The following is a 72,089-nucleotide window of genomic DNA, read 5'->3' as shown; positions in this document are numbered from 1 at the left end:
GGAAGAAAGGAAAAAAAGGCGTTTCCGTCCCCCCGCCCCACCAAGGGATAGGCGGACAGCGAAGGGGCGGCCAAATTACCTCGCGCTCACGGGCGCTCACGAGAGCCATGAGGGGAGGTGGGGGTGGGGACAGGGAAGGAGGAGGAGGAGGTGGGTTTGGGGGCGGGGGAGCAAATTGGGCGCCGCGGCGGACCACCACCGGAGTGCGACCCCCTTCGATGAGGAAGACAGCAACCCCCCTTCTTCCACCTCTCCTCCCCGCAGCCCCCGCTCCCGCCGCGAGAGACGAGGCACGTCCCGAATGAACGCGGAGCGCACAGATTCGAATTTTTCGATTCATTAGCGAGACGATCGACGAGTGCCGCCCCGCAAGACGTACGGAGGTCAAGTCGAGGGAGTTAGGGAGCCACCCCATGAAATCTCCTACGTCTCTCTGTCTCTTTCCCTCCGCTCATTTTCATGTACACGTGCATCCGCGTACGTATGTTATACATCAGTTTTCCCCCCTCTTCATTCCCTCTAATGAACCGGACGCCATTCGTTACTGGGTGCGAGCGGAGGGGAGGAATGAGAGTGATGTGATGGGAGTAAAATAGAGAGAGAGGCTCCTTTTTTAACCCGCCACCCCCTTCTCTCACTCTCTCTTCCTCCTCTGCCTGTCAGTCCGCCTATCGGAAGCTCCTCGCGGCGAGCGCAGTCTGGCCCGAGAGAGTCAAGGCAAATGCTAACGCTCGCTAAAACCGGTCCATGGATCCCGACCCCCCACCTGTCTCCTCCCCCGCACCCTCCCACGCCGATACCCCCCACCCGCCCTCCCCATCTTCCGGCCCCCCGGCGCCCTTCTCCCCCCCAGCCTCTCACCATTCCGACGTTTGAGACCCGACTGTAAACCTCTCCTCTATACAACCCCCTTCACTCCTCCCGCCCCCCATCCCGCAAACCTCATCATACATTTCACCTCTCTCCGTATTTTTATTCTTCCTGTAGCACCGATCCATCCAGCCCACCCACCCACCCATCCACCTCACTTTCTCTCTCCTCCTCTGCATCTTTCCTTCCTTCCCATCTCCCTCCCACTCTAATCCGACGCCTTCCCACCTCAAAACTCCACTCGCTCCCACCTTACACCTTCTCCTCATCATCCCCTTTCTTCCTTCCTTCCTCCAACCATTCTTTCCATCTCCATTATATCGTCTCGTCCGCCCCCTTCCCCATCCCCTCCCCCCAGACTCCGCAGCAACTCCCTTCTGGAACCTACACCACATGCCATTCGCACCGAAATCAAATCGCACATCTTCTACCATTCTCTCGGCATCACTCCACATATTTACACCTCTCTCTCTCTATCTCACCCCTTCCACCACCCTCATCCGTTCGCCTCACACGAAACGCCTCTTCGACCCTCCCACTTCCCTCTCCCCTTACACTTTTCATTCCTCCCCCGGCGCCCTCGCTTCTCTCCCCCTCCACCCGCTTCTCCCCCTCCGGCCACTCCTCTCAATCTCTCCGTCTCTGTCCCACGCTCTCACCTCACCTCTTGTCTTCCTCCGGTCTGCCGTCTTCAGTACTCGAACCGAGTCGGGCCGAGGAATGTGCGAGTGGTCGAGGGAGCGTCATTATGAAGGTAAAGAGGTCTATAAAGTTGAGCCGGGGGGCGCGAACGCAAATTTTCGCTCGCTCGCGAGCCTTGCCGAGGTACCTTCGTTTCGTAATGGGAACCGCAGAGACTTCAAATGAAATACGGATCTTCCGACCAGTTGGAAAAATATATTTCAAGTTCGCAAATAGCATGAGAGCATCCAGAATTTTTTATTTTTCATAATGCTTTAACATAACCTATTCGTGTAGCTCTCTCACTAAGCGATTTCGCATTCCTACTTGTTATAAGATATTTTCTTCCATCAAAAATATATCTCTACTCCTAATGATATATGTTTCCCATGGAAGTGGATAAAGGATCATAGGAACAGAAATGAAACCGATCGCGAGAACATTCTGAGCGTTCCTTGCCGACTAGCAGGGAATTTCGATGCACATTTTGGTCGCAATTCTGCAAGCTAAGTAGTCTCCCTTTCCCTTTTATTCCAAATAATTCGTTCTCTAAATATATCGTAGTATTTCTCAATAATGCTTCATCTGCTGGTAACCTTAACGCAGATTTCCCCTCAAGATTAAATAAATTCACATGACATACATTTAATAGTTTTTATAATATATCTGATATTGCCCTCTTATAGTAATGATATTGCATAAATAACTCTGGGAGTCCCATTCATGATTGTTTTTTAATTAATTAAATATTAGAGGAAAACTAATATTTGAAAATAAATAATTGTATTATTCAAACGTCTTCGCAAAGTGGCGTCTGATACACTCTCTTACAGAGCTATTTTGAGAGAGGGCAGTCTAGAGGTTGCATGGTTTAACGTCTCGGATTCCTTCGAATGAAGTTTTCTTTCAATCGACTTGGATCCTTCCCCGCGCTCCTCCTGGTTTTTCTCACCTCCTCGGCTCTTCCAGTGTGAAAAACCTTTCTCCCTACTTCTTTCAGCTCCTGCGCATAGTCCTTGCACTTTCCTCATCACACCACCTCTCATTCTACCCGTCCCTGACGTCCTCCGCCACTTATTTTCCTTATCACCCTCCTCGTATTTTCCTCCTCTCGGACGCGCTCCCCCCGTTTCCCTTTTATAACTTCATTTGCCTTTATCCGCCAACACCCAGCCAACTCCACCTCATCCCACAGTCCAACTTGGAAAGAATGCCGATCGGGATGGCCCGGTGCAAAGCACCCGAGTAGTCTCGGCCAAGTTTGCGGGTAAAATCTTGTCCATCATTAGCCCGAAGACCGTTTTTCATAGTTGAAAGCAGAGCTCTTATTGCCAACTAAGTCCTATTCGCGTACGGGTTTCACTCAATTATTATAAGTTGATACTAAAATTGAGATAGATTAATTGATCTTTTTTCAGTCGATATATTTATTATCATCCATGCATATTTATTTGATATCTTATTTTTGTTGTAAATATATTTAGTCGAATAGTTATGACAGTTATTTTTCAGAATTGAAACACTGAATAAACTTGACCTCATGGCATTAAATTCGATAGAAGCGACAATAAACCCCTTCCGGTTCTTGGTCCTTCAATATCCTCTAAACAATCACGCCATACGCCCTAGCTCGAAGACCGAAAGAGGCCGAAAGGTCGGAGCGCGTGATACGCGAACCGAACGCCACGGAGCAAGGAAGCAGAAACGGAACGGCGCTTGCCAACAGTGCTTGGAGCAAGAATCGGAGCATGTTACAATCGAAGCTCTTTTTATATAAATGCCAAGGCAAGCGCATGTTAATTTTTGCCGGCTCGTCTTTTGCGTGAATCGCACCTTTGGTCCCAAATATAAAACACAATGCACATATCATGGGCATTAATTTCATTCCTGAACAATTAATCCATTCCAAGCCACTCAGTCGAACTGAATAAATCCGTCTCCCGTCCGATATAGAGCCAACAGCATAAATAAGAATAGAGGAAAAAAATATTTTATACTACTTAATTAGAACAAATTAAACAATGGATAGTCCATCAGCAGAATGATGACGTCGAGATCAATTAAAGGAGGATAGACTCAACAAGTAGGTTCAAAAATGTATTTTTGGACATTCAAATATACAAATATACCTGTAAAACTATCGTAGCAGAAGCCGCCCCAGAGCAGACGCGTTCGTGGGTCTCTAAGCAGGTTCATTATACTACTTTTAATACTAATTATTCAAATGCTGAATGGATTCTTGATAATACTTTCCTCCCAAAGGCTGACCGTTTCATATGGTAGCAGCGTTACACCCAGGCGTGGCGCCGGTTAGTTGGCAGCTTCCAGGCTAAAGCCTAACAGGTTCCGGCATAATGATGAGTGGGCGTTGAAATAATAGCATGGTGTGATTAATAGTGTTTCCTAACGCACGAAGAAATATACATCGTCCTGATAATTGAAAAAGATGTTCACATGGAGAAGTAGTAGAGATAACGACAGCACAAATATGTTATCAAGTGGGCCATTCCAATTTAATTTGGAAGTCGAGAATGGGTTAACTCGATGACTGATATGAAGTCTTCAGAAGAATCTTTAGATTCTAATCTGACAATAAAAACAAAGAAGTCAATAAACCTTAAGGGTGTCTCTAAACAAATAATAACCGATGTTGCTTCGGACATCTGATGATCTCAGAAAAATGCTCAGGTATTGAAACATTAGTGTAACAGCTTGAAAAATGTCATCCTATGACTGCACATCACATTCGGAAGCTTCAATTGAATCATTACAGGAGAGGGAAAATCCTATTTGTGCAATTTAAACATGAACTAGATAGATCTTGCGACCGACAAATCGAGCGTGAGAAAATGTTGTGGGAATCTGGCGTGGTTGATAAATGAGAATCATCCAAGTGTACAGAGAACTAACGCTTAGCAGGAAGACGTATTGCTTAAATCACATCAGATGAATTAAGCCTGCTATGTATTTGTAGAGTATTTTGGTCTCCCTTCAAACCTGAAGGACTATATATAGTACACAAGAGAGTTTTCCAAAGTATAAACACATAAGTGTTACTTTTATAAAAATAAATCATTCGGGCTTTTACCCTCTATACACACCGAAAAATATGGCGCTCCTACGAGCTCATTTTATCCCAAAAAGGTAAAAGATTGGAACGCCATAGCTTATAATTCTATTAATAACTCCTCGGAAAAAATTATAGCTAAATGTCAATATATACAACGCTCAAAAAAAACATCCGAGAAGTTGTGGGGTAAAGCATTCTGAGTCACACGCTCTATAATGCATGGGCGTGAAAAGCATTGGAAACAGAAGGAGACCTACCAGAAGGATTGGTAAGATAAAACTACAAAGACCAGTACTAAGTACATGTCCTTGTACCACTTTTAAGACACGCGTCGCAGATACTAACACCAGAGGGGTGCGGTCCAACGTTGCTCTTAATTCCCGCACGCAACGAAGTGGATAAGAACTACGTATACATCATGATGTTGCTGGCAGCCCACCAAAATCACAGTTTCCAGGGCTGTGTTTTGCTTTGAACTGTTCATTCGAACGCGGCAATTCGTGCGTTGAAATCGCTCCCATGCTACAAATCGCTAACACGCGGAATTTTGCGCATTTCCTGCGAGAAGGTTTACGCGAAAACCGCATCAGCTGCATCCGCTTTTGCGTTAAATTTATCTTGTATTTTGATGACGGTTTAACCTCAGGGAAATCACCGTTTCTCCAACAGTATTTTTTCCTGCCAAGATTCTCTTCTCGAAATACCGAGCAAATTTCCCCAATCAATGTAAAACGAGAAAAAAATCAAAGCTGTGAAAATATTCAACTCGTGAATATTTATTATCCTCAGGTTGGTGCTCCCGTAGACGGGGAAAAATAAAAAAAACAGTTCTCCTAATGCTTTGCTTTCTATCAAAACGCAACAAAGATTAAACGCATTCCTGTAAAAAGATGTTTCTCAAAGCTATAAGTCAATTCAAAAATCTTTCAAAAGCATTCGTAAACGTGAAATTTAATGGTAGTCTAACGGTTAAAGTAGATTCTCAATGGACACAGAGACTAACCAGTGCAAAACAATAAGCCATTTTGTCCGACATGCCTATCTTTTCTTCCCTCCACGTCGTTCACCCAACATTCTCCCCTCTCTCGATCTTTAACATTCCTTGCCATTCGGGATACATTGGATCCATTTTTCCCTGACGTCTTTGAATTTCTCTTAATAACCCTGTCTCCATGCCAAGCCATTCTTCCTTTGTTTTTCTTCCCGTACATTCCATATTTTCCATCCTTCCCCACACCCAAATCTCACAAGTCTCAAATCCTAACTTATTATCTTACACCAAAGACTAAATTTTGGAGTCGTACAAAACCACACACTACATGAAAGCATCTTCACATCTTTAGTTAAGGTGTCGAGCTTTACTTAAGGTGTCGGTCAGCACACTCTTTTTCGTAAAAGCTTCTTAACCTAATGAGTTCATCTTTCTGATGTCCATCTCAGTTTGCTCATCGTCATCTAAAACAGTACCTAAATGGGTTAACTGTTCTATCTCCTCCAGTTTATGAGCCACACTGCATTAATCTTTATGTTAGCCCTCCTACTTCTTGAGAACCACATTAGCTTCGTTTCATCATCGTCGATTCTCATCCCATAACCATCACACTTGTCCCTAAATGTACCGATGAAATTCCTTGACTGATTACGTCTTCTAATTCAGCAAATCAAATGAGTTCCCCAAATACATTCATTCGTGCCTGTGCCCTTCCTTACCATTTCTTCCTCGCATACGCTGGAAGTCACGGGTGAGAATGGACATCCCTGTCTTACCTCATTGCTCATCGCTGGCGATCCTGATTCTCTACCCATTTTTGAATTCTGAGAGTTACCTACTGATTTCGACTAAGTCACGTAACCTTCCAGTCTAGTATTCATCTGGAATACGTTATTAATTGGCTCAAATTAACTCTGACAGTGTTCAGGTATTTTCGTTTCTTATTTCCTGTTTGGCTACTTTTCTGCACAGCAGCCCCAGTTCACCTCATCTGTAAGCTCTCCATATCCTCGCACTGCTCTTTTCACCAGGTTTCATTCTAACCTTATGCTATTCTATTTATTTTCCCTTCTCTTTTTAATCATTTCAACAGTAATATACGAATCGCTCGCATCATTTTTCTATTAATATTTCCATTATTTCGTCTACGGCAATGGTTCTCATAGCTTATGTAAGATTTTTAAATCGTTCCATATAAATGCAGACAAGTGAGTAATGATGTTAGTGATTAGTTGCCATAAGGTGAATGCAATGAATCAACCAGGACTTTTAACTTTAAGAAGCGGGTCAGTGGTGTTATATTTTTGATGTCGAGTGCATATTTCAAAAGCAACATAAATAAAATTAATCTTTGTTTTGAGATATATGAAATATCACGCCTCTATTGTAAGGTGCCGTTCATGATTAAGATAAAAATTTGGGGAGCAGTGGGCACACAAGAGAGGAGGCGAAATATTTAGTCCAAATATAAGATTTTATTTGAGTGAAAATGCAGTTACCGACCACAAGCAATAATTTGAATGAAACGGATTCTCAAATGCATGTCGCTATTTTGTTTCTCGGCTTCAACGTCTAAGGAAAGTATTTATTAGCAAGCTTTTTGAATGGTGATAAAGGGTAGGCATTTTTATGATTGGGAGCCAGATACACCTTCTCACTGAAATAACATGCAAGTTCGTTTAAAAAAAAGGGGAGAATCATTTATTACACCTTTTAAAACGTCATTGAAAATCACCCAATGTTCACTTAAAGTGAGACTTAGTAGTGACCAGGAAATAAATCTCAGGCTGGTTTTGCATGAGTAGAGAGGAATCCCATTGATCCTTAAGTTGTCAGAAATAGGTCGGTGAAAAAAAAGTGCCCTAAAACGTCTCGCTTAATATATGGCGGGTCCCTTGCTAATAAGAATGGTATTATTTTAAGAAAGGCGTTTCAGATGCATCAGCTCTTTCCAATTTCTTTCTGAAGACCACTGCCGTAAAGATAAAACGTTTTATTGTTTCATGCACATAGAGCTTAGCAGAGACAAGCTGCGCGTATTCTTGCCGGCAAAAATTCAGTTGGCTATCAATAAAAATTGGGCAAAAAACGAGTCGTGGTCAGCGGATTCCACGCGCGATTTCGCTGAAAATCAATTACTTACCCAATCATCTTAAATATTTCACAGCTATTATCGTGCAATACACACAATTTATACCGACCATCGTCACATCATCATTATTAATATTTCAATTGGAATACTTTTTGACAGCAGCTTATCATTCGTCCCTCTCTAATATCAACTTTATCATTCCCTGCCTTAGCTCCTCCGATTTATCTCTCCTACTCGCTCTTCTTAACTTGACAGACATTTCCGAGCAATACATACATTTTACACTAAATATCGACGTAGATATCTGGCCATCATGCATTGCCATTTCCTAATTAAAATACGCTTAATATTGGAATACTTACGGTCTCAATATTCAAGATTCACCTCTCGTCCTATCGTCACATTTTCCCCGTCCATTTCCAAGCCATGTTCATAATATACAAATTCCACCAGACATTAATGAGTTGAAAGTCATAGCCATGATTGTTTCATTAACTGTATTAGTTATTTCTCAGAATATTGGCTGTCAATATGGATGATATTTCTTTTTGGTCCGTCTTTCCCCTTCATTTGACAATAATTCCGTTCTTCTGTCCGGATTAGTTGGTAAAAGAACGGCGAATTGATACAATTTTGCTCCGGCTATGTGGTATTTTATGTGAAGAACATCGTCTCCAAGATAAGTATTAATTAATCACATGGGCTGAAATGAGTAATTATGTGGAATAGCAGAAATAGAATTGATCACACGGATAAATATGAGCTAGATGGATAGGACATACCTCGAGACATAAAGGATTAGTTAGAAACATAATAGATGGTAAAACTGAAGGAAAGACCATGGGACAAGTACATAGACAAATTTAGGAGGAAGTAAAAGAGAAAAGCTATCAGGAGTGAGGAAAATTAACGCAGAATAGATATGAATGAAGGGCTGCAGTAAACCAATCTTAGGATTAAATTACTGATGATGACAACCCAAAACAGCGCTACAGTTCATTTCACCCGTTTGCTAAAAAGACGACATATTTATGGATATTGACATGTTTTTATACCTGCAAAGCGGGTACAATGAGACACCGACACTTCATCTCGTAATCTCAAGGGAAAACCAAATCCGTCACCGGGGAAAAAAAACAGTCAAATTCCGAAACTTCCTTCATCCTCCTGGCCTGTCTCCTTCCTCCTAAGCAATCACCGCTTAAGATTACCTGTTGCATAATCCTTAATTATAGTACAGATAACCGAGAGAGTCGTAGCATGGCATAATGATGACATAAGCAAGCGCATTCCACGCCACATAGAAATAGCCCACGCCCTATTAAAAAGCTAATTATGCTCATCCGTGGCCACATTCCATGCAGCCAATCATCAGGACGACTGACAGCGGGCAATCGGCCGCAAACCATTACATGCGCGCCAGATTTAAGCTATCGGCCACACGGATCATGCTCAGTTCTGACTACTGTCTACGGCCGCAGTCTTAGCTTGAAAACTCCTTTGACGGGGTTGAGGGCTGGTACCATTTGCCGCCGTCACCTTCGGCCTTCGTCACACCCTAGTTATGGTTCTGCCCAACAACAAAGGAAGACATATACTTGCCTCGCAGGAGGAAGCACGACATGATTTGTGTCCCCTCCGGCCACATGACAATCCCTAGGGCCTTGGGCACAGGTTCGAACGAACGTCCCAAGGAGAGAACGAAATTTGATTTATTCGAATCTCGGTCTGAATAAATATCGACCAACATTTCACATACCATTACGAACTGGTCACGAGAAAAAATTAAATGAATGCACCCGCTGAATTAGATCATAGATTGGAGTTCGATGTCATTATCGACCAAGCCTCCGTTCGACAGAGCTACAGGTTAAATTATGTCTTAACAGATTGATCACGCAGAACTTCCACATGTTTAATCGATCAATTAATATGTTTACCTTTGCATAGTCTTCTTGAAATGTATTTGTCAAGGTCGATATTTCGTTCATGGGAATTAATAGTTATAGATGACAATACGTTAACCGATTGGTAACTTTGGGAAACAGGTCCCAAATCAAAAATTTATTTTTAACCATTTGTTATGCTTGGAGGAAAATGTTGTACAACTGCATTCGAAATTAATTCATGCGAGTTATAAAGGAAGGAGTTTTTCATGGACGAAAAAGTTCTCCAACGATTCGATGCTAGGATTCAAATTCTGGGATTAGACTCGGAGAGATGGCAACCATGCTCTAAAACAAAAATTTGCATACTCAATTCTGGTGGCAATCGAGTCGAAGGGTTGCCAAGACTACCACCTCCTTTGGAGCCGCAGGTTGTGGAGAACTTCATTTCTTTGCGTGTGCTATTTTCTGCTATTTATGCCGCACTATTATATGGACAGAAAAAAATAACAAGATACGCCAAAATGATGAGGATGGTCAAGAGAGAGGGAGTGGAATGAGGTTGGGGTGCCTCCCTACCATTATCTCCTGAGGGCCCCCCCGCGGTCCCCGAGCCCGTTTCCGCGAATAGGTCGAAATTTCCCAGGGTGGAGGCCGTTTCGCCAACAAAAAACAACAAAACTGTTTGGATGAGGGCCCCTCGGAAGGGAAAAAAATGAAAATAAGTCGTGCCCATTAAGGTCAAGGGTGGAAGAGGATGAGGTGGCAGAGAGGGGGAGGAAGGTAGGGGGAAGAAGGGGGTAATGGCGAGCCGGAAAGGGTGGTGGGAGGGGGAGGGTGGTCCGTGTGCGAATTCCTCTCCCCCACGTGGGCCCAACCCTCGCGGGACGCCGGGTGATGCCTCCTTGTCCTCTCACGCCCGCCCGCCAACCAGCCATCCCTGCACCGCTCATCCACCATCCACCTTCCTCCTGCCCCTTCTCCCCCTTCGACTTTCCCTCCTTTTCGACCGCCACCGACGCCAAGAATGTCGGCGGCTCACCCCCTCCCCCCACCTCTCCCTCTCTCTACCTGAGAGAGAGAGCGAGATCCCGTCTTTTAAAAGGAGTGCCCTGGGTTGGAGGCTAAGATGAAGTTGCAACTGCTTCGGAGGAGAAGGGCGCGACCGGGGACCTCACGATGGAATGGGAAGTTTTGTGCTTGACAGAAAGAGGAGGATGGGAAAGAGGGAGAGAGGAAGGGAAGTGAGGGAGATGTATAGAGAGAGAGCACTCGAACGGAACTGCCAACGTATGGGACTACGTGTTTTCCCACCCACCTATTCTCGTCGGGAAACTATATAAAATGTTCGCATTCCTGATCCTCGTCCGCCCCCCCAAATACTCCATCCACCGTTCCCCCCTCCGCCTCCTCTGGGCCGTCCACCGCCGACGCCATTTGCTCCATGTTGTCCTGTCTCCCACTCACGTACACCGAACGAAAAACGTTGTTTGACTAGACAAAACAATCGGTAGCATACTAAATAAGACCAAAGCCTATGACGAAAGTTGCTAGAACATCCGCCCTAATTAAATTTTTAAATACTGTTAACTTTCAGTTATATTTACCATTTTTTGTGCTGCCCTATGTCGGCCAGCATAGTGATTTTTTACAGATTTTTCAATAGATGCACGCATAGCGATGCATACTTCAAATAAAAGATTCTAGCGAAATTCAATTTTAAGTAATTTACCATTATTTTTGTAAACATTCACTCACAAAACATTTTAGGTATTTGCTTAACTACTGATCTTAGACATACGCATGATTAAAAATTGTGCAACGTACAAATCGTCGGGTAATACATACAGAATATTTTTTTAAACCACTTAAAAAATGCACCATTACCAGAGTGTGAGTTCTCTGAGTTGCTTTTTCCACGAGTGTTGCTCGTACCGAGCTGAGCTTTCGTGGACCAAAATATGACACGATTCAGACTGACAAATGGTAGAATTAGTTATCTGCGAGTCCATCGGCAGCAGAGGTCATTTGCGCCATTAAGGGGAATCTGATGGAGAGGATGAAGGGTGCCGGCGTCGGAGTTAGCTGGGCTAACCATCCTCTTTGCCCAAAAAAGGAAGACGTTTACACCATATTTGATGAAAAAAGAGAACGAATGAATAATCCCGAAATGCAAATTCAGACCGGGAAGAGGAAAATATAGTATATTAAGATGAAAATAAAAAGTAGAATAGTGATTATATTTTTTTAACCCATGAATTAACCTACTCATAACTATCTTTCTAAATAACCTCTGAATTGCTGACATTACCAGAGAGCAGGCTGGAAGATAACTTCTACGCAGGCTCATTTATATGTATTGTATAAATTCTGAGGCAGACTAGGCTGACCACTGATTCTATGTGGTGAAATTACCGTTAAGTTTTTTCGAACAAGAGTCGAAAAATTCGAATTGACCCAATCTTCCGTTCCATAAGTGATGACAGCAAATGGCTGGGCAGTTTTCGTCGCTCATACTAAATTTAAATAAAATGTCGTACGTAGTGACGATGTAGATGTTCCAATTATTATATAGACATCCTCTCGAGCAGCAGAGAGTTAAGATAGCATTTAGGGACAAATCTGGGTGCCTATAGAGGTTCGACATTCGAACTGGGGCTCCCGGTCCAAGATTCCAGTGCCATCACACTTGCCACATTGAGTAAGATCTTCAATAAATGCATTCATTCCTTCACCCGAGAGTTTTTTTTTCAGACGATCCGATTATGGCGCGGATTTTCAACCTCATCTGTAAAGGTCTCCTCCAAATCGGATACGAGGAATCCTCCGTAGCAAACGGCGAGCAACGCAATCGTTTATATGGCCCGGAGAACTTTCTCCCCGTGAGGTTTCTAGTTCTGCGGTTTGTGTCCCCACGACACACACGGTCGTACAGGTCACCAAACTGCGAAGCAGTTCTACGTCTTCCCCTTCTCTTCGCCGTCTCCTTTTTACTTGATTTCTTTTATTTTTCCTCTTTATTTATCTCTTCGCTTTCTTTTGTTTTAGTTATACCACAAAACATGTTCTCGCGTCTTTTTCTGCCATTTCTTTCAGTGGTATTATTTTCTCTCGAGCAAAACTGCACAAGTTCATTTCTTTTCATCCTGTGTAATGGAGAAAATTTTCATTATTTTTTTCTGGTTTGATAACGGTAATCGGCTCTGAATTTTACATATAATCATACCTATCACTCTACCTTACGTTTATGTATTTTTATTACTGTAGTACACTTTCGACCCATCAAGTGGTTTCATACGTACTGCGTGACCATGTTTTAAACCACATTGGGAATAGAAGCTCTCAATTTTGCTCGAATAAAGACGCTTGTATCTCCGTCTACAGCCTCTTACATCCACGCAATTAGGTTTTCCCCCAAAAGGTTCGTCTCTCGAGTCAACTTCGCCGAAACTTTGCAGCACACGGAATGGCTGTCCTACCGGGAATAAGTTAAGTGTTTGCGGCGTGCAGTTGGTGAGGTACCGACCGGGAATGAGGGGAGCCTTGGGGGTCTGCAGCTGGAGCTAGTTGGTCGTAGCAGGGGCGGATGACTCAAGGGCCACGGGCCGTGACTCAAAGGAGACGTCATGGAGGGCGTGGTTGTCTGAAACGATAACAAGAACACCGCCAAGATAAATACATTGGGGCCATCAAAGTCGATCTAAATTCATGACATTCACATATATTGTTTCCTGGACTAATTACGCCTAGTCCTTTGAAAATAGAACGAATTGAATGCGGAGCATCGTGGAAAGAAATATATCGTATGAAAACACTTATAATTATCATTAAAATGTTTCCACAGATGAAGATCATTAATAAATGTCACATTTATAGAGGAGGCAAGCTTATGGTTCCTAAAATTCGAAGAACTTCCGATTGAGGATGAAATCACACTGGTTAACTTCGAACACAAATAATTGTATGCACATATTCCAAATATATCGAAATTACAAAATAATAAGAAGAAAAAATGTAATTCTAATCATTTGAAATGCAAAATCCATAAATGGTAAGTATATACTTAGGAAATCGCGCATTAATGTATTTTATAGGTCATAAGAGGAAATTTGGAATTCAGCCCAAATCTATGTTAGCAAATGGTGAGACTGATCATAAATGTTTGATTTCTGAACAGACTGAGTAGCATTTCTCTTCCGTTGTCGCAAGACTTGCATTGCAAAATAGGCCGAATACCGATCCAGTACTATGCGTTGACCGAAGAACTGCATGACTCATTCATAATGGGGTAGATATATTTTTGGCGAATGGAAGTGAAAGGAGGCGAAATCCTGCCTTAGCAGTTAGGCATATTTCCATTTGCTCAACACCCTTAAAGCTGGCAGTAGCACTAATGACAGACATTAAGACACCCCTCTTTATAAAAATGTTAAGAAATCGTTCCACTGCTAAGGAAATAAAAAAATATAAGTCTGTTTCTTAGATATTTAGCAGTCAGAATTATTACTTCAGCTTTTTCAACGGTTTTTCCTTATATTTGCCATGAATGCGTATTCATCCACGAAATAAAAATAAATACCTTATATGATCGTTCGACTGACTACTTCTCCAACATTACCCAGTTAGTTCGACTTGCCAATTGTCGCGAGATTCCAATAATTTCATCGGGAGTATAATTGAGTTATTTTAACTAAAAGTTTAAAATCATCTGCATTACTATCTGATTAAAAATCAATGCGCATAAGTAGGCTTATTGATATTGAAGTAGGATGACCAACAGATATTCAATTATTACGGGTTTGAAGAAGATGCCTAAGTAAAATCCATTTCTATGGGAGAAATACATGGGGCGGAAAATGATTTTTTAATTCATCCTGAGGAATCATGAAATATTTTCAAAATTTTTGGGTTTCACGTTATATTATGGTCTCGATGTTCTTTTTAATGGCAAGAGCATTTGTTTGTGCATATAGATTAAAGAATTTATGTGAAAGTTACCCATGTTGATATTTTTGCGTAGGAATACACAATTCATAATTGTCAATTCTTACATAATAAATAATTTACTGAGTTTATTTTAACCATAGAAATTTTGCTACAAATTCATGTCATATTTGATCACGAAATTAGCAAGGCATTACCCGTTACGTGAAATAATCACGCATACAATTAGTCATTATTTTAACTAGAGAGAAATGTAACACATCGAAGGGTAATAATTAGTTTTAATTCTGTATATTTTAAAGCAATGTCGTACAAACTACTATTAGCATTATTCTGCTATATATTCTGATATTATATAGAAATGACCGAGATCTATAATTAGAAATGTTACACTTTGATTCATTGCTGGACCGCAGATATTTAGGTAAAAACTTTTTTATTTTTTGATAAAATAACTGAAATTGAATTACAAAATCTTTTCATTCCGTCGGTCCAAAACGCTATCTTATCAGTCAGTTTGAAAACGTATATTTCAAAATGACTCAATGAGAAATTAATAAGAAATTAACGAATTTTGAAAAATTATGACTTTTTTCGCCTTTCCAGGGCACAAAGGCCTAATTTCATTTATGGAGAATGAAACTAGATTTTGCTAAAGTTCATATTTTTTTGGCAATAAAAAAAATTTCACTCGGTGGTGGTTGTGTGCCCATACCAAGGGCACTATCAGTGACAGACAACAATTCGGATATGTTAGTCACTGTTACAGCGGACACTATCAGTTTTTCCATTTTAGTGCAATGCGTCAATGTGGCAATGGTTGAGTTACACTGTGGAAAATTTATTAAATATCCTGCATAATACTCAAATATATATTTGCTTAAATCGCGATTCAATTTTTTATTAGTGTTACCATGTAGCAAAAATATTTTTGTGAGTAGGATACGGGAAATTACCACAAGAATAAGTCGTAGGGCATATTGGTAAAGTATTTTCATCTTCGTTGAACACCCATTTCGAATCGGTGTCCAGTAATTTTTGTGTGTGCGCGTATTCACATTTTGCATGAATTAAATTTGGTAGATGATAGTAATTCTGCTTCTATTTTTCACTATAGTGACATTATAAGTAATTTTTAAATACTATTTCACGGTGTATACTACCTGATTGAGGTACCAAAAGAGCCTACTATTACCTTCTAAAAATTTTAGAACCTACAAATTCGCGGGCTACTTATTCCACTACTGAATTTTTTTTTTGTTTTTATTGAGACGTGGAAAAAGTGAATTTAACGCCAAAGTTTGCATACTTTCTTTTTCACCGACCGTTTATCACCATGCTGCCTATTGCTCTTTATAAACATTGAGAAGAATGCGAATGTATATGATTTGGTTTCAAAACCAGGGGTGACTACGTATAAAGGTATGCAAGCAAACAAATTCTGAATAGGATTCGACGATTATTATTGAAAAATAAAATTCCTTCGGCTAATAAATATATAAACAGCTTAAAATCCGTCCCATTCAATTCGGTGTGTGCAATTAGTGTTCCACTGCTACACAGTAACCACATAATTACAGTGCACAAGTCAACTCGGTTCAAGGTGCCGGAGGTGAGGAAGGAACACTGCCGACTGCGACTCGCACCGTGGAAATAATTGGAAAATTTCAAAGGCTTTATGGAGCATTTTAACTACGATATAGCCAAAAGCGTAGACAAACAACCGCGAAGGTGCCCTCTCTCACTCAAAGAGTGGCCTGGCGAGAGTTTTAAGCACCGAACTACCGGATGACCGCAAGTCATCTGAACAGCGACGTAATGGCCTCTAAAAATCTCAAAAGAATTTGAACCGTTACCCGTTCACGTATAATTTTGCGAAGCCGCTCTATCATTTGGATAATGCAGCACATCAACAGTACGCACATCTGGTGTCTACCTGCCCATGAACCTCCCAGTTAAATGAAGTTTATCTCTTCAACAGAAGAACTTGTATTATAAGGACAAAAGTGTACCGGGCGCTTGTGGGGGAAAAATCCTTTTCGGCAGCTACGCACCGTTCGCATGGCTAAGTAAAATGACCGTACACACCTCAAGGACGGAGAGTTCGCCAAATTTTATTTCGGTTCCTACGTTGCACCTCCCCCAAGTTTCAACCTTTTGGTCTCGTCCTCTTGCAACCCCAAGCGTCCAAGTGTGCTTCGCAACTACCTCCGAAGACCTAGCGCGTCCATCCCCGGGCGACATATGATAACGGCTATGTGACGAGTGTCAAATACTAACACCTTGTTCCTCTTCCTTGGCTTGTCGAAGTTGGATGCCACTGTTGGATTTTCGACACGACTCTCCGATCCGAAAACAGTGGTTTGAAGTTATTTGACCGAGCAAACTGCGGTGTTCGATGGAAAGTTTTGTTCCTTAGACGTACCACTAAGCGAAAGCTTGTTGTGCACACGTGTTGGGTGGAACCTCACCGGAAGCGTTAGCAGGAATTTTCGATTGTTATTGGCGTCTGTATTCGTAGCCCTATTGTATAACGCACTCGTAAAGTACCCGTATATTACGCAAAACACAAGGTTTTAATTGAGTGTTTTTCATATTGAGACATTAGTCACACATTAAGTCGTAACCCTTTACCTATAAGCTTGTATGACTAAACAGACCTAAAAAAGGAGGTTAAAGGTCTTGAGCCATCTTCCCCAAAAACATCTCGTTTCTACGATAAATCATAAAATTTTGGATAATTACAACAGCATAAATCACGTATTAATTGGTGAAAATTATCAACCGTATTTTAAATTACGTCGAGAAGTTTTAAAGAACGATGTGGTAGGGAATGGTACAGCAAATCCGCCCTAGTATTATTATTAACATGGTGAGACCACGGTATTCTCGATTTCGCCAAAGCGCAAGAAAGTTCTTTGCGAAATTGAACAGTCACCGTATTCAAACTTACCTGTATAATTGGGAGTCAGTTTCATTGCCTATAAGAGCCATATGCTCGTATATGCAAGTTAATGCACATACTTACACTTGGGTGCTAAGTAGTTTCAAATCTTTTATCTGAGGAAGATCACTTACAATAATTTAATTGGCATTTGAATTGTATTCATAAAAGAATTATTTAATTAAAACAAATAAACCTAGACTGTAAGTTAAGTGCCTTAAAAATTAAATAGGGAAATACATCGGGGAAAATTACGGCTATTTCCTAACCTTGAATGTCTAAATATTTATTCGGCATTGCATTTGATTTTGTTTCTCATTCGACCTCAGTTTTTCTTTCTTTCGTTTTGCCCTCCTCCTCTTCTTCTTCACCACATTACTGATCAATAAATTCCTCATTTTCAGGGCTAAAGTTAGCTCTATGAAGCCACTAATTGCTACCTTCTCCGTTGTCAACGTATTCGAGGATTCTAATTGATATTCAACATTCTAGTAGCAACACATTCTCACTCATAGCACACTATTTTCAACCTTATTTGGTACCATCCATGCCGGGAAATAAATGCACAATTCCTAACCTTGCCTTGATGAAATGTTTCCAAGTTCCGAGTCACACATTTCGTGATATGAGTAGGAATTTCTTTTTCCCGAAACCCTTCTTGACGACTATCGACTACTATTGCGTAAAAATCTTAATTACTTTTAACATTAATAGTAATTCTATTACAAGAAGAGCCCATTTATTTTAGTTCAAACGGACGGCTACTTAGATAAAAAATTAGGTGGTTAATAAGCAGTATTGGTCTTCAATGAAACGGACTCATGCACCGAGGAAATAACATTGATGCTACGGAAAAATTAGGTGGCGTCCGTTGGTTAATAACCACCAATTAAATGGCCATAGTCAGTTCTTACAATTACCCCGACGATAAGATATCGAAGACGTGGAAAGTCAGTATGAGGTCATTTCTGTCATCATTAATTGAGGATAATTAGTGAAAGAATAGGAAGATGTGGATAAACCTAGCGTCGACCTCAGCCCACTCTCAACGCGTCATTGGCGCCCATATCTTATTCGACGGATGGTGTTGTCATAAGGTGTCTATAAGCAGACGCCCAGTTAGAAAGCAGATCCATTGACACAAAAAAAATGAAAAAACCAACGCAGAACCCATCAACCATTTTTCCTATAATTTTGCAACCTGTATAGACCATTTATACCCGTTTTGCAAAATCAAGTTCTTCTCCAAAATCCATTCTTTCGTATCTATGAGTGAGGAATATTTTCCGAACACAGAATCCGGCAAAGTGTCCAGTAGAATATTGACTACAAAATAGCATTACTGTCACATATTATAAACGCAAAAATTTCTGCAGCTAGAATATATTTTGAAGGCTCACACATTACTCGTTTAAGGTGCCTGTGTTTACTCATCACTGTAAATACTATAAGGGGAAATTAAAAAAAAAGTCCTCTACGTTCTATTGTTATATGATAGTTTTCGGGTGAGAAGGGAAATCTCATGATGTGGGATGGGGAACATATTCAGGACTATTACCATGCCACCAACCGAACTAGAACGGTTTGCTTAAGATATCAAAATGGTGTGGTACCGGAATATAACAGTCATTGTGCTGTCCCGGGGGTGCCGTACCCGCCAGACAATCCGAAAGTCACGGACTAGAATCCGTCTGGAATATGGAGATGTACTATCGTGCAATTGTTTATGGAGTTGAGTTTACAGTTCAATATGACCTCAGCCAAAGGACGTGAAATTCTTAACATAATCAAGTACTGCAAACACGATTACAAATTCAGAATTCAGCCCAAGAGAACATGAAAGGGGGTCGCAGAAAAAATGAACGCCAATGAAACATATAGAGTGATGTAATTTCAAAGTTAAGTCATTCCAACGTTGACTAGGGATCTGAATCTTGCCTAACCCTTAACTAGTGTGTTAATCCAATTCTGCTCAAGATAAGAAATAGTAGTAGATACCCACTTCCTTCCACTGACCTGCATAAATCTTCTTACGTGCCATTAACAACTAAGTTGTAAGATTATTTACCTGTACCTAAAAAGTATCAAACTTCATCTTCTGGTCTTGAATGGGGTGCGAATATTCAATTTTCACCGCGAGGATCCCAAGGAAACTAAAAGAGTGCGTGCTTGTATCCTCAACATACCCGAACGCATGACACGGATATTTGGCAGCAGAAAGACGTCAGACTCCCATCACCGGGAATTATGAATTTTTTTTAAGAACTATTGGTAAAAGAAAAGGCAGATGGCAACTTACAATAACAAATTTTGGAGTCTAACCTAGATGTGATCGCAAATTGTGTGAAGGAATAACGAACATTCAAAGGTCCTAATGCACTTGAAGTTTGAAGTACCTGGGAGAAAACGAATGCTTTCGTAAACGTTGGAGCTGCTGCTAACTTCCATTACGCCCGATATGTAATAAGGTTCAAGAAATTGTTCGCAGCAAGAAAGTTTGATAGAGACTGACGGGCGGTTCCTATCAAGAAGAACCACTGTTTCAATCACCCACCTAGTTCATTACTTATCTGCGATCCACCACTGAAAATCAATTGAAATACATTATCAAATTATTGCTTGTGGCCAGGAAATACTCAGATCACCGTCAGTCGATGAGCATGTTATGATACGACTAATAGCACATAGATATATTAAAATATGAAACGAGGACTGCAAAAAAGTTTGAAAGACGAATTGGTGAAACCTGATAAAAGTCCGGATTTCTCTTCAATGCTCGGGTCTTTCTCAATTTTTTTTTGTAATAGAATTAGCACACTTAATTTATTCCATTAACATTTTTACAGTGACTGGATCGTTATTAATGCTATCCAACTCAATTGAATCTTTCTTTGAGAGGCTACATACACGTTTTTGTTGCATATTTTAAATGTATCGTACACGTAACCAAACCAATGCGGAACAATATCTCGCCTTTACATAATCGAATATCTACCGCATTATGAAAAAAAACTATTGCCTTGCGTCAAAATATATCACAAGTATTATCATCAGAATGCATCCACAAGAAAAAATGAACTACAAGATGGAGTGTAACTACAAGATAAAACGAATGAAATACAGAAAGGACTAAGAGTTCTTTAAAATGCTGCGTCTATCGCACTTTTCTAAAGGCAGTTCAACAGACCAACCCAGCCATTCCCACGGACGCGCATCAGAGGCGATTAGAACAGCCTATTTGAGTGGCATAGTGACGCAAATGTAGCTACCATAAAATAATTGTCGCTTTTGGGAAAAATATGAACGCTTTTTATCAACGAGGCAAGCTGGCGGAATGGGTCGAAACCAAGGTCCTCACATAAAAACATTGTATTCAAGAGGGTCAGTCGTTGAAGGTTGGACCATTAAAGGTCGGTGAATTTTTTTATCTGGCAGTGAGGGTTAATTTAAGAGATAAAAAATTATTTTAGGCATGCGTCCAAGTTTTGCATTAACATGAACTTAATTTTGAAAAGGGCATAAGGGTTTTCGTCTCCTGGAATCAAAATACAGTTCTCATCCACCGCCAAAATATTACATTTATGAAAAATCTCGATCTGTATAGGGAAAATCCACCAGAACCACCAAACCGTGTCTTTTGTTCATTTCTCACGATCATTGACGCACATAAGCATGAATAAACTTGTACTCAAAGGAGATTTATAAATAGGTAATTTTAAATCTCCTCAATTGAATGCGTGCACATTTATAGTTATTTAAAAATATCAGTGTTTCCAAAGGCCTAAGAATACACATTGAAGATAACGGTGACCCAAGTCTATGCACACAAATAAAAACGCATTTAAGAAAGCAGCGACACAAAAGGCCTATGAATACACATTCAAATACGTTCGAAAATACTTTTGAATTTACACATTTAAGATGACCTGCGATACAAAAGAGAAAATATTTGGGAAATATGCTAACAAATTTCGCAGCAAGATTTTTAAGTGGATCAGGGTCTGTTCGTGGTCCACTAAGCAGGGTTCCGATTGATTTCCCCCTAGGGCGAAACGTGCCATAACATTGGACAGCTCGTTTTGTTCCTTTTTACGATTTTCCCTCAGACGTTCCCGCTGACTGAGTCCATACAGCGGAAGCTTAAAATCCAGAAAACACATTTTCCTTTGACATTGGTGGAGATAGAGCATGTACTATTTTTGTTTTTTTCCTTCATCTTTTCTTGCTCTCGATTTCTCAATGAAGGAAAATGAAACCTCTGAGAAATAGTTAATTGATTGCGTGATCTCCTGGAAGGAAAGAGTTCAAGTCCATCATACTATCATTGTAACAAAATGGCAATCCTTCCGGGATGGTTGCGACGGATATACCCGCCCCGTCACCATTCGTGGACTTGGTCATAAATGACACCATTGCCGCAGTTAAGTGAAAACCCTCCCATAAATGGAGTCTGGATTACGTTTCTTCCACAAATCATTGTTTCCCGGCTCGCCCCTATGGAACTTGAGATCATGAGAAGATTTTGATGAAACACTCGGCTCTAGGCCGTGGGGTATTTCATCCTAGTCTAGCTTCCAGAGGATAAATAAGAGAAAAGAATAATCATTCGCCCATAGTATGAAAAATGCAGAGAATACCTAAAGGTGAACTACATGTATTTTGTGTAGCAAAATTGTAGCACGGGAAACATGCTCACTTACCCAAACATTTGCCTCACGTGAAATCCGAAAATGACATTTAAATGAAGTAAAAAATGAATTTATTTCGTTACTGTCAGACTCGTAAGTATGGAGCTGTGAAGTGATAAGGGCGCTTTTTACATCAGGATTAATCATATTGATCGACAAAGACTGGATCACATGAACTATCTGCCCAGGATTTTCGGCTACGAGTGTACCAAAGATATATACTATTGTAAATTGGTTTTCAGAATTTTGAGATATCTTCAGCTATCTAAGGATGTCAACTGAAATGTTAAAATTTCTTGAATTAAACACCCACAGGCTCACGAAGGACAAATAAAGCAACAAAATGTCATGGATTAAGTAACCATTAGGCACAGGGTCCCTAAATAGCTCAATTTGGAATGAAGAAGTTGGAGCACTTCCACTCATTTTTCAGGTCTAATAAGGAAATAGGTGCTTCGCCCTCATCTCATACATAGCATATAAGGGCGTGCAGAAGGAATATTAACGGTAACGGTATTTTTTCGACAATTGAATGCAGATTATACGCTCTAGTCTGGGATTTGCAGGCTTCGACGGGTCTTGGGTCGGGAATTTCTTCACATGTAATGTGACATTATCACCGTATAATGAGAACATTCAACAAAATGGAAATTTATGCTAAATGAGACAAATGTCATATAATCAGGAACCATATCATCTTACTCTCAATGCACTTTAAGATAAACCTTTGTATTCAATATGGTGCATAGCCTGATGATGCGCAAATAAATTAGATCACTCGAACCATCTGTCCCGGATTTTCTGGTACGAATGTACGATACTTTGCAGCTATCGTAAATCCATTTTCAGTTTTTTGAGACAACTTCAGCAATCCCAGACTCTCTACTGAAGCATTGTAACTTATTGCATTAAACATTAACACAAGATTATCACGTAGTTCAAAAGAGTGATTTGATTTTCATCTAATTACAAAATTTGAATCGAGAATAAATTGTAACTAAATATAAGTAGACAAATTACGAGGACGATTCGAAAAGTATCTCGTATTTTGTCCATTACTGGACTTACCGCTATTAAATTTTTCCTGGCCAAGGAGCTACCAAGGAGAAAATTCTAAGGAAAACACATAGTAGCTACCAGACGCCGTCATTAACTTGGAGGACATTCCTGCCGGAATCATGCAATAATTGCCACTGAGGTGGCCTCTAATTTAGAACCCACATCCCAAGGATACACGTAGATATATAAATCTCGAAAGAAAAGACCCGTGAGACATAAAACGAAAAAATAGTAATTCAGTGAAATAGAGACATAAAGACAAACGAAATGTTTTCCTACTCTTGGGCATCTAAACAGGAGCAAATGGCCACGATTTGTACGAATAGAACTCCTTGTAGCGTCGATAAACCACCCACTCCAATCGCACGTGAAAAAAACGCGCTACTTTGCGCTCCATCAGCTTTTAGCAGTGAAAAAATATGGTCAATATGACAAAAATGTTTACGAAAAAAAGGTAACAAAAACTTTTTTTGAAATCAAATAGAAACAATTATTTCTGTCAAGTCCATTCTGTGGTCACCACTGGGGAGACCCATGTTTCCCCAGAAACTTGGGGAGGAGGAGACGAGAATCCCACTTCCGAATTTCTTTGATGATGACGCACTGCGACTGCTGTGAGAACTTCTTTGTACTGCCCGATACCATCCCCTCGCAGGGCGGCGGCTACACACAGCTTTGCCACCAAGGATGGAGGAAATACACGAAGGATACTCTGATGACTCGAGCACGGCAAAAACCCAGTCTTAAATTATGCCCTGCCGCCAAATGGCAGTTTACTGGGCTGAGGGAAGATTAACTTCACTTCAAAAACAGATTCTGTGCAAAATTTCCTGGATTAAATTTGGTCCCACTAACTTTCATCAATAAATAGGAAACCACTACCTATATTTACAGAGAATTATCAAGAGGCCGCTTTGCTGCTTTGAGAATAAAACTTATTTAATAACAATTTCACGGTCTAACATTTCTTTTGGTTATCAATATTTCGATTTATTATTGACAGAACAGTAAGGATCATAGTTTCATTTGTGACGTGTCCACGGTGGAATAAAGGTTATAATATTTAATATTATAAAACCGTAATAAAATGAAGCGTCCTTGCTTTTATAATTTCTAATATATTATGGAAAGCTAATTAAATATAACAAGAGAGCGATGATAAATGATCGGTGCGGAGACACACGCTACCCTGTGTCAATAGTCTACAGAGAATTTCGAATAAGAAAAAGGGCATGCCAATAATGACAATTTGACCCACTTATGTATATACTAAGGAAAATAGATAAACTTTTCAGAGAGTATAGTCGCCACCGCGGAAACTGTGAGATAAAATAAAAACAGGACAAAGAATGAGGATAGCTAAATTTGCGAACCACAGCTAACTCTTTTGCATGTCTCGTTATTCAAGCTCTACACCACTTGATTAAAAAATTTCAGCGTTAACATAAATGACGATTATTTGGGTAATTTCTTTTGTCGGGATAATATCATTCCAATGCAAAAATAAACGAATATTTCAATGGAAGGATATATGTATTACTTTTTGTCATCCTACAGGCGACATGGATCGACAACCAGTCAGTATGGAGTCAATAGGGAGTATCACTCAGCAATTTTATAAATTGCATTATCTAACCCTTCGCCTATCTCCGTCTCCAGAATACCTCTAATGGCAAGCCACCACTATCACTACATTTACCATCGTTAGTCTCGAAAGCCTTAATTAGTGCTTTTCCATGGAATCAAAAAACAAATATTCCGAATAAAAAATATGAAAAGCATACGCATCTATCGTATGCATATATGAATGTACTGTATACATTATAAGATCTGAAAAATAGTTACCATAGTTTACTATAATGCAAATTAATGTTGCGTGGCTTACTGGAGAATAAAAATACGACCATTATTATTTAATAAAGACAAGCATTTTGGACCTAAGAGACAGCATTATACATGAGTACGTGGGAGCCACCTAGTCTACGGATTCGATAGCCATTGAATGAATGGTTTTTCACTATCATTTTAGGTATGACCGTAAGTATATCCTACAGCACTGGAGGAAGTGATGGTGGGAGATTAGAAAGGAAGCTACAGAATACAGGGAGGATATGGATGAAAAAGATGCAAAATATAAGATGAGGGAAAGGTAAGAAAAATTCATCCAATCAATGATGACGAAGACAGTGGTAAGAAAGACGGTACGAAGGATGAGAGGGAGCGACGGGGGAGGGGGGTGGCTGGCAAAAAGAGCAAGCATAGACGCTAATCTCAGGCGAAGCTGTAGAGAGAGTCATCAAGTAGCTGTAAACATCTGGTTAGTCCTGATGGCGCATTCAAACTTTTTATAATGGTTTAAAAACATACGGATCAACAATGAAGCACGCTTCAACCCGTTGTTACCATTAGACGAGCACACTGTCGGCGAAGTCACGAAGAAACATGAATCTCCATAAGGAACAGCCGAGATGCAAAGTTCGATAGGCGTAAGGTCTTGATTTCGAATAATGCTCGAGTTCTTTTTTTCCGCCTTTCCCTCGCTTTAGTGTCCCCAACTCCCAACTAACCAAGAACAAAGATTCTGTTTTGAAGCATGCCAGTCCTCTAAACCCCTCCCCAGTTTCCGCAAGGTGGCCTCCAGGTTGGTGGTCTGGGCGCGAGCTTGTTAAGGAACACCACATTTTCTTACTCATCCGTTTCCTCCATAAAAAATACTACCTCTGACGCAGCACCTCTGTTATCAATGCTTGGGCGGCATTCATTCGGCCGAAGCATCTTTTATTTCCTTTCCATGATTCTCCGTGTTGCGCGGACCTTGACAAATTTCGCTCGCTTTACTCTAATGTTTGTAGACACGTAATCCGTAGACGGAGAGATAGCATATCCATTTTGCCCCACCTCGTCTATATTGGCCATTTGTTTCGCAATTATTCTCAGCTCTTCGTCTGCCGAACGACTTCCTCCCCACACCGGTACGTCCTGGAATTTCCTCAGGAAGGACTACATTTTAATCCGACGTGTCATACCACACAAGGATGACATGCCTCTTTGAAAGCTCGGAGATAAAGGCGGCGGAAGTACCTTTGTCAGCATTATAAAGGAACGAAAGTGTGCAAACTTTTCGAATGAAACTGAAGTGTTCTACACATCAGCTATGTGCTAAGCCCATTACGATGACATTGCATGAGTCGCGTACTCCAGATTTTTATAGTGGAAACAAAAAAAAGTCACCGTCGACTAATGATAAAACCAAAATTCAGTGCACGAAATCTAACTACTTCCAACCTTAAGCTCTGTGACAAATTGGCTTTAAGTAATTATTTACTACAAAATTATCCCCATTCAATTACTAATGCTTCATCATCCATAACTTAGGAATACTCAGTAGTAGTGCCAAAAGGTGAGAATATTTTATTCCAAACAAACGATGGAAATATAATAAAATACAAATTCTTCCCTACAGAAGAAATTAGGTAACTCCTGGCCTATAGCTTGCGGTGAAGATAAATACTAAATATAGATGCACGTATTTCACGAATAAAGAGTGGTATGGATTATCAAACATGTTGGGATGTAATTTCTAGAAGTTCACAATTAATGGCTTTCGAGAGAGAGAGAGAGAGAGAGAGAGAGATTAAATGTCTGGTAGATAGACTTTAATATCCGAATAGCATACTCAGTTGCACTTAAATTATTTTTCAAGATTAAGGTAGACGCAAGAGGAGGTGGGAATGGAAATCTTTGTGCGTACTTGATAGCGTGGCGTTCATTCTGCCTTCGCTGCATTCAGATCAAATGGTGCATTTTAGGTAAAGTTGAGGCAGTGAGTTAAATACGTACACTCAGTATTGAAAAACAATTATTTTTTTTATAAACAACAAATATCGCTCGAATTTTCCACAAACACTGATTAAGGACATCGACTGATTCACTACCTCAAAAACTCTTGGAACAAATAATACCTTTCATAAGGTGCAATGATTCATGCTCTATCAGGGATCCGTTTCTCAAAACTACCATCCAACTTACATGAACTTTTAGATCGCTCATACTGAATCTTCTGATGCTAACAAATCTCATTCAACGCTAAACCGCTTATTTGCATCACACAGGCTGTGATTTATAAAATGTCATCTTATATTACAAAATATTACCAGCAGGCTTGTCGAGTGGCTGATACCTTAAAGAAATGGGTCGCGCACCTTCCCCGACATGTACATATCCTGAGCAAGTGTATGTAGCAGGGATGATTCCACACTGAACTCGCACAATTAATATTACACATAACTTAAGACTGGACTAGCGAAAAAGAAAAATATTCCAAAGGATGGAAATAGCTCCGGGTACAGTCAGTCGTCAGTCGCTCATGTAAATAAACTACAGTATTTAAGTTTCAGCTAGTATTATTCTTGTGGGAGCTGCTTGTAGTGATTTCATATAAAAAACATGGTTTGTATAAAAAGTACCAGGAAAAGTTTCGGAAAAATAAATTTATTTCAGATATTGCTACAATGCCTCAAAATTCTTCTAAGTACGAATTCTTCTCGTACATTCCTTGAGCGTCGATACATATTTGCCCGCGGCTTGCCCACGACTCGAAGGCTCCCTGGTAGGCAGATTCCGAAAGGTTCTTAAGGGTACGCATGCAAGCTTATTTTACGGCACTTAGGGTCCAATGGTGGTATCCTTTGAGGGAGGATTTCGCTTTTGGGAGTAGGAAATAGTCTACTGGTGCCAAGTTGGAACTGTCCAAAAAGTTGGGTTCTTCTGCAAAGCATTGCAGGTCTTCGCAAGTAGACACTCGACTCTGCTTTTGGTTGCCTGTCAAGACCTTTGGGATGAATTTAGCAGAGATTTTTCGCGTTGCCAAATTTTGTGATAATGGTGTACATTGTCATCTTATCTTTACCAATATGATTTGCAATCATGCGCACACTTAACCAACGGTCTGAATACAGCACTTCATGCACACGTCAGGAAATTTTTTACGGACATTGAAATGACCCAGTTTTTTATTTTTTTAATGTTCTGCACAATAATATATTCTTACCAGAGACTAAGTTATATCAATCTGAATCTCGAGCTCTCAAACGGTTTTCGAGATATTTTGTTGAAATTTTACGCGCCTCGCAAAATATGTGATATTTTAAAATTTAATATCTCCTAAAGTAATTTTTTTTAAGGTAATCTACCGGTTAAGGTAGGTTTTTGGATAGACGTAATTACTAATTAAATAATTTGTGGCCCCTAGCAAAACACAACATCCTACTCTACATCAGGTCCCTCTTCAGCTCTGAGTACTTTCTTCCTCCCTTCATCGCGTCCAACATCCCTATCCTGTTCCTTCCCTTTCCTCGTTTGCCTAACATTCTCCCCTCAATTACAGTCTTCAACATCCCGCTGCCGGTCAATACCCCCTTCAGCCACTTTTCCTGCCTCCATTGGATTGCTTCCAACAAACCCCTCTCTTCGCCCACCATACCAAGCACTTCCTCGTTTGTTTTCTTCTCTGTCCATTTCACCTTCTCCATTCTTCTCCACACCCACATTTCAAAAGCCTCCAGTCTACGTCTATCCTCCTGCTTCAATGACCACGAATTATCCTAGGGAAATATAATTTTTTTTGAAGCAATGAAATGTTGTTTATTATGCATATAATCTTTGGCTGATTTTTTCTGAAAGCATATTAAATGTTACTGTTTATTTTTTGCTTTCATTTTTTGTCTTTGCCTACTCTCACATGAGAAGGAAAAATAGCACATTTACGACAAATTATATTAAGTCGCCAAATAATGGTATCTTAGAGGATAGCGGCCTGAGAACGAAGCGAGCGACATGCGCCCGACCAGAGGGGCTCTAAGAGGACGTGGAATCACATTCCTTCATCGGAAATCGCAATCCCGAAGGTCGAATTGTCAAAAAAGAAAATATACCAACCTAAAAGAGTGAAGTAAATGTTAATAAAATTGCATTCGAAGAAACTGTCCTGAAACTGCATTCGAAGAAACTGTAAATCAACTATTTTTATGTCACCTTCCTTTTCTTTCAGAAAATCGCCAGATAGCAACTCCCAGCAACAATACCTACATCGATAACCTGATAATAATTCCGCTTCGTCAAATGCATGGTATCAAGTATTGGTAGTACCATGATCAAAGGTTAATTTTCTATGTGAAAAGGAATAAGTAACTGATCATTTCTATGGCAACAGTCAACAGTGAAATTGTAATAAAAATATTTTAACATACAGGATCACAGTTTATGTGATTCACTGAAATCGCGATCGCCAACGAAGAAATACGAGCGAGCATTCACCTCTTGTTCCACTGGTCGGGAGCGCATTTCTCGCTTATTTTCCCATGCCGCTATCCTAGTAGATACTATTCTTTTGACCGTGGAATATAATTTATCGCGAATGGAGACAACGTGGAAACAGACGGGAGAAGAGATTTGTTGTAAATGGTATATTTTTCCTTCTGGCTTGAGGGCGAAAAAAAGGATTAACCATAACATTTAATATGGTATTTTTTTCGAATAATAATCAAAGTTTTATACTTTATTAACTACTTCGTACAGCGCTTGCGATTCCTTGCATTCTGTAAGATTTTTAATATAAGGTAATAAATTTTAAAATATCACGTGTTTTGCTAGCCACGTCGAACCGAAGTTTGAACCGAAACATCTCGAAAACTGTTGGAGGTATCGGAGCACGAACTGATAGCTCTCAGTTTTTCGTTAAAATATATAGATTAGCACAAAATTTAGAAAAACTCAAAAATGTTTAGGTGAATTCTTGTCAGATTTGACACTAAATACCCAATGGCATAATGGTTACGAACTATTAGTTCACCTATTATGAAGTATCCTCTGGACGACTAATGTGACTGCTATTTTGGCCCCTTATCATATTCAGAAAAGAGAGAATTATAAGCCTGTCGTTATTCGATTCCTCTCACTTATCTTATGTCACGATGTCACTCACATATTATGTGGACTGGTAATACATTTTTTGTTTCATCACCATTGAGGCCTGATCCTAGTTTACGCAACATATTTAGTCTATAATTTAGCCTTTCGTCTGCGAGTAATTCCCAACCAAGTTCTTCTAACAATCTAGTAACTAGCTACAAAGTCGAATCCAATTACAATCGTTTTACAAATCTAGCTTCTCCCCGCTGCACACGATCTAATTATGAAGTCAAACCTACCCCATTAGGATCCCATATACTGATAGAATATTGTAAAGGATGGCAAGTGAAAGAAAACATTGATCTTTCACAGTATCACTATTAAAATAATCTATATTTTGTTAGTTAGCCGGTAAAATTACCGCATCGTTTTTTGCAAAGGGGACCAGGACATTTGACTAAAATATTCATAGATTCCACGATAGCAATTCCCCGTTAGAGCGCGGGGAAGCACTACCGTTTCCCTAAAATGCATAGCCACTCATTTTTCTAATGCTGGTTACTTGTGGTTATGGCCTGGTGTTCCAGTGGGTAGAGTGCTGGGCTACTGAATGGAGAACTCGGGTTCGAGTCCCGGGGACACCTACGGGTACCCTTAACTTCACTTCAGAATGGTGATTATTCGGATACCAAATTTTCTTGTGAAACCATAAGCGGTACAGGCAGAGGAACCATGTGCCGGCTATGGTTTCACGCCCCCCCCCCCCCACTACCCTGAGGCGCGAATTTCACACGACGTTTGGCTTAGTAATGGGTGAACTCTACCATCACCAATCAAACCGACCTTGGGGTAGATAACTGTGGTTTGGCTTTTTCTAATAGTGGATTATTGCTTTAGTCATAGATTGTATTTAGGTCTCTTGCCGATATAACTTAACCTTTGAGACAGAAAAAATAGCACATCATCAAAAAATCATATCTTACTCTCAATCGTGCTCTAGATATTATGAATGTAAAGAAGAATTAAGAGAGGAACGATGACACTTCCATAGGGAGTACCCGATGTGGCTTGACATGCATTAGAACTAACGCTATATATAACTAAACTTTGTAAGCGATTACTCAATAATTGTGTATTCCATTATTTAATGGTATATTATTTATCCATTACGTTTCTAACTCGGCCAGCAAATAAATATGTAACACTTTCTCGTCCAGAAGTCCATTAATGCCGCGCTAATACGAGTCTTTATTTTCACCGGAAACTAAAATATTAAGAACGAAATCCTACTTGGGTCTCGTATGGTCTACCATTCCGGAAAACATATCAATTTTTCACCTATAAATCGTTACTATCAATTTTTTTAAATAATCTACCGGTTAGGGTAGATTTTGGATGACACAACTACCAAATAACTATCTCCTAACAAAATTCAATACAGCATCCTACTCTACAAGTCCCTCTTCATCTCTGTGTACTTCCTTCCTCCCTTCATCCCGTCCAACACCCGTATCCTATTCCAGCCCTTCCCTCGTTTGCCTACCATTCTCCCCTCTATTACAGTCTTCAACATCCTATTGCCGACAAAATGCTTTTCATCCATTTTTCCTGCCTCCTTATGATTTCCCCCTCCCCTCTGCTAGCTCACCATACTCAGCACTTCCTCATTTGTTTTCCTTTCGGTCCATTTCATCTTCATAATCCTTCTCCACACCCACATTTCAAAAACCACCAAACTACGCCCGTCATCCTTGCAAAGTTAGCACCTGAAGAAAGAGAAAAATATCACGAAGGGAGCTCCGCGGGGTTCAATCCTTGGGCCGTTACTGTGGAATACCATGATGAATGGGTACTTCCGTACAACCCTTCCCAAAGGATGTAGTCGCCTTCGCGGATGACGTCGTAATAACAATCAGAGCGAACACGAGGAAGGAAATTGAATACAAAGCTAAAGAGGGCATGGATAAGTTAACCACCTGGAGTTCTTCAGTTAAATTAAAAATCTCGACAGGAAAGACGGTGGGAAGAACCTGTTGTTTTGGGAAGAATTGTGTTTTCGGAAGAACATTCAAAGGAATCCTACCATAAAACTGTGCGGGAAAAATGTCAAGAAAGTTTCTCATTTTAAATACCTTGGAACCGTTTTTGATGACAAATTGACCTTTCAAACACACGTGAACTACATTGTTGCCAAGGTAAAAACAATATTTCAAACCCTCAGAGGATATTGTAAAATTCACTACTCCAGTAATAATAAAAGTCTAAATATCCTCTATGACTCAGTGGCACTACCAATCCTATCTTACGGATGCGAAATTTGGGGGGACAAACTAACTTTGAACAGGATAGACCGTAAATTGAACGAGGCTTAAAGATGCTGTTTACCCGGGACAGCATTAGGGCATAGAACCGTTAGCAATCATGCCCTTACTGTTATAACTAGGGTCACACCAACAACCCTAGCAATCATGGGGCGAAAAGCTATTTCAGATCTAAAGAGAAAAGGGGTAACTAACCTACTAGGCGAGCCAATTTAACAATACCGATTAAACATAGTCCAGAGACAAATTAGAACCCTGATCTTAAACGAATGGCAAAAAAGATGGAATGCAGGGACAACAGGAAGGCTAAACCACCAATTCTTCCCTGACATTAAGGCACGACTTGAACTAAAATTTTAAATGATCCAAAAGTTAACGGAACTCTTAACAGGACATGGGAACTTACGGGCCTATCTTGAACGCATGGGCAAAACCAACGACGGGGTATGCAGTTGCAGAACGGGCGAAGATACGGTCGAACAGCGCATTCTTCATTGACAAATATACGCAGAAAACCAGAGACAGCTGGAGGAAATAAATAGAGGCTCAATAACATTCCTGAAAGGCATTGGAAAACTACTGCCGACAAATTCATAAACAATTGAAGAATTCCTGAAAGAAAACATCCAGGTCAGTGACGAAGACAACCTGGGAGTTAGAAGAAGAAAAGCCTATGCAAACTATTTATGAATCAAGATAAAGTGACATTGAATTATATTGTATTATAAACAATTAATGTGTTATTAAGGATATACATATAATATGTATGTATGTATGTATAATAATTATGTAATATGTATGTGTATGTTAATTATGTATTAATATGCAAGTTTGGGGGCACCTCAAAACTATGTAGATGAGTGATAAAAAATAAATTCAAAGGGATCAAATCGAGGCGAGGGGGAAGCGTACTAATCTCCTGCTACCCTTCACATCAATAGTCTCTCCCTTTTTTGGTCATCCTGCTTCAATGACCACGTTTCTGTACATAGCTAAGGCCCATATCAAAGTTTTTACGAGTCTTTTCTTAATATCTTTACTCAACGTCCCTGTCATCAACTCCCTCCTCCTTGTGAAAGCTTCTTAGCCTAGCGCAATTCTTCTCCTTACGTCCCTACTACTTTGACCGTGTTGGTCCAAAAAACTTCCGAATTGCGTTAACTGTTCTACATGCTCTATTTTTTGCCCTACTATTTTAACGTTAAGCTTAGCCTTTGTCTTTCTGGAAAATCGCATAACCTTCGTTTTAATAATATTGATTCTCATACCATACCTGTCGCACTGAATTTCCAATTCACTCAGCAATGCTTGCAACCCCTTGGTTGACTGGCTTAACTTTTAACTGACTCATCCGCTAGTATGTATTTCAATGCAACAATTTCAGAGTGTAAAAATCATTCGCCTTGACCGAGATCCCAGTCAAGGCGGATGATTTTCACACTCTGAAATTGTTGCATTATTAACATCGACATTAAAATGCATAAAAGTAATCTATAACACAGTAATCGGTATGATAAATACTTAAAAACAATTGCTTTCGCCGCAATGTGATTTTTCCCGATCAGGCACAATACAAATGGCTAGAGAATGTACATACGACATGTGAAACAAGAGAAATTCATTCCATTAAGGCTAATGATATTTGAACACTACTAAAATTGTCTGCATTGGCTCTCTTCCTACGCTGAAACTTTATGGAAAAAATTAGCATCCTCCCACAATTAACTAATGATTAGCATCCTGAAATCCTCTGCCATACGGCAGCATTGGAAGCTCGCTCCGTACCTGTAGACCTGAATCATGAATCGCAACGTTGCAATTTATCGACTTTTCCTTGTACCTACTATCTCACTGAGTTCATGTCAGTACAAGTATTAAAGATTATGCACGAAGCAACTGGAAATGAAAGTGGAATGAGCAAGTGTTCAGAAAAAATAGGTTACCGTTGGCGGGGTTGGCTTGACTTTCAACTTTAGGTGAGGCGACCGCATTTGCAGTAATGTTATATTATCAGCTTCTCCGTGAAACCGCAGACTATCAAGGGATCTCAGCCATGAAATCACTATTTTATCGTCATTTGGACGGATAATCATCCATAAAACTCGGACGCAGCGAAACAATATGACGTTACCTACTCTGCAAAGGTGTAATTTTTAAGATATAACATATTTTTATAGAAATAGCGACAATTTTGCTCTTTTCATTCACATTCTGTATGCTATGAAAAGCATGAAACGGCCCTGTTCCATTGTTTTCAAAAATTTAATCCTAAGGCTTTGGCCTATCCACTCAGCGGTTTGAAGGAAATATGTACGATATGAATGGGTATAAATCTTATCAGGGCAGCAAAGCGCAGGTCACCGTGCCACCAGACCTAACAATGTTTGGACCAACGTGGGCAATGTTTATCAAGGCTCCCGAAAAAACTGAAACCATTAACATTCAGTTGGAAACAATAATTGCAATATTTTAATGTTGAAATATATCATATAAATCTATTGGAAATGGATAAATCGTTCAAAGTAGTCGTATGAAACGATCAAATGATTGAAGATATTCAGAACCTGTTTGCTTTAAAAAACGATACCTTCAATTCAACTGTCATTAATCTTGATTACTTCGGTCCATCAATTCGGTATCTGGACCAATTATCATATATTATACCATAAATATTCATAGATTTTCCGATATATTTTTCTTAGCATGCATAAAGTTTAATGATACTATTTTTTAAGAAGTCGGCATGTGGATATAAAATGTCCATCAAACGAAATTAATAGGGCAACTTCATTTGTATTTCATTTTGCTCGATATAATAGAGATCTTTGGAATGAGAACAGTTTTAACGGAGTCGACTCTTCTCTTTTATTTGCCCGTGTATTTTATTGATAAAACTCTAGAGAATATAATTTTGCGTGTGAATCCGGACGTTTCAGCTAGTAAGATATTTCCTAACAACTCCCTTATCTCTTCCTATTTTTATATCCTGGAAACTACGTTGTGTTCAGATCCATCCGTAGTAAAAATCCGACTTTCACCCTGACAGAATGAGATAGCTATGGCATACACTGTATATCATAGGTCACGAGCGTACGCAAAACTATCATACGAAATATGTGATAGCGGTTGAAGAGCTTCAGGGGTAATGGCATAGTGGCGTGCGACATTCCACCCGCACGCGATTTTTAGACATGTCCGATTTACATCCGAACGGATAAACTTTTCGGAGATAATTTAATTTTACTTATTCCAAATGCTAACATGCTCACAATGCTGTCATTTTTAAATGCCCATGCCCATTGGCGGGGATTTGGGGGCAACCCCCATGTAAATGAAATATGGGGAGGTATAAACTATCTTCAACGCGCTAACAGAAGCAACTTGCCGCATGGGCATTCAAGTTGCTTGAAAAGTAGAGATATCAAAGCTTACCTCGTAAAATGAAGACTTTGAGTAACCGATGAATCGTGGTTACACAGTGGGCTTGTAAGGATTTGCTCCGTTAATTTCTCTTTCTCACTTGTACGTAACTTGCTTATAGCATTCCATCTCTTGCTACGGTGGTGATGTTTTCTTGAAGAAGATAACCAACGCTGTAACTACGGTTACAAGAAACACTGCCAAGAAATGTAATATTCGAATACACAGCAAGAAAGATAATTATGACTTAGTTTTCAAACGAGTTGAAAACCATTTACGATCAAATATCAATTCACCTTAGTATAAAAATTCTCAAGATAAAGCAAGTTACCGATCCAATCAATGCATTGCACTGAAAATAAAATTTTACTTTTCTGGTTAGAGACGAGAAAATATACTTGTATTTGATATTCTATTCGTTTAACATAGCATTTTAATTATTCAATTATGATAATTTTTTGTTAGATTTCCGACATTACTCCTTGGCAACGCGCTTTTGGTGCACCATGGTTTCCTTAATGTAAACAATATTTGTATGTATTTGCCACGCTAAAAATTTCAAAATGTATTGACATCCGTATTTATGGTAAATTCAGCAGAGGCGTCATGGCTTAAATTTTCGATCCCTCGATTTAAAAATTCGAATAATGTTATCGAAATTAGAAGGCACGTATTTTAAATTTCCGGTATTTCAGCAACAAGTAAGTAAGGTTGATTAGAGAATGCTTTAGAAAGAGAGGTTTTACGAGATTGTTGTTCCTTCTGAAACAGGGTAGATTACATTACACCAAATGGCATTGAAGGTTCTTATAGATCAACACTAAATCTTAGGTGTAGAAGATTCAGTGATTTATGATAATGCAGACCTGCTTTCACTTACAACTAAAATATTAATTCATGCTTAATATTATATCTAAAACTATAAAATAGAAGCTTTTACCAAAAAATTGCAGTGGTCCTAAGATTTTCATTAGTGATCATAGAATCCCTATTTCAGGGGCTATTTGCTGAAAGTATGAATTATGCTTATATTACAGATGCATTTATGTTGTAATATTTGCCAGGATGGTATGAATAATCAAATGAAATTAACAATTAAAAGCATTCTATACCTTGATATCCATTTATGTCTTTTTTAGTGATGCAGAAGATCCTATGTCTAATATTAATTTCCTTAATTGGAGTTCATGCATCAGAAAACGCTAGTTACACAGTTGAAACTAATACCAGTAAGTACTAACTGCTTATGCACTTTAAAACCTCACAACCACTGTGTTATACTGAAATATTTTAATAAAAATATTACATCATACCTTAATATATCTTGTACTACCTACACCAAACAGTGATTAGCCTTCTTGCAAAGATCGGCAAAGAATGTAATTTGATTATTTATTCATAAAATGGAATAAAAAAAAATATTCAACCATGGAAATTTGATTGATTCATTTAATTTCAAAACAAGTATGCCACTTGGTACAAAGAATGCCATTTTTGAGATAAAATATACACATTCCTAAACTTCATAAATTTTACCTTCATTAAACCTGTTGCAATTTGGTTGCCTCTGTAAGACATTTAAATGTTAATACCTGAAATATTAACCAATTTTTCAGCATATGATCCATGTTGCGCTTTCCCATGCCATAATGGAGGCATTTGCTCCCAGAAAACATTACACAGCTATGAATGTGACTGTACCGATCTTGGATATCATGGATCAGACTGCCGCAGACGTAAGCACCTACTAAAAAAATGTTCCACATTTGCCCTTAAATATTTAAGAAAAAGCAGATGTTAATATCTCAGCATTAAAATTATGATTAAATTAAAATAGAGCAATGGCAAAATAGGTTGGTGTAATATTTTAAATCAATAAATATAAAAATAAAAATTAATAGTCTCATAGTTTATAATAGTTTTTCACTACTGCCACTATTTCAGAAAGACATAGTCAACTTGAAGCTAGGATGAATGTTATATATTCCTGAGTTCAGGAGGAGAATATAAATAATTACTCTCTTATTTTAGGGGTCCTGTTGACACCTGAAAATGCCATAATATTACCGTACAGTTCTACTCTATTATACCCTTTGCATTTTAGTTAATGCATGTTTCCCAGCAGGAATACACACAATTATGTCCTCAATATTTTCATTAAGAAATCTCTATGTTTATGAAACAGAATGATTAAACATTGAACAAGAGAAGCATAGCAATATGCCAAATTAACTGTTTATTAATTAGATAAGGAAATGACATTTGGCTTGAAATGTGAGCCATTAGTTTTGCATGTGCTGATGTAGCTATTTTCTTAAATTGTTAGTGGCTCATTGCCTGGGCCTTCAATATAAGATCAAATGGCTCAAATGAATCACATATGAGGCACAGTATAAACAAAATGGGCAAGGACTATGAAATGACGTTCCATAATATGACAGATGGGACTTAAGTTTTCCAAGCAATTGATGAAAGCTAAATGGGATGAATCTAGGGTCAGAAAATAGTCAAGGGGGGAGCTCAAAAGATACACTATCAAGAGTTTTGGGGATAAGGCAAAATGGAAAAAAAAGATGAGCAGGCAGTGAACACACGTGCAAGCACTTGGTTGCAGACCTAGCAAGAGATTTTTTGAGGTTTCCTCTTGGTAATGAGAAGGAACAATCCACCAATGCAACAAAACGATGACACAGATTAACATTGGCAGTTAATCATCTTTTATAATTTTACTGTTTTATTACTACAAACCTCGACTTTATAACCTTGAAACAATATGAATTACAGCAGCATGAAATTTGGAAGTGTTTTTGTGGTGCCACTTAATATTGTCCCTTATCAAGAAACCAACTGTATCTCGCCAAATTTGGTAGGGACTTATGGAAAATCATTAAGTAATATTACTGAATTTAAATGAGTGAAAAACTAAAATGAAAAAAAAGGATAATCAAGATAATTGTTTCCGGTTTATAATGAATATTTAATTTTATGCTTGCTCATCTAGCTTTTATAAAGTGTCAATATCTAGTCCTGCCTGTTTTTTTATATATGTTTTGTTTTCTTTGCCATTAGTCAGATTATGCTTAAGAAACTCGAGTGTAGATGCTGATGTAGGTTTTAGATCCAAAACTAATCTGGAATAATCTAACATCAAGTTTGTATTCCAGCATATTTTTCAACTAAGTGGGATGAATTTTGGGCACTCTCACCCGGATATAAAGATAATATCCTTTGCGGAGAAAATTTTCTCTGGGCTATCATAAATCATATAAACTCCCTTCATGGGAAAGTGCTGAAAAAATTTTATGCAGGTAAATATACCCAAACAGCGTAGCACTATTATATTAACAATAATGATAAAATCTTAATAAAATTATTTACTGAATTTTAAAGCACAGGAAAAGAAATAATAACTACAAAAGTATGCTATCCTTTTAATTTTTATTCCACAGCTGAAGGACACCAGAAATGCTACTTTATTCTAGTTGTATTTAAATTCTCCTCATAACTTTTTTAAATAACTATTAAGACTTTCAGTAGTTACTTTTTTTGAAAAAAGAGGTTATGTATTACTCATAGTAAATGCTCAAAATTATATATCATTAAATAATTCCAAAAATTCTAATGAAATATTTACAGTTGGTTTTGACTCAATTGACAACCCATTGCGATATAATGTTAAGTATGACTACCCAACATATGAATCTCACTTTGAAAGTAATCCTATTGGGCGAATACTACCTCAAGTTCCAGTCAACTGCCCAACACCAATGGGCGTGTTAGGTAAGCTGAATCATAGTCTACCATGGGATTAGACCCAGGCCCACCTTGTAAGTATTCACTTGTTTATTGAATGGTTAAAAATTACTATTCCATCACAAACAGATATTTCACTGTAATTTACAAGCATTCGCATCAATGCAACCTGCTGGCATATTACACGATAGATAGATAATATTATTCATCAGAGCTTTTTTCCCCTCATTACTTTGCTGATTACAATTGATTCTCTCTCCCTCCAGAAGTTGTGGTTAAAAATGCTCGACATAAAATTCTAAGAAATAAACTACATGACAGGCAAATCATGGCCAATTTTATGTAATTCAAGACCCGATATATCTTATATTTTACTATGGTAAAATAAGAAGATGAAATAATAAATAAATAAACCGACTTGAAGTAGGACAAGTACGTTCTCATGGCCTCCCTTATGAATTGGGCAGGGAATACGTGGGAAGGAAAAGAGCAAGAAGAGTAAAGGAAAAGGTCAAATGATAGAAAGAGGAATCTAATTAATGAAAATGAAGACTTTGGCCCGGTAGATGATTTGTGAGGAGGAGGTGCAATATTTTGCACTCTCTGAATTGCATATACCCATACCCACAGAAGACAGAGTAGATGGTAGGGGGAAAATGGGATATGATCTTTAGCCATATCCATATGGTATGACTGAGCAGTTTCTGAGCAGAACTAACTAAGAAGAAGAACATAACACAATATAAGTCATTTCTGACTGCAAATGGTGATTTACTGATTATTTCTGCCTAAATGAGTGGCAGAATGTTCACCACATTGGGCAAGATTACTCGACAGATCATATAAAGTGAAATTTGAAATGCATTGATGGAAATGATAAAACAAAATGTTAGATTTTGAATTTCACCAAGCATTTCACTGTCAATTACAAGCATTCACATAATTCAACATAGAGCCTGAGGCAAATTAGACAAAAACTGATGAATATAACACTGTGAAAGATTCATGATGTGTCAATTGGGTACTGAGTCTAAAGAAAAACGTAAAATGATTAATAAAATGGAAACATTGGTTAAATTTTCAAAGCATCAAATCCTATTAGTACAATGAAGATAAGGAGTGCCAAAATTTTCCACTTCTCATCCTAAAAAACCACGGTCGTTAACCTAAAGGTTGATTTAATATGTGAGAGGATGACAGAAACAGTGAAAAACTCTTGTGATTTTCCATGGAAAGATTCCACCACATCATACTCTACTATACACATCTCTATTATACAGGTGATAGGATAGTAGACCTCATATTAAACCCAAAGACATTTGATATCCACGCATACGATTAAGAGGACCAGTCACTTTATGTGCATCATTGGCAGTTTCCTAGGTTGGTACCAATAAAATCACTCATCTTGAGCAAAGCTGAGGGTGACAAAGTGTCACCCAGATTGGAATCAAGGCCCTGCAAACAGAAGGCCAGTGCTCCATACACTGGATTTAAAGAAATTAAAAATTAGAGCATAATTAAAAAGAAAAATTGAAAGACATTAGGTTTCTAAAGATTGGCATGCTTATGAAAGTAATGTTATTGTGTGCCAATCCAATGGTTGGTTTGGTAGGTAAGGGTGGAGCCCACCTAATAATAGGCCCAATGGCATGTGAAATAAATACATCAGAACAGGAGGCAGTTCCTTTCCTTCTGTTGCTCATGTTTTCCAGTAAGATCTGGAACCTGAAAAATTACCAAGCTTGGGTAATGCTAAGGGTACCCAGTGGCATTTACTGAAATCCAGCTTGGGCCTTCTGGTCAGTGGCTCTGGATCTACCCACTGGACTATAAATCCCCAGCAAGTGATGGAGAGCACAAAAATAACATTCACAAAATAGAAGAATGGAGAACATATAAGGATTCTAAAGTGGAAAAAAAATGTCAGGGCTTAAACAATACATTATCCTCTTCCCAGCTAGATGCCATCAAAGAATTTCAAATACACCAGAAATTTCACTGACCAACATCACAACTTACCGATACTAAATCTACATAATTCAATTTGTAAGCAATTCATATGAATGACTTTTAGGTAAATTACCTTAATTCTGATATATTAAAAATGAATAACATGCATGCCACTATTAAGTTGGTACAATATGCAGTTGCTACATCACCTGTTTTACTCCTCCATATGAAATATATCACTTCTGCCTGCATGTTATATTTGGCAATTGTGTATTTTGGATGGCTGATTTCACAATTTTAATAATACTCCAAGAGCTGACAGTATCAAATGGTAATTCTTTGCATAAATAAACTATTATGATGAATTATACCAAAATTATAAAAATAAGTTATTCTGAACAGTGCTGATATTGTAAAAAACTGTTGATTGTTCATCTTTAGTTAGCTTTTCATAATAAATATGCAACTAAAGTACAGATAAGTTATATTTTTTAAATTTTATTTCGAACTTTGAATCTACAGGGCCAAAACTTCTTCCTGATGAATCTGAAGTTTTTGAAAAAATATTCCGAAGAAAAAGATTTAAGCCTGATCCATCAGGATCTAATTTATTCTTTGTAATGTTCACTGAGCATCTGAGTTACATGCTCTTCAAGGAAGAAAAACCTGATGATTACAGTTTTTCAAAGTTACCAGGAGGGGTAAGAGAAATTTTACAGGCATTATAAAATTTGCATCTACCAAATAAAGTCAAACCAGAAATATGTACAAAACGTGACGACCTATGTTTTAAAACAATGCCTTTAAAATTTATATTTATCATTAAGGGCAGTAAGTAATCTGTGCTATATAGGATATATTAAGCCAATTAAAAGTCCAAAGGATACTGCAGTGAACAAAACTCATCAATGAAACACGAACATGAACTTTTGCCTAGTGTTACGGCGCTCTCCCATCCAACCAAAATACATCTTCCAATGTAATCAAATACTTGGATTCCCCCTAATTTTCCCTGCAATATTTTTCCTTTTACAACTATTCTTGAAATTTCACTTATACTTTCATGCATGCCCAGAAACAATTTGCAATAATACATCATTGAAACAGAGACTGCGATAGTCTTGACAACAGAATATTTTACTTTTTAAGATTCCATATAAGACAGTAGTTTTGATAAATGGGATGGGTTCCATAATGGGGCAAGAAATAGGAAAACAGGAATGGGGCCAGCCAGGGAAAGGAGGGGTTTAATCAGGTAGTCAAAAATAGCTGGGAGGGCATTGAGAGGAGGATAATTTCTTCAAATGAAGGAGTCCTAGTGATGTCAGGAGGTTTTGATTAGGAAGGTAATCAAGCAAAATACACTCTGTGTAATTGTAGAGAAGGCAGTAATCTGGATGAAATCAAGTGGAAAGTGGAATTCATACTTAAAAAATTTCATTTGTAACCTTTGTAGATTCATCTTGGGCATATTCAGCTACAAGGTATGAAATCTCACAAATATATACCCTACAGAAAAGAGCATTCCAACGATCACATATGTAGACCTATAGACACATAGACCTATTTTTCCTTAATTTTGAAAGACAAGCCCTTGTGTTAGGCAATGCTCGGCAAACAAGGAAAGGGCAAGAATAGGAATGGAATGTTGAACGGGATGAAGGGAGGAAGGAAGTGTACAGAGATAAAAAGAGGCCTGTGGTAGAGTAGGATATTAGGTTGTGTTTTGTTAGGAGGAACAAATATTTATTTGGTGGTTGTGTCCATCCAAAACCTACCTTAAGCAGTACATTACCTAATACATGTATATTAGGTGAATTAACCTAACACAAATGAAATATCAGAGTTAAAGAAGAATAGATACATACATCATAGTCATTAGTGCAGTTTTTGATATTTTCGAAGATGAATTCTGGGGAGTCTATCAGCTGAGGAGCTGATGGACTCCCCAGCTTTTGTGAGACTTTCGTGTGTTATACATATACCTCTAAAGCTGCACTTACAGCCATTTATTTCACATTAACTCATGATTAAATATTTTATTTCATCAAGTGCAAAGCTTGTTTCTAAATAGAAATCCATCATTTAGTTTGACAGTGATCACATCTATGGTATAAATGAAGCCATCCGTAAAGAACTGCGCACCATGAAAGGGGGTAAATTAAAAACATCAACCATAAACGGGGAGATTTTTCCACCAATTCTGTTACAAGATATCATACCTGAAAAACCACCACAACCACCACCCTCCTATCCCAAAAAAGGAGCTCCTCCAATGGAAGCACCAACACCACCAGATGAAGACAATCTTGAAGAGGAAGAAGAAGACATGTGTCAAATCGATCTAAGTGTTGCAGATGAGAAGGTTGGAACAGAAAAAGTTGAAGTAAGATATCTCATATATTCATAATCCAAAACATGTATTTTCAAATTGCATATGGAAATGAGGTCTATTTATGCCTCATTGGAGTTATAATTTGTTTATTTTAATGACAAAGCCAAAATATGGATTCTTCATAAGGTACCTGAACATGCATACAATATAACCTACTGGGTCATTCATAAAGGAACTGATTACCGAACCTAGTGGAATAGCATTTTAGGAAGGATAAGACGTCTCTCATATCTTAAATAGAGAAAAATAATAAATGCTCTATTAATATGTTTTATGTATAAAAGAAAGTTTTACTGCATCATCAAAAATAAGTTGAGCTCTTTATTTACTTTTGGTAAATGATAGTAACTAGCATGCATAAAAAATACTTTAACTTTAAATACATCTTAAATAAAGGAAAATGAAGCATTGAAAATTAATCTTTCAATAAGCTGCCAAAATATGCTTCACTCTGTAAACTAGCTATTTCATGTTTTTATGGCAGTAAAATTATTTCAATGCATACAAGTTATGTTCACTGGAAGAACATCAAAGTCATAATTAGATGCCACGAAAGAAATTTCCAACTATGACTATTTGGTGTCAAATACAAAGTCTCTGCTTTTTTTCCCAAAGAGGGCATCTGACTTCCGTGTAGAAGCCATTAAAGTGACTACGGCTTACTCTACCAAAGAGATCAACAGGAAACCACCTCAGTTTATGCTAGCCATAGACTGCGGCAGTAATTTCCTTCTTGGGAGCTACCATGGCTCCTCAATTATTTATCCCATGCAATAATGATTACATGAAATGTGAGCCTTGGCAGCTATGAAACCCAGCCCCCTGGGATGGGTGTCAAGCTCACCAGCATGAGTGGCAATACCTCTTGGTACTTCGACACACAAAATCCTTGCACAATCAAATTGGTTACAGAGGAAGAAAAGGACCACAAATTGTTAGAATAGGAGTGTTAGAATGATGTTGAGGACAGTGATGTAAGAAAACATTGAGCAGGCAATGGAGAGAGGAAATATGAATATGTTAAGGCTGTGTAAGGTGACATGGAAAGATAGTGGGAATCACTAGGGTAATAGTTATATGTAGATCATATAGTGGAGAGGATAAGAGCTAGCGAGGGGTGACAATATTGAACAAAAAGATAGGAAGAAGCATAGTAAACACAGAGACGGTGAGTTACAGAATATCATCAGTTGGCAGTACCAAAGAACTTATTTCTTATTCAGGTTTACATATCAACAGGTAGTGATAGGAAGAAGTAGATAATGCAAACAATCAACTTCAGAAATGATTACAAACATTTCATAGTGACGAAGGATTGGAACACAGTGGCAGGTGAAGGAAGAAATGTGAGTAATGTGGTGGAGCGTTAAACAAATTTAGGTACATCATTATATATACACACCACTCTCTGAGAGCCAACGAGGATTTAGATCATAATTCAGTACTAATGAAGAGTAAAATCAGTTTTAATAAGATAAAAAGTAAAGACTTGTGGATTGAAGAGAAATGTCCAATCTTTAAATCTGGAACAAAGGAAGGAATACCACTAGGCCATTGATAAAATTATATATATAATAATAATAAATTATATACATAATAATGATAAATTATCATTCCCAAGATTAAAAAAGATGGGCACTACACAGAATATGAGTCCTGGCAACTACAGGACTTGGCTCAATCGGCCTTGTGTTGTGCTTGGCAACTGGGGAGGTAAGGCTTCCATGGTCGTCATCCAGCAAAACCCTCACAAGGGAAAACCAACAGCAGCGGGACAGAAGATGCAGGAGAAGAACAATTTAGTTAGTTTAGTCACTTAGAATGTTAGGACAATGATGAGGACAGGGAAAGTAGAGAATATTAAGCAAGAGATGGAAAGGGGAAATATAGATATTTTAGGTATATACGAGGTGAGATGGAAGGATAGCGGGGATTACTGGAGTGATAATTATAGAATAAGGGGTGGCCATAATGTTAAAAAAAGAGGTAGGAAGAAGTGTAGTTTACATAGAACAAGCAACGGATAGAATATTATTCATAGAGAGAGCAGAACCGACGAACTTGGCCATTGTTCAGGTATACATGTCACTGAGCAACCATACAGAGGAATAGGTCAATAGGATATACAATCAGTTAGAGGACATAATCGTGTTTGTTCCTGCAGGGAAACATTTGATAGTGATGGGGGATTGGAATGCGATGGTAGGCAAAGGAAGAGATGGTGATGAGGTGGAGGACTATGGTTTAGGAACGAGGAATGACCGCGGGGAGAAAGAAATCGAGTTCTGAAGGAGACAGGAATTAGTCATCACCAACACTTGGTTTACACACCACAAAAGGCACTGGTATAAATGGAAAATGTGATAAATTCTCACAACTTCCCGGGAGCGGATACAGAGTCTGACCACAATTTAGTTTTATGAAATGTAGCATCTGTTGCAAAAAGATAAGGCAGGGGCGGTGGGTTAGGAAATGGAATGTAGAAGCATTAAATGGATTGACAAGGAAGGAGTACCAGCAGGCTGTAGAGAAAACCATGGAGGGTGGTACAGAGCTGAGTACTATTGAAGAAAAATGGGAATGTATCTAGAAAGGGATATCGAAAGCCACAAAAGATATTATAGGAACCGTTAACCGAAAAAGGACTAGGAAACTGTGCATCCATGATGAGATGATTGCAAAGATGGATGAGAGAAGAAAATGGAAGAATGTAAACACAGAGTAAGGCAAAATGAAGTACAAAGAGTTAAATAATAAATTTGACAGGAAAAAAATAAAGCAAAAGAAGCATGGTGGAAGATGCAGTGCGAGGATATGGAAAGTGTGCAGAGGAAGGGTGAAATTGGTGTGCTCTACAGCAAGGTTAAACCACTAGCTGAAAGTAAGAAGGGAAGATCTACACTAATAGTTAGAGATAAGGCAGGTAAGGCGGGTTGACACAGAAAAGATCCTAGAGAGATGGAAGGAATTTATAGAAGAACTGTATAGTAATGAACTTAGACCAACAAAGTTAGACAGTGAAAAGGAACATGACATAGAAGAAGATAGCTTATGTCCAGGCATACTCGACGATAAGATAGAGAGGGCATTAAGGGAGATGAAACTAAATATGGCCACGGGGGTGAGATAACATTCCTGTAGAACTACTGAAATATTTAGGAAAATGTGGGAGGAAGAGGCTATATGGGCTGATTCGTAGTATCTATGAGGAAGGAATCTGGCCAGAAGACTTTGTGAGATCAGTGTTAGTTCCTATTCTGAAAAAGGTAAAGGCTACATCATGTGAGGACTACAGGATGATAAGTTTGATATCCCACGCAGCTCAAGTTGTTCTCAGGATCATAAACAAAAGGATAGAGAGTAGGGTAAATGATTCCTTAGGGGATGATCAGTTTGGGTTTAGGAAGGGGAGAGGTACACGTGATGTCATTATATGTTAGGCAAACAAGCAAAGGGCAGGAACAGGATAGGGATGTTTGACAGGATGGAGGGAGGAAGGAAGTACTCCTTGAAGTAGAGATGAAGAGGGACCTGATTTTGAGTAGATGGCTGGACTGTGTTTTGTTAGGAGTCACCAAATATTTATTTGGTAGTAGTGTCCATCGAAAAACCTGCCTTGGTATGAGCCATACCACTCCATTTCCTTGAGGAAGATGTAAAACCTGCCCTATTTTCACCACTCCACCCCACTCCATCCCACCTTTTAACTCTCTCCCGCCCTTTCCCCACTCCTCCTGCACATCCAAGAACTTTGTTTATCTTCTGACCTGTAAACTCTACCCGGCCTTTTACATAGGCCAATGTTCCACACCCCTGAACCTTAGGATTAACAACCACCTCACCTCGTGCAAACCCTCCTCCCCATCCACAGGTCTCCCTATCCCTAAAAATGCTTCCCATCATAAAATCCCCTACGACCAGCGCTTCAATGTTTCTGTCCTAGAATCCCTTCCCCATCCAATAACCCTATAGAATTAAAAACTCTTGAAATGGCATTCATTTGGCCTATCAGCATCCGGGTCTCAATGTCGTTCACTAACGAGAATGGTTTGAATTGTCACTTTGTGGAAGCGATTCATATCAGAAAGGAGAATACTTTGTTCTTCCGCATGAATTTTGGTGCGCATGGCCTTTGTTTCGACTTGTAGGGTCTTGATTACGACTTTGTAAGTTGAAACCTGGGTCTTGGATGTTGCAATGGGTGTGGTGAGCAAATTGTTCTCTTTTCCGATTGTGTCAATTCCACTTCCTCCCTCTCACTCCTTCCCTATCTCCGCTCCCCTCTCCCCCAACCATTCCTCTCACCACTCCTCCGCCTCCCATTCTCCCCTTCCTCCAGCCCCCTTCCCTTTCTCTCGCAACCCTCACCTCTCCTATTCCAGCAGTCAGTACTTTTGTTTTTTCCGATGAAGACAGAGCAAAATTCCGTCAAAATTATCAAGAAATAACATGTGAGTGTTCTTTTTGTGTGTTCTTATATTGTTTGTTGCTGTCCAAGTTTTATATGTATATATATATGTACACACCTGATTCGTAGTATTTATGACGAAGGAATCTGGCCGGAAGACTATGTGAGATCAGTTTTAGTTCCCATTCCAAAAAAGGAAAAGGCTACATCATGTGAGGACTATAGGACAATAAGTTTGATATCCCACGCAGCCAAAGTTGTTCTCAGGATCATAAACAAAAGGATAGAGAGTAGGGCAAATGATTACTTAGGGGCTGATCAGTTTGGGTTTAGGAAGGGGAGAGGTACGCGTGATGCCATTGTGGTAATGAGATTATTAATCGAGAGGAATATAGAGTACAACCAGGAGGTATTTGCCTGTTTCGTAGATTTCGAAAAAGCATTTGATAGAGTGAATTGGGAAAACTAATTAGTATATTACAGGAAATAGGAATAGATTGGAGGGACAGGAGGCTAATCCGCAACCTGTAAATGTCTCAGACTGCACAGGTGCGAGTGGGGAACGGGGAGTCCGGTTGGGCAGTGTTAGGAAGAGGTGTAGGGTAAGGTTGCCCATTATCACCATTGCTATTCAACCTGTATGCAGAGGAAATGATTAAAGAGGCATGGGAAGAGCTGGAGGTAGGAATGAGAGTGGGCAGGGAATTCGTAAAATCAGTTAGGTTTGCTGATGGCAAAGCTTTAGTTTGTCATTCAGCCAAGGGGTTGCAAGAATTGCTGAGTGAATTGGAAATTCAGTGCGACAGGTATGGGATGAGAATCAATATTAATAATACAAAGGTTATGCGATTTTCTAGAAAGAAAAAGGCTAAGCTAAACATTAAAATAGGAGGGCAAAATTTAGAGCAGGTAGAAAAGTTTACGTATCTCGGTAGTGTTTTGGACCAACACGGTCAAAGTAGTAGGGACGTGAGGAGAAGAATTGCGCTAGGCAAAGAGGCTTTCACAAGGAGGAGGGAGTTGATGACGGGGACCTTGAGTAAGGATGTTAAGAAAAGACTCGTAAAAACTTTGATATGGAGCGTAGTTATGTACGGCGCAGAAACGTGGTCGTTGAAGCAGGAGGATAGACGTAGACTGGAGGCTTTTGAAATGTGGGTGTGGAGAAGAATGGAGAAGGTGAAATGGACAGAGAAGAAAACAAATGAGGAAGTGCTTGGTATGGTGGGTGAAGAGAGGGGTTTGTTGAGAGAAATCCTATGGAGGCAGGAAAAGTGGATGAAGGGGGTTTTGACCGGTAGCGGGATATTGAAGACTGTAATCGAGGGGAGAATGTTAGGCAAACGAGGAAAGGGAAGGAACAGGATAGGGATGTTGGACGGAATGAAGGGAGGAAGAAAGTACTCGGAGCTGAAGAGGGACCTGATGTAGAGTAGGATGTTGTGTTTTGCTAGGGGTCACAAATTAAATAATTAGTAATTATGTCCATCCAAAAACCTACCTTAACCGGTAGATTACCTAATAATAATGTAAACACACACACACACACATATACACAGGTACATTCATCGCCAAGAAAATATTTTTGCGCTTGTGATCTGCTTGATTTTGCCTTTCCCACTACTCCTGTGTTTGTCTTTTATATGTATTGCTGTCCCTTTTCCTAAAATCTATATCCATGTGAATGAATATTTCTTTGAATATATATGTATGTAATTGCAAAGGAAGGACAGAAATATTTGGCATTTCAATGGGCAGGCCAACATCTTCAGATAGAAAGATTTTTGAAGATGGAAATGGATTTCTTCAGAAAGAAAGATTTCTGAAGATGGCAGCTTGCCCATTGAAACGTCAAAGGAGGCAATAGCAATATACAGATTAAATTAGATTAAATCAAGTTACGAGGACTAACATTTTATCTTACTTAAATGAGGATGAAATATGGTGAGTGTGTTGTAACATTAAACAGTTCACCATCATGAATGATAATACAAAATTCAAAATATTAAGAAATTATGTATTTTAGCATTACAATCATGAATGAATGAATAATAAATTAATTTGTACCATGTTCAGGTAAAGGGTTGTACAGCAGATATTGAGATGGACTATCCTGAAAATACAGGGGGCCTGAGATTTGCCCTAGGAAATCCTAAATTGACAAAAACTCCTTTCCTAATCCTAATTTCCACTATTTGGATACGTGAGCATAACCGTGTTGCAGAGATTTTATCATACGAGCATCCGGATTGGGATGATGAAAGAATTTATCAAGTCACTCGTCTTGTAATAACAGGTAATATTTCAAGCTAGTAAAATAAGGTCCACAAGACTTTATCATGTACCATATTTTTATTATCTTATCCAAATTGGTTTTTTCAAAAGGTTTCATTTCTCCGGCCAAATTTTCCTCCTATCTAAGGAGCATCAGTTAGGTATATGAGAAAATTGCATTGACAAACGTAACATGACATTTTAAGTGTTTCAGATGAAGAAGAGACAAATGGGAGGGACTTTAAATAGACATGCAAAGAAAAGAATTAGAGAAGTTTAAGATGGGTATTATACGGAATAGAAATTTACTATGTTTAGAAAGAGGAAGAGATCATATTGAAGTTATCAAGATAATTATACAAGAAGAAGAGGGGGTAAGTTAATATGGGAAGAGGGAGGAAGAATATAAGGATTTTGGAGGTCACAAAAGGGGGTTGCAATTATTAGGAGCAGAAAAAGGCAACACTCCAGGGAAAATGATGTATGCAAATATATGTATGCATGTAAAAATGTGTAAATATTATTTCAGAGGTCATGAACAACATAGGTATATTATTTTTCAGGGAACAGCCTAAATTTACTTCTAAAATGTAGGCAGACATCAAGAGCATAATGGGGAAAATAAATGCAAGGATGATGGAAGACCAAATACTATTTTCTGATACTTTCAATACCTTTAAAAAAATTCAACAAAAGCTTGCTAATTTTGAATGTCATTTTTGGCATTATTATTGTACGTTGTCACATGGAACTCACCTTTTTCAATCTCTTTATTTGCATTTGTGCATTTCTCTTCATTTCAATCTCTGTTTCCAAGTATTATCTCATTTGAAAGTGCTGGTAATGTCAATGGCATAATACCAACCACTCCCAACATTTGTGATCAAATGAGTGATGAATATGTCTTTGGAAATTTAAATAAAATGGCACTATAGCATAAATGTCAATATGAGTCTAAGAAACACCAAAAAGGACGTGTAAATAGACTAGCAGCTTCAAATAACAGGCCTCTGATCTAATTAATTTGCCAAATGCTATCCCAATTGGTGTTTAGTTATTTTCTGTCACAATATATTAAATGAAAATCCCTAAAGAACATGTATGGCAACTTTTTTCAACGCAGCAGCTTGCTAAAGCAAACTACAATTTTTTCAGGTGAACTGATTCATATTACAATGACAGACTATTTGCAACAGTTGACCCAATATAATTTTGAGATCATTTGGAAGCCAGATGCCTTCAACCATGAGGTAACTTACCAACCTGACCGAATCAATGTGGAGTTACATCAGCTAAAGCACTGGCATGCTATGTTTCCTGATTGTTTGAAATTAGGTAACACAACCTATAACATCACAGAAACATACTATAATAATAAAATATTAACCATAGTTGGATTTGATGATGTACTAGACATCCTCATGAGAACCCCAGCAGGAAAGGTAAATGACTAATGAAAGAAAATTTTCCTTTCGCTTTCTCAATTCTCTGGTGCTGTTTAATGCATACCTACCAACTTAAAATGATTATGGAAACTTCCTAAACAGGTTAGCTCTAGGAACTATGCTGATTATACCAGAAATACAATAATTGATGCAATTCGTGAGGGAAGAAAATACAGGTTACAATCTCTCAACAATTATAGAAAACATCTGGGCCTTGACCCATACAAAAGTATGTTTGAACTTTGTGGAGAACAAAAGCTGTCCAAAGATTTACAACTCTTTTACGGGGACATTAATGCTGTGGAATTGTTCACAGGTATGTGAAGTTCATACTTAGGCACTTAGAAATTTTGACAGCAAAAATAATAATTTTAAGTTCAGAATCTCCCATTTTGTGCAAGTGTGCTTGTGATAGTGGAATCACGGTTAAAGCTAAAGCTCTATATTTCATATGAGCAAACCCTAAGATACCAACTGCAACTACAAGGTCTCTCCCAAAAGTAGTAGGACTGAGTTGATTAAAAAAAATTTACGACCAGAATTGATACATTCCCTCAAATGTATTCGAAGTAGAACCCTTGTTCATCAACGCACTGCTGCCAGTGGGTTTTCCACACCTTGCACGCCTCCTGGGAGGCAGCCCCCGGAGTGCTACTAAGCTCCCTCATCATGGCCTGTGGTAACGATTCCACCGAGCTACAGTGACGTCCTTTCAGCATGGATTTGAGGCAGGGCAAGAGGATGATGGAGCATGGGAAGAAGCAGAATCTGGTGGGGCATTTTCTAAAACAATTGGATCCTCATTCACATTGTCGAGAAGCTCTTGGCAGATCCAAGTGCAAGTTTTCTTTTCTTTATCCAAGAGCACTTGTGGCATCGAGTTCAAACACACCTTTCTCATGCCCATGTTTTCAGTCACAAGTCGATGCACATCACTTTTACGGATGCCAAGTTCATCAGAAACCATGCAAACACTAAGTCTACGATCCCTGTCTAACAAAGCCTTCACCATTGCAAGATTTTCATAACTTTTTGAGATTGAAGGGCATCTTCAACATCTTCTCTATCCTCCTGAAACAACTTGTACCACTCGATCAAAACATCTGACCTACTCATGGTGTTATCACCATAAGCTGCCTGAGCATGTCATGAGTCAACTGCCTCCAGCCTTTGTGGAGTGCCTATCATTCATTTTCGAAACCACTATAAGGTGACCTGATTTCTCTCTGTCATGAACCAGTTATTGTAACAGTGCTATGCCATCCAATTTTGCATGAAACTAGGAGAAACCAGGAAAGGGACTCATGACATGTTTAAGACAGCTTATGGTGATAACACCATGAGTAGATCGGGTGTTTCGATCGAGTGGCACAAGTTGTTTTGGATTGATAGAGAAGATGCCAAATGTTCAGGTCAGGTCAAAAACTTCTGGAAGCCAACTGCCACCAGCCTCCTGCCTTTCCTGAGAATCACCTGTTTTGAATCAAACCAGAGAAACTGCAGCCCATCCATCTGTCTATCCGGGAAAAAATAAGTCATACTACTTTTAGGACTGACCTTGAATTTCCCTCAGGGCTTGTGTCATAACTACTGTGCTTGATATGCATCCCCATTTCATGCCATAAAATGTGTGTGTATACTCAAAAACCACTACCTAGAATTAAATTTAAAGTAAATTAATACATTTTGATAAAAGAAAATTACTTCAAATTCCATACATTCGTTGCACATCTTGCTTATCACCATTCAGGAATTGCAGCAGAGAAGCCTCGATGTTCTGTGCTCAGTCAAACTCAAATGGCCTTGGGTGGCCCTTATATCATAAAGAGCCTTCTTTCAAATCCTATTAATTCACGTGGTTGGTGGAAGCCATCTACATTTGGTGGTCCTATAGGATATGATATTGTAAAGGGTGCAACTATCAAAGAATTGATCTGCAAGAATCGCATGAAATCATGCAAAGGTGAGGAGCTACTATCATTCCATGTTCCCACAAAAAAAGAACTGGAGGCAGAATTGGCTCGAAAGAAGAGTAGGCTATGGTGCCTAGATGAGGAAGATTTCATCAACTCGGACACTTTAGATTCCGTGTAACACAGATACAACATACTCGGTACTCTCTCCAAATCTCTACTTCCTGTCATTAGTTAAATTCCTTTTCTTATGAAAGATTTCCCCGAATGATTATGTGACAAATAACTGCTAAGAATAGGAATAATAATTGGATCTTTACTAATTGGATCCATTTGATAATATTTTCCTAAGGTTAAAGTCATTGCACTCTCAAAATAATTCACACTTTTCATTAGTAAAGTGAACATTTTTCATTACAATGTGTAGATGAACATTTTTCAGTACAAAATATATTCCTTCAATTATGCTGACACACCCATTGGTATTTATGAACTTATGACCATATGATGTGCTTTGTAGTCATGGAAATATATACCTTATGGAGTTGTTTACATATTTCTAAATGATGATCGAAAAGCAAATATTGTACAAGTCAATTGGCATAACTAGACATTATTGCTAAATATATCTAAAAACAAATAGTGTTCAGGTATCTTTATGAAATTTTTCCGCATCAAGATTTAATATGAACTTAAAGTGTCACTTTTCTTACATATTACAGCACAGCTGCACATTATCATATTAAAATTTTATATAGATAAACCTTCAAGTTATACAGAGACATCATGCAAAATACAGGTAATAAGTAAATAGACAAAGTGAATAAAATTCTTCATATAATGCTAAGAAACCTCTTTTTACTGAGTTTCAAAAACTCCAATAATGGCAATGGCACATTAATATTAATAAATTATTTAAGATTTTAACAGAGAAAACAGCATTTTTAAAAAGCATATACAGGTCAAGGCATAATAGGTTTTTAGCTTTAACTGTCTAATGTGAACATCAGGTTTCAGTCCTTTATTTTGCTTTCAGCAGAAATCAATTTACTCTTCTTTGTATAAGGTTAAGAGAAATTGAGATGAAAAATTTGTGCGTTCAGGTGTGTCATATACCTAACACTGGTTAAAAGATATTTTTTTACTGGGTTTTCCAGTGAAAAATGGTAAAGCTATTAAACCATATGAACCATAAACACAGTAATCAACCAGAAGGTCAGTTTGGTAGGTGATGGTAAGGTTCACCCAGTACTAAGCCCAATGGCATGTGAAATTCATACATCAGGGTATGGGGGCCAGTTCCTTTCTCTGTGACTGGTATAGTTTCCCAGGAAGATCTGGTACCCGATAAATCACACAGCTGATGATGCCCAGAGAGGCTTGCCCAGGAATTGAACCTGGGCCCTCTGGTCAGTAGTCAATGCTCTACCTCTGGACTACCACAACCCATGGTAAAGCTACTACTGCTTTTAAAATGTTTCCAAATAATAGGATTAAAAATCCATAAACAGTAATTCTGGAGTCGCAGGTCAGTTTGGTAGTTAATGGTAGAATTCACCCAATACAAAGCTCGAAGGCATGTGAAATTCACACATCAGGATAGGGGGGGCAGATAGCAGTTCCTTTCCCTGGGCTGGTTATGGTTTCCCGGGAAGATCTGATACCCAAAAAGTCACACAGCTTGGGTCGAGCTGAGGGTGCCCAGAGAGGCCTGGGAATCAAACTCTGGCCCTCCAGTCAGGGGTTCAACTTTACCCCAGGACTGCCACATTAAACTAGATTAATTCAAGTCTAAAATTATGTGAATTATTACATTGCACAATAATAATTTTTAAAAATTATAATTATATTGGATTGGGGATGCATTTTTCCAGTTAGGAGGCATGAAATTCAAAGAGCTATATTTGTAACTATGATATAGTAAGACCGACACCATGAACCCCTGACCTTTAAACTGTATAAGATTAGCCTATAGGCTATCATGACTCAGTTGTTTTGTGCCTTTGAACAGGCAATTACAAACCCATAAGTGTCAAATTCCATTTCCCACAATAAACAATCTATTTTTAAAGGGATACTTATTTTTGTAATTATAACTATTTAGTATTAATAATACCTGCATTTAGAATCTCATGGGATTTTGTTCAAACAAATTATCTTGTCTAATTTTTGAAATGATGAGACCTCTGATGTTCAATGGGAATTATTGTGGAGCTGTTGCCATTTTTCTCAAAAAGAAATTAAAAGATATTTTAACCTTGTCACAGAGGACAGAAAAATGTGAAGTTTGTTATGCAAACTTAAGGTTGAAAAATGCCCTTCTGACTAATGACAAGCTTTACGCATGGAAAAACGAAAAAAAGAAAGAAATGTTACCTCTTTGGCATTGACAACGAAAGTGGTAATTAAGCTTTGAGGATTCCATTAAGCTGTTTCATTTCTTACTACAGAGGATGTACTTATCACTGTTTTGTGTTACATTTGCATATGTAATGCATATTCTCTCAATGATTTAAACTGGGTGCTCAAGAACTCATTTGAAATAGACCAGTCAAGTGCTGAATCATTTCAAGAGGATCTACAAAGGATCCTCCTCCACACATCAAAATAATCTCTAGACAGCCACCTTCTCTTCCCTTATTCAACTATGAAAATGGACAGGAGATGATGAATGCATAATTGAAATGTGAAAGATGAACCTCGTACATTCTAAACACTTATTGGATATTTTCTAAGTATTCTTGATTTAAGACTAAAGAGTCACTAAAATGAAAAATTATTCATGATAAATGTACGACACTTTGATCTTTTCTTGGATTCACGAATTTTTGGAGATATGGGTATTTCTATGTGCCGAACGCTGGCACATAGAAATGCATTACGAGTAATGTTCACTATTTCTGCACATAGAAATGTAACAAAAGTACTTATATGCACATAATTCGTCAACTATCACTTTTCTATTCATTCATCCTATGGAGTTCCAATAAATGATGATGATAATGCCTATGTGATATGGATGTATGGCAGGGACAGAATAGAGAAGTTTATCCGATAAATAAAAGAAAACAGGAAAACTGCATTCTCCAAAGGGCTTATAATTATAAAAACAATTTAATATTGGTGCATATGGCTTAACAGAAACCTTCAAACACCAACAGGTACCTACCAACAGGCATCTATCAACTTGTGCATGAATTTTGTATGAATATTGGTAGTTAGGAATAAAGTAGGATTCAACTCTATACATCTACATATTTGACAAGGGCCATTTGACACATAATACTGTTACTAACCAACTAAACTGGACTCGTAGAAAAATAAAATAAGGGTGTAAGGTATTACCAAATTATAGGAATTACCTGGCCAGATTAGACTACATTCTAAGTGACCACAAGTTTCATGAAACATTTTTGCTTACTCTTATTCATTTTCACACATTTGAACATGAAAATTCAAAATAAAAAGAAATATGCTTGAAAAACTGTATCTCAAATACACAACGCATAGGTGAAGTCAATTTGAAGAGAAAGCATTGCACGCATGCATACTAATCTGGGAAGGGATTGTACTAGGTATGAGCTCATATATATATGATTTGTTGCAGTCTGGTTTTCAGAGGAAAAGAGCATGGGCTCTGTAAATCTTTGAAGCAGAGAAATGCGAGGCCAAGCTGGTTTAATGATCTGAGAAGTTCAGAAAACAACTCTAAAGGAAAGTCCCATTAATTTAATTTATAGATACAAACAAAATAATTGACATTTACCCTTTATTTGAGGTGTGCTCTGAGGCACATGCCACATTGAAATTCATTTACTCATGTTCCACATCATTTGCCTTTTACTTGGAATGACACACAGGATTTTTAATGATAATTTTCACTGGGGCAAAATTAAATTTTTTCCAAAAAAATGGTATCCTAGAAATAAACGTTGGCACATAGAAATGCATTACAAGTAATGCTATGTATTTCTGCACATAGAAATGTAACAAAAGTACTTATATGCACATAATTTGTCAACTATCACTTTTTTATTCATTCATCCAACCTATATAATGATTCTGAATCATACACTTACAACTGCCACTGCATAAACCTGGTTAGTTCCAACTAGTGTCCCTCTTTACTAAATTACCATAGAAGAAACATCAATGTCATATGAAAGAAATCATATTACAACACAGAAAATCTCATAAATTATGTCTCACGTCCACATGTGTCAAATAACAAAACATACATCATTACCTAGTAGATTGAAGGAGCAGCAATGAGGTTTTCATTCTCTCTAACAACAGCACTTGTAAATGTGGAAGAATTTGAGAAAGCAACAATCATTGGGTTCACCTACAAACCTGCAATGTGGTTCCAATAAATGATGATGATGATGCCTATGTGGTATAGATGTATAGCAGGGACGGAATAGAGAAGTTTATCTGATAAATAGAAGAAAACAGGAAAACTGCATTCTCCAAAAGGCTTATAATTAGAAAAACAATTTAATATTGGCGCATATGGCTTAACAGAAACCTTCCAACACCAACAGGTACCTACATCCATGATCCCACCATCATTCAGAGCAGATAATTATGCAGTATCAAAGTCCATGATCTATAACTCCTTAACTCTAACTGACAATGATTGCAAGGCTGAAAGGATAAAAGAACTTAGAAACATTGTGATGAACAATGGCAACCAAGAAAAAGAAACCCGCAAGCTCATAAAAAATAAACACATAACTTCATTGTAACCACCACTGGAAGAACTTGATCCTGAATGAAAGAAAAAAGCATTCTGCCAGTTATTAAAGGGAAAATACATAGAACAGCGTGAACTTCTAAAGAACAGGACATCACAGCCACATTCAAGCTACAAAACCAAATTTAAAAACATAATGCAAAGCTTAAAAGAAAGAAATAACCTGGAAACCAAGGGGGTGTGCCAAATTAAATGCCAAACATTCTGCAAGTGTGCCTGGGAGATGGGACGAATGATCAAGACCAGAAGAAAGGTACATGAGTGTGCCATTCGATTGAAATACTTAAGTCACAGAGCATGCTGCAGGTGGCTATGAAATAGACATTGCTGGCATGAGAGTAATCTCAAGACAGAAATATTTGGCCAACAATCAACTTTAATAGAAAAAAAAGGGCATAACGTCAACAACACTTGGTTGCCACTACTATGGCCAAGAAGGTATTCAAACCCACCACTTCTTCCATCACCACAAAATAGTATTCATATTAAACAAAATGATTAGCAAATAAGTCATTTTATACCCTGACAAAGTCTCCAGAAGAGAAGAAATGGTAAAATTCAAAACTTGATTCAGAAAAAACCAAGAATCATTTTCCCATCAATAGACGTTGAAAGCTTTAATCAACTACTCAAGCCTGCAAAAAGAATATTTTCCACAAATTTAAACTAACTGCATATGGCATTGGGTCTCAGGCAAGGAAATTGCTTACTACAAAACCACCAGTTGGCATGAGAGTCATGAACTAACTTACGTTGCCTTTCATAACTTGTGAGAGTCAACTGGTACACTGATTTTTTAAGTGAACACTAAACATCATTCACAAATTTCATCATCACGCTTAAAGTGAAAAATTTCAATTAGGAAGCATGCACGTAGCAGAAGCCTGTCTAGGACAATAATTTTTTTTGCCCTTGCCTGCAATATAAGAGCATTTCAGACCAATTGAATTCAGATTTAATGGAGCATGCTTGAGCGGATCGGAATGGTGCGGCAGCCAATGTACAGGCTTCCCACTGAGAGGGCCCGAGTTCAAATCTTTGAAATAACAAATATTTTTCAGTGGTATCCTGATCCCTACTTGAGGTGCTTTGCGGAGAGCACTTTGAGTGAGTACAAGATCCGCTGAATGGGACGTTAAACTGCAGACCCCTTGGTGCCTTTCGACAAGAGTAGGCTAATGCTGATACCAGGTTTCTCTCCACCCTTCCTTTCCCAACCATCCCTAATGGTGCAAATGACCTTAGCTGTTGGTCACTTCCATAAAAAATACTACTACTAGCATGCTTGACAGTGTTAAGGGGATCATTTTTCAATCGAGTCAATTAGTAAATAAACATCAATTGCACAAAACACTACTCCACTTGATATTCATGTGAACAACTTTATCCATTTATTGGCTGATTGTTAACATGGACGGACTCTGATGATCCTTAATGACAGTCTGTAGACACTTAAGACTTTCAAGCAAATTCAGTAATTCACCAAAATTCCATTGCTAGAAAAGTTAGGTTCTTTTTGAAAGAGGCTCACTCAGAATAATAAAAATAAAATAATACCATGAAAGCTTATATTACTATTTAGTTAACAAAAAGTTAAATTAGTTTGAGCAGCATCCATTTGAATTCACAATTATAAAATCTCAAGATTCTTTTGTATCAACTTTATTACTAGAGAAGTTGATGAATAGTAAATACCGCAACAAGAAACTAGAATATAATTCCCATTTTATTTGAAAACTTTCATGTTAACATATGCAGCTGTAATTCTGACATCATGTCCACCAAGAACTGTTCTCCGTGAATAGACTTTCAATATAAGGGCAAAGAAAGAGTATCATCTAGTTCAGTGGCATGAGATTTAGGTCCCAGATAAGTGGAAATTTGTGTTGACAGATTTAGATCCATTAGATCTAATGCTACATGATTCAGGCCTCTGGGTTCAATAATCCAGGAATATTTCTCAAAGCTAAATTTCAAAGTTCTCTTAAAACAAACATAACATTTCAAAAAACAGTACATTCTACATCAGACTTACACATAAGTAAAGATAACAACAAATACAGTGAGTTATTCTAACTACAGAGAACTTCACACAATAACCACTTAGGTTTGAAAATGAACTATAAGCCTTAAGAAATCAACCCTAATCAGCACAAAATAGCATTCCTATAACAAGCACAAATTATGATAGCAAAATATTTATACATGTAATTTAAAATACCGGGATGACTCGGGAATTAGAAAATTTAAATTTGGCAAACGGTCTAAGGTGACAATTGACAGGAACATTCTAAAATGTACTCTTCCCAATTGCTCATGATTTTTCACCCATTCATTTATATTGTCTTTTCTGGATCAAGATTGAGACTTCATAGCCCACTCTTCCACCTAACCCCTGTACATTATAATGCAGACAATTACAAAAACTCAAGCCCTAGTTGGGAGGATAACCCATCTGGGCTGTTCAAACTCATGACCTCTGGATTGACAGGTGAGGATGTTACACCGCCACCTCTGAGGCTGGCCAAACATTCACACCCAATCAGAAAAGCATCAAGTTCAGTATGCATATCTAGCCTATGTTTTTTAGTTTGGCTTAGAATAAACAAGTGAGCTTAATGCATACCATTAAAGATGATATTAAAAGGAGAAGATGGGTCCCAAGTATCTGAATATTTGCAGGAATAAAATTCAGAGAATGAACCAGATATATGACATTCAGATATCTTGTAGTTAGTGGCATCTAGGTATACAGAATGTTACTAAGAGAAGATGATAGTTCTATTAAGGGAGGAAAGTTGGCAAGATAGGCACGTTTCCACAAAGAAAGGAAGATTTTTTAAACCAATGGTCACTTTCACTTACGACCCCTTCTAGTAACAATTCTTCAAAATAGAACTGGTCAGACCAAATTATTTTTTCTAAGTATAGACCATGAATCCTCAACCTACCACTGAGTACCTAAGAGAATGGATCTGGAACATTTTATCTGCTTCTCAGGCACCTGAATCTGCAAGGTAATTTTGAACCCATAACCACCACCACCTCTTAAGCTTCTCATATTCGTCAAGTAAAATGAGGACATATGTACAAAACTATTCACTTAAGAATGACAAGACTTACTACATTGATGATTCCAAGAAACTGTGGGAGATGCCATGACAGTAATCGTATAACAATTATAATATTACTAATTGGTGCAATCAAGATGCAAAATAATGTGAAGAAAATGTAGGTCAACTAATACAAAGAATTCAAATAGAATATTGGTCTTGGCCAATTGGAAAATAGACACCTTGATGAAACTGATGCACATGAGAGTGAATGATTACAATTAGGTATTGCATTGCCTTAATAATATTTTTTTTAACCTGGATAAATAGAAAAAATGTACGATGATAGGAAATCATATGGTTTGGCTTTATTTTTTCTAACTAAACCAAATTACATGGGTTCAAATTCCATGGGCATTGTTGTCCAGCTACAACATAGGAATTGCTGTCCTGCAGTGGATTTTTAGGATCTTAAAGTGTAATATGACCTTATATTTATTGCAAAGACAAAGTATTTTCCCATACCTTAACCACAACATCAAATCTATTGGTACTGAAATTCTGGTTAGGCATACATGTACATGGGTCTGCCTTGAGTTAAAAATTAAAAAAATATATAATTAATGCTTTTTTATAGCAGTACAAGGTTATTGTTCCTAAGTAGTAACATTCTAACATCATAAATGAAATTGTACATGTATCATAATAGAAAATTATAATATCTTAGGTGCATCAGGTAAAGTAAAAAGTTAACTGGTAAGTTTGTTTTACAGCTGTTTGAAATTTTGGCACTTAACAAATAATAACAAATTCCAATGTGTTCAGTCACCCTTTCAGATATCCTGAAAATTCTGATGTGCTCATAGCTATTAAAATGTGTCTCACTGAGTATTAGGTACCTCAAAATAGAACTTATTGCAAATGACTTTGCTTTGAACAACGTCTTTGAAACTTCACAAACAACTATTGAACAGTTAGAATCCTACTTAGGATAATGGATGTTTCATTGCAATGTGATGGATTTTTGTGGAATGAGTTCACAGAACCATTGACTTCATCCCATGAAGAAGCCTAAAAGCTAATACTACAACAAGGGTCATAGTAGTACCCTTAATGGTATTAAAAAAATAAATAACACATTATATGAAAAATATTATTCCAAGGGAAAATATGTTGTGATCTTCTTGCAGCGTGGTGACGAAACAGGATTTAGGATCTTTAGCAATTATTGAGACGACATGTTCAACTTAACGTGGGGCCGGAAGTGACGTTTAAAAAAAAACGACTTCCTACTTTTATTCTACAAAAACAAAAGCAAACACATACAAACATCGCTCAAGCCAGCCCAAAAGAGACAATGTTACCAACCTTGTACAAAACAACAGCAACTTGATTACACATATACAACAAAATATACTGCAAACACCAAAGTGGACAATAGTATAAATGGTACAGTCTGGCTATGAGCTCTCTTCCACTCTTCTTGAGAAAGCCTTATCATCAGTTAATGGATGCACACCACACCAATCAATGGATGAAATCAATGGATGCACCCCACAACGAAAACAATTTAAAAAATTCGTGATAAATCTAGTAATTCAAGGTTATGGTGCTACTTATGTTAACACCAATCCTGATATCATTTTTCAATAAGTGTAGCAGAAATTAGATGCAATAATGTCTGCACAAAACTCAGTTCTGCAAATACTTACTCATGTTCAATGTCTCAAAGAAAGAGTTCTAAATAAACAACATATTTGTAAGTCATCGGAAAAGCTTGGCTTTGAGTTTGTTGTAGACACATTTCATTGGCACTAAAAAGCAGCGAATTCCCAGGCAATTGGCCAGGGACTACTCTTTACTATGTTCATTAAGTTAAGGTAAATTCAATTAAGTATGATGATATGAATGCATAACCTATGGAATATGAGGAGATATGAGGAGAATCTGCCTGCAACCAACACCAGGCATTTGCCTTGACCGGTCGAGGCAAATGATTTTTACACTCTGAAATTGTGGCAATGTAATGCATATATAGTAGATGACTCCGCTAAAAGTTACTGTTGTGGCACCTACCGCAGTTTCTTGGAAAATGCTCCAGTTAATTGTGGCTTTAATTTGTATTCTTGTTAGTCACACAATTTTAAAACAATATAGGATGTATATGAAGCAAATTTCCACCGATCTTACCAGAGAATGAAATAATATTATTTGTCCGACATATGACCAAATTTTTATCCTACAAACTGGCTAGGAAAATTATGTAAGTATTAATAAATAAAACTACTTTAATGCATAGTTTAAAAATGATCTTAATCTTTAGATTTAATCATTCACAGAAAGTTTATACAAAACACTCATATAAATAAAACATATCTCACTTTTTCATCTTACAGATTATCACAGATATCAGAATGGAATTAAATTTATTTAAATATTGTAAATTAATTGCAAAATTTTATAACACCCAGCTGTCAGGGTAAACACACAAGACTTGTGAGCATGATTCTCATTATAAAATATACTACTGGCAAGGCCTGGAACAACACTATTTTTTTAAATAAAGCTTAAGACTATATATTTGTACATGTCTGATGCAGTATACATATTTTATCACTGCTATCGGACACAGATTTTTTCAAGTGATTAAGAGTTTTTGAATTTAGAAAAAACATTTGATGAAAATTTGGATTTAATGGATGCCTTTTTACCTGGATAGTCTATTAAATTAAGCATTGTGTATAAGTCCAATTCACTATTTTGATGATTTCTTCATATTGCTGGAATGTTACTCGCATTTTAACAGCACATTTGCACTAATCATCATGGGATAAAACATATTCCAACTATTTTCAATACTAATGACCCACATAAAAGCTAAGCAATCTTTCAATAAGTCATAACATGCCCACAGATTCAGACCAACTGGTACTCTTATCAAAGGGTTAATCTGTAAATATGTATTTGGTATGACCTAGCGGGTAACAATATTGAATCACTAGGGTAAAACAATGAAAACCTACCTGCTAAGAATTAAAGGTCTGAGGGGCAGATAATTCCAAGACAAATGTGGATTTTCCTTATTATTTCAGTAACATTACTGTGCAGGTAACTGTAAGTCTTGTCAACTTTGTGGGCTGAATTTATATGATCCATTATCTCATGAGCATTGTTTGTCGAAAAAGAAGTCTGGGTTCTACAGTAGGAATGCTCCATTTTTTCATATTTATCCACCTCTTCCTCAACAACAGGACAGAAAGGGCAATTGTACAACATTTTGTTGGGATGAAGTCCAGAGTGTGTGACATGCCTATGGATACTGGTCTGGAAAGAAAAAAAACAAATTTAAACAAAGCTATAGAGGAATGTATACATGATAGACCTTTTAATTAGAATGTATTAGATTGGACCTTTCAATTAGAATATTCATTACGAACACTGTTTTGTGCAAGGAAGTGCTAAGCTTTGGAAGAGAAGAGATAAGGTTATTGGGAGAAATTTAAAGACAAGTAATTTGAAGCAGGAGATACTGAATGCAATGATTCTTGAAGATTGTGAAGGATTACACGTTAGTTAAGAAAGATAGCACCAAGAAGAGATAAGGCACAATGGATGGTGGAATGAAGGCAGTTGTAAAGTTGGAGGAGTCGGAGGAGGTAAAGGGTTTTAGTGTAGCAATAAATGAGATTTGGAAATGCATTAATATTTAGTCCTTAGCTCCACTGAAGACCTACCTTGACCTGTTGCCTACTATTAATACAAGTAGGGTGGTTAAAAAGAAATTACTCTTGATTATCCTAATTATACCTCCTCAAAAGATTACAGATAATAAATAACTACTGTGCAAGTTACAGGACCAATACATGTTAATGTTCAGAGGCTATAAAAGACCATTTTCCTTAAAAATTGTCACTTCAAATTTGCATCATTATAAATGTGTAAAATATTTTAAATTTAAAATTAGCTTTGTGATGGTGAAAAATGCCCAACATCCACAAAGCTGTCAGTTATTTTCCATATGAGGGGATTCCCTTATTTTTCCTGGATTTTCTCTGGTTGCTGGCTACTTTGAGCAAGTAGGTAATATTTTTCTGGTGCCAAAATGCATTTACCCCATTGAGAAGTAATTCAGAGAGTTAGGTATGTGCAATTTTCAAAACTTAGGGTTGAACAAGGTAAAAACTATTGTTACAAAATTTTTACTGATCTATGATGTGCACGGATATGGTCATAGAGAAGATGTACCTATCACATGTAAACATAGCTAACCATTCTTCATTAAAAGGCCTCATCAAAGTTTTGATTTGTTAGAAAGAGCCAAACAGAATCTCACTCAGCCCTTAAACTTTTCATTTACTGGCCCTGCATGCACGTAATTAGAAAACTAACCAGATAGTATGAAGTGAAATCACAGAATGGACAGTGGTAGAGGTCATGCTTTCCATGCATTTTCATATGCCTGCTAAGACTACTCTTTTTGCAACTCTGTGAACATGATTCACATTTCACAGTGTCTTGTTCTTCATGGAGTTTCTTGTGCCTGCCAACCAATTCAGTCAATGCAGCATATGAAAAATCAATGAGAGAAATCTCAATAAATAATAATGGTAGATAATGAATGATAAGAAATTAATTTTTACAGCAAAAAGGTCAAAACTTATTATGTATGCAACACACACAGAGAACTATAATTTGGATAATACTTAAGAATGTGCATGGCATTAAAAAAATAATGCCACATAAAAATGTCAAAGAATAACTGAGTCATTTCATTCAATGCACTTTAGAACAAAACAGGATTAACAATATCCAGAACACTAGAACCATTATAATAAAGTAAAAATTACTTTATAATTCGAGATAAAAAGAAATCTTATTAACCGGGTTAATGCCAGAAGATTTTTCCCGGAGTAATTACAGAGATGACACGCGTAGGATTTTTCAGCCACATGAGGACCTGAGACATGCACAAGCAGTTCTTGTTTGGTTGAAAATGCTTGGCTGCAATTCTGGATATTGCAAAACCAACGCTTCTTCTTGTGACGTTTCACATGCTGCTTCAGATTATCCCTAGAAAAACAAAAAAATCACACAATTAAGAAATGAGGGCATAAAATTCAGCACTTAAAAAATCTTACACATTAAAAATATTTATGAACGCATGAATACATATATTAATTATATGAATTTGTGACATTAACTCAGAAGATCATGTTCATAATCAAGGAGTAGCAAGAATATTTGTCAGTTATGCAGAGCAACTAAAACTAAATTTCCAAATATTGAGACAAAATTATGAAAAACTCTAACATGCACTCGATGAGAAAACTTAAGACAAGCCCTTCCAACTGGAAGCAAGACAATATGTATGAAACTAACTTCAAACATATTGTAAAATATATGTAACTTTGAGTTGCATGTTTGGAATATTTTGTACCTTAATTGTTGTTATTTTCAGTAAGCAAACATGTCATTTTCCAGACAGCCCTCATATTATATAAACATCTTCATTAACCCATTTGTTTAGTTATCTATAATATATAAAACTCGAGCATGTACATATGTAAACAGTATTGAGAAATAACCATAATCATTCACTCTAAGCTAAGTTAGTTTTACCAATAAAATATATAAAAGAAATTGTCATGGACTTTAGAATCAAACATTTTAGATTTCTATTATCTACTAAATATAAATATAACTCCTTTGGAATATGAAAAGGCTAATGTACGAAATGTCAAGAATATTACAAGTGAATATATAGGTACTCACAGTGTAAGGAAAGAAAGACTGCATTTGTTACAAGAAAAAGTCCTTTCCCGGGGAAAATGCTTCTTCATATGCCTTTCCACACACCAGTGCCTACTGCTCTTATATTTGCAGAGCCTACAGCAATACAGGACTGTCATATCTGCTTCACTTCGCTGAGATAAGCACACTCCACTTGTGGACAAAATGCCAATTACATCTGTTCCTACCAAGTTATCAGATGCACATTTATCCCTTATGGCATCACCAATGGTACCACTTTTGTGAACAAGTATTTGTTTTCCACAATCTCTTTTCACACCTTTGGTCTCAAAATATGTTTCCTCAGGATTAAACTTCAGAGATTTTTCACACATCTTTATTGACATGGAGTGTTTATTTGGTTGTAATTTCTCCAGTGAGTAACTTGAACCTTGGATAGAATCTGATTTTGTGGAATTATAATGAGAAATATCACATTTAACTGGTTCATTAATGATGGAGTTCCCATTAATATGACCAATTTCACTGGAAATGTTTTTAACGTTAATGACAACATTGATTGTTGGGCAAGGACCACTGCATGTTTGGCTGGATTCAATAATTTCTTCATGAACTACAGGGACCTCTGAAGCTATGGGATAGTGATCAATATTATCAAAAGACACAGAACATACAGGATCAAGATCACCAGTAGTCTGCTTTGGTTTATCATCTTCAGTAGTTGTTTTGAAACTTTTAAAACAGAAATGTGCAACATCTTCTCGCATATTTCCTATTGCAGAAGTGTCAGTGGCACACCCATGACTACTATCATTTTCACTATCTAAATGTACATTTCTGGTCATCATGGCTTCACTGGATTTTCCTCTCTTGCCCACAGAGGATTTACTATTTTTTTCACCAGGTATTTCATGGACTAAGCTATCATCTTCACAGCATTTGGATTTATTTGAACCATAGATAAGAGGTTCCTTCCCAACTGAAAGAGCCTTTACCTCACTCTGATTGATTTCAGACTTGCTTATCCTGCAAGGTAAAGATTCTGGGAGCTGCAAATGCAACTTCCTTTCTTCCACAATATCACAAGATGTTTCTTTAATTTTCTCACCATGGTACCTTTTCCTAATCAAGGAATCTAACAAGGAGCACTTGGATTTATTGATAATTAAAATTTTGCCTTTTTGTGATAAAATATCCTTAGTTAAAAATTGATGGATTTGATTCATTTCTCTTTTAACAACTAGTATTTTGGAACTGCAATTAGCCAAGTTGGGTAAGCATTTGATGGAAACCTGTTTTTTAGAATTCAAAATATCTTGAGTTGACACAGAACTTTCTCCACTGTCACACAAATATTTTGAAAGACCATGTTCCACTTTACTTTTCTCGTCACCACAATCTTCTAATCTAGAATTTTTACTATTACTATTGATATTAACTAAGTTGTGGATTTGGTCAGATGAAAAATGTTTGCATATGTTCATTTTATGGTTTCCCTTTTCGACCATTTGAAGTGTGAAGTAATTTTGAACTTGTTTTTGGCTATGAAGGCCAAGATTGTCATCACCCAGCATGTTAACTGTGTCAGTGTCTGGAGAATCCATGCATTTTGATAAGTCACTTTCCCTTGAAATTACATTTGGTTCCTTCATGGACTCAATGATGTTACCTGACTGACTACTGACCACATTGGAGTTAAAAAAAGAATCAGATCTCCCCTCAGGTTGTTGGGGCAATTTGTCTTTCATAATAACTGGGTCATTTTCCATGGCTGTAATTTCATTCTGTTCATAAGTATTTCCCTCATTGTGGTTTGGTACAGATGTAAATGACAACTTACCACTTTCAAAAGCCAATTTGTTATTAGTACTGTTATCACATATTTCATTATTCACTAAGTTTTGCAACTGCTCATCAAAATTTCCTGTCATTTTAGATGAATTTTCATCAGCAATTTCACCACAATTTTTCCCTACATGAGCATTACTAGTGGAGACCAGCCTCTGGTTAATGCATTTATCAGATGGATCTTGGGTAATTATTTCTTTTCTTGACTCTGCCCTTACATCTTTACACAAACTTTCAACCTTGTTCACTAATTTATCACTAGATGACAAAAGATGTTCTGTTCGCATCAGCTCTAAACCAAGCATCATTTGGTCTTGCAAGTTTTCCGATGAACTTAAGAGGGATGAATCACATTTCTGCTTCACTAAGTCTATATTCTCTTTCAGCTTCTTCTGTTTTTCTTGAATTTCAAGGGAATCAAAACAATAGCCATGGGATATGTGAGGGTCTGATATAGGGAGAAATTTATCTTCAGCAAGAATACTTGTTTTTTCTTCAACATAAAGAGTCTTACTTTCCTTAACATTTTCCCCCAAGCCATTTAAAGAGTTACAGTCACCAGGTTTCTTGGTCATTTTTACATTGTATTCCATAGGTCTACTAACTGGGGCATGGGAGTTCCTGCTTGAACTTCTAGGTAAATATCTCTCATTTCCTTTCTTTTGAGAATTTATATGATGACTTTTCCCTTTCTGAATCTTAGAAGTTCGTTTCTTCCGTTTCACTTTCCTATTGGATCTGGGTTTCAAAGTTTTCTTTGTTTTCAACTTTTTCTTTGTCATTAAATTTGCACTTGAAAAAGTCTTAGTCTTGCTTGTTTTATTGGAGGTGATAACAGAAGATTGATCATCAGTGACTTCTCTTGTTTCTGTACTACCACAGCCATTATCTTTAGACTCTGGCACAGCCACTTTCCTCTTAATTCCTAATGATTCCATCAAATAATTTTGGGAGCTAGGATCACCAGAAGTTGAACTGTCCATTTCATTATCGTGGGTGGGGCCTTTATTTACATTTGCTGCACTTGATATGGATTTTGATTTGGCAGCTTGAAGCCTTCGACTGCGAAGCCTTGGGCCCTCTGTAGTTACAGTTGAGATTCCATTATTAGAACTACTCATCAGTTTCCTAAAATGTAAAAAGAAACAAGAATTTAGAGTTAAGCAATTCTATATGAATGTACCTTTTTCTCCACTAAATTTGATCTGATCAAAAGATAAATGAAGATGACTAGTCAAAAAGTGCCACAGTTGCCCTTCAATAATTGACAAGATTCAATTTTTAAATTCCCTCATGCAATATTTATTGCACAGTTGGTCCCTTTTCAAAGGACAACAAAGAAAAATATGGAAATATGATCAGTGCTTTGAAAACATTTTGTCACGACTCAGATTCATGGTAACTTTATAGGATGGTTTCCTAACAATACAGCTTTTTACTTATAATCCATATGAACAGTAATTCTAATTGCTAAGAGCACTAAAAGTATTTGTTGAGAACTTACTTTAAGTGGCACAAAGTTGAAAGATGGGCTTCATAGCTTCTTCTGTTACGAATATTCTTGTTACAGGGTTGACAGAAATACTCAACAGCATTCCCTGATTTCCTCATTCCCTCAGAGGCTAATCCAGGAACCCATTTTCCACGAGTATGCCCACGTGGTGGAGCTGCTGAACTCCTTTCATACCTTCCCTCATCTTCTTTGTGGCCAGAATTACCAACTTCCATTCCACAATTATCAAGGGAAAGGCTATAGTCATTGACCCTGCAATTTCTAGCTTCTGAGGGACCATGAATGCCTAAACCTTGTGATTGAGGGGCATTTAATAGGGATTCTCTTGGAGGGAGTCCACATTTTGCAGATGATTCCCCTATGGTAAAATCACCAGCATTTCCAAGTCCCTCAATGAAGTCAGAGTTGTTCTCTTCCATTTCACTTGATGCTCTGAGCCTCCCTTTTTCTGCCAGATCTCTTTCCTCTCCTAAGTCCACATTTTTGCTTCCCTCTTTCTTTCCCTCACCTTTGGCAACAATGCGCCCCCCTTCCATATCTGTCCGTTCCATTTCTCCCATTTCCCTTCCTTTCTCTTCCATCCCAACCCATACATCTCTTTCCTGGACATAATCTTCGTATCCCCATTTCCCCCCACCAACATGTACCATTCCCTGACCCTCCCTTTCTTCAAATTCTTCCTCAAGAACTTCCTCAATTCCCATAACTTCCTCAAATACAGCATCCTTCCTACGGCTTTGAAGTTCAAGGGATGAAAAGAAAAAACCTGCATTTAGGAAATTTAAGAGGTCCCCACTTGAAGAAGTAGTGGCTGAAGGCATGGAACGTATGGGCTCTGATTTAGGCATGCCCAATGGAGGTAGTACTGGTATCGGAGCTTCATTTTCCTTGACTGGAGTCTGCTGTTTACATGGGCCAGCATTTCTATGGGAGATGTAGTTCTCTAAGCCAACAATTGTTGTATGACAGTTGATGCACATGTGAAGGTCATCATCATCATGATACATAACCTTAAAGAAAAATCATAATTTTAAGAAAATAAGAATGAATATTTGGGAAGTTTGATTAGAGTGAATTATAAAATGTTTGAGTGGGCACTAATGTCATATGATGAAACCGTAACCATCAACCTTGATTTTGTTAGAGAAATTC

At 37.8% G+C, this 72,089-nt stretch overlaps 2 protein-coding genes across 2 annotated transcripts in view; one reads left to right on the top strand and one right to left on the bottom strand.

Moving 5' to 3' along the window:
- The first annotated feature begins 35,716 nt into the window (after positions 1–35,716).
- LOC139686033 (prostaglandin G/H synthase 2-like) lies at positions 35,717–54,197 on the top strand. The gene is made up of 9 exons (XM_071583166.1): positions 35,717–35,801; positions 37,492–37,611; positions 39,512–39,655; positions 42,104–42,282; positions 43,795–43,901; positions 50,556–50,680; positions 51,814–52,100; positions 52,206–52,419; positions 53,854–54,197. Exons 1-9 carry the CDS (start codon positions 35,717–35,719, stop codon positions 54,195–54,197), a joined length of 1,605 nt encoding a protein of 534 aa, XP_071439267.1.
- A 9,980-nt stretch (positions 54,198–64,177) lies between these two features.
- LOC139693245 (uncharacterized) overlaps positions 64,178–72,089 on the bottom strand; it is a 14,127-nt gene continuing 6,215 nt past the window's right edge. The window contains exons 2-6 of the mRNA XM_071591355.1: positions 70,929–71,947; positions 67,598–70,552; positions 66,707–66,895; positions 66,215–66,365; positions 64,178–65,149 (exon numbers count right to left, since the gene is read on the bottom strand). Of these exons, the coding sequence (XP_071447456.1) occupies positions 64,859–65,149; positions 66,215–66,365; positions 66,707–66,895; positions 67,598–70,552; positions 70,929–71,944 (4,602 nt within the window). The 5' untranslated portion in view covers positions 71,945–71,947 and the 3' untranslated portion in view covers positions 64,178–64,858. The remainder of the gene's footprint in view (positions 65,150–66,214; positions 66,366–66,706; positions 66,896–67,597; positions 70,553–70,928; positions 71,948–72,089) is intronic.

Source organism: Hetaerina americana, unplaced genomic scaffold (genome assembly GCF_022747635.1).
Source record: "Hetaerina americana unplaced genomic scaffold, ioHetAmer1.1.p SCAF_1, whole genome shotgun sequence".
NCBI lineage: Eukaryota > Metazoa > Arthropoda > Insecta > Odonata > Calopterygidae > Hetaerina > Hetaerina americana.
The sequence above is the reverse complement of the archived record's forward strand: the minus strand, read 5'-3'. Positions and strand labels throughout refer to the sequence as shown.

Coding starts and splice junctions, on each gene's coding strand:
- LOC139686033 (XM_071583166.1), top strand. CDS start 35,717: ATGCTCACAATGCTGTCATTTTTAAATGCCCATGCCCATTGGCGGGGA. Junction 35,802..37,491: donor TGTAAATGAAATATGGGGAG/GTATAAACTATC, acceptor CCAATTTTTCAG/CATATGATCCATGTTGCGCT. Junction 43,902..50,555: donor AAGACAATCTTGAAGAGGAA/GAAGAAGACATG, acceptor GACAAAAACTCC/TTTCCTAATCCTAATTTCCA.